At 36.0% G+C, this 60,948-nt stretch overlaps 4 protein-coding genes across 5 annotated transcripts; 2 read left to right on the top strand and 2 right to left on the bottom strand.

Annotated features, from left to right (window-relative positions):
- Nucleotides 1-20,925: 20,925 nt before the first annotated feature.
- On the bottom strand, nucleotides 20,926-22,845 carry LOC127081688 (uncharacterized). Its single transcript, XM_051021914.1, has one exon. The coding sequence runs from the start codon at nucleotides 22,843-22,845 to the stop codon at nucleotides 20,926-20,928; it is 1,920 nt and encodes a 639-aa protein (XP_050877871.1).
- A 17,687-nt stretch (nucleotides 22,846-40,532) lies between these two features.
- LOC127085926 (pentatricopeptide repeat-containing protein At1g11290, chloroplastic) lies at nucleotides 40,533-43,196 on the top strand. The gene has a single exon (XM_051026470.1). It carries the CDS (start codon nucleotides 40,599-40,601, stop codon nucleotides 43,023-43,025), a length of 2,427 nt encoding a protein of 808 aa, XP_050882427.1. The 5' UTR covers nucleotides 40,533-40,598; the 3' UTR covers nucleotides 43,026-43,196.
- Nucleotides 43,197-52,721: 9,525 nt separating this feature from the next.
- Nucleotides 52,722-56,000, top strand: LOC127085927 (pentatricopeptide repeat-containing protein At1g11290, chloroplastic). Of its 2 annotated transcripts, XM_051026473.1 has the most exons (3): nucleotides 52,722-55,265; nucleotides 55,347-55,473; nucleotides 55,592-56,000. In XM_051026473.1, the coding sequence occupies exon 1, from the start codon at nucleotides 52,812-52,814 to the stop codon at nucleotides 55,191-55,193; it is 2,382 nt and encodes a 793-aa protein (XP_050882430.1). In that variant the 5' UTR covers nucleotides 52,722-52,811; the 3' UTR covers nucleotides 55,194-55,265; nucleotides 55,347-55,473; nucleotides 55,592-56,000. The 2 variants fall into 2 exon arrangements, with proteins under 2 accessions (XP_050882430.1, XP_050882428.1); XM_051026471.1 differs by having other exon boundaries at nucleotides 52,722-55,473.
- An 822-nt stretch (nucleotides 56,001-56,822) lies between these two features.
- LOC127085928 (cysteine-rich receptor-like protein kinase 10) lies at nucleotides 56,823-60,192 on the bottom strand. Its single transcript, XM_051026474.1, has 7 exons — nucleotides 59,208-60,192; nucleotides 58,984-59,106; nucleotides 58,665-58,837; nucleotides 58,383-58,593; nucleotides 57,762-57,999; nucleotides 57,491-57,641; nucleotides 56,823-57,406 (listed from the first exon to the last, which is right to left on the bottom strand). The coding sequence occupies exons 1-7, from the start codon at nucleotides 59,965-59,967 to the stop codon at nucleotides 57,083-57,085; spliced, it is 1,980 nt and encodes a 659-aa protein (XP_050882431.1). The 5' UTR covers nucleotides 59,968-60,192; the 3' UTR covers nucleotides 56,823-57,082.
- Nucleotides 60,193-60,948: the final 756 nt, after the last annotated feature.

The following is a 60,948-nucleotide window of genomic DNA, read 5'->3' on the forward strand; positions in this document are numbered from 1 at the left end:
ATGGCCCTCTAGCTATACAATTCTTCTTTCCACGCTCCCTTTTTCCTTCTCTACGAACTTTAGTCCAGGCACGACCTATCCTCTTCACCAGATCAAAGTCCTTCACTCCTTCTCCCAGCAAGAAACCTTCTAACAACTTGTCTTCTGGTTTGTCATTCATAGGAAACCCAAGTTGCCGCATAGCAAGCTCAGGGTTGTAATTGATGCAACCTCGAGTTCCTATGAGTGGCACATTATGGAAGTTGCCACATTTGACGATTATGTCCATATCATCATAAACACGAGAGTACCAGGCGATGTCATTGGCAGTGAGAGACATGATTTTTTGAGACCACTTGAGGTTATCCTTGTTCTGAACAAAAGGCCCTTCGCTTGGTAAGTGAGATAAGAACCATTTATACAGTAAAGGAGCGTAACACTGGATCATCCCCCCATTCTTCTCATTTCTCCAATGGATAGAGTGATAAACATCTGCAAGCAAGGTGGGAATGGGATTCTTGAGCAAGAAAATGCGTATAGCAGTCATGTCCACGAAGTCATCAATGTTCGGGAACAAGACAATCCCATAGAGTATCAAGGCTAACACAGCATTGAAAGCGACCCAATCTTCTTTACTTTTGAAATCTGAAGCTTTTCCCACTAAGAACTTCAAAGTGAAACCTGAAGTGCCTCCTTTTGGTCCAAGATTAGCTTTCACTTCCGCTTTATCTAGACGTATAGCTGAACCTATTTGTTGATGTGTAGGAAGTTCCCCTAGACCGGTGTAAGGGATTTCATCCTTGATACTAATGTTTGCTATATGTGAGAACTCTTCCAGTGTTGGCGCCAACTGGAAGTCCTGGAATGTGAAACACCGCAAGGGAGGATCATAGAATTGTGCCAAAGTGAAAATGGCCCAAGCATCCACCTCGGTGTTCATGATAGTCAACAGGTCACCATACTCAACACAAAAGTTGTTCCTTCTGATTTTTTTCACATCTGAGATCAACCCCTTAATCAATCCTAGCTTTGGATTCCTGAACTTGAATGAATAAGTACTTTTTTGATTGCTACCCATGTCTTCTGAATGCCTGCAATCAAACGAGTCTTTAGGTCCCTTGAAAATATGCACATGTCATATGTGTTATGATTATGAAATGTTTTATGTTTATGTATGTACAGTTGGGTAGGTGATCATTGGAACATTCTGATTAATTACTTCATGGAGGAAAGGTTCCAGGAATAGGAAAACCAAATAGGTAGGCTCTAGGGTTTAAAAGGTTCCTAGAGTCATGGACCCAATTCAAGAATATTATCGTCAGAACGACTAATCGTAAGACAATAATATCTTAAAAAGGATCTATTCTAGGTTAGGTCTTTGTATTAACCCAACGAGTCCTAAGTCTCGTAGGTCAATACTACACAACCATCGACTCCACGGTTCTAGACACGGTTCCCAGAGTCATGGATCACACCTGACAATATTATCATCAGAACGACTACTCGTAAGACAACAATATCCTCAAAAATGATCTATTCTGAGTGAGGTCTTCGTATTAACCCAACGAGTCCTAAGTCTCATAGGTTAACACTACACAACCATCGGTCCTAAAAGCCATAGGTTCAGGGTTCTACAAAAAGTCCTCAGAATCATAGATCGAGGTTGAAAGTATCACCGCCAAAATGACTAATCGTAAGACAGTAATACTTTCAAAGGATCTCATCTGATTGGGGTTCTCGCATCAACCTAACGAGTCCGATGTCTCGCAGGTCAATACTACACAACCACCATCCTAACTTAAGTTTTTCTCATAGCTCGGGTATAAAGCTTTTCCTCACACAAATGTCAATAGTCCAGAAAGTTACAATCATACCATATATCAATAATACAGTAATTGGAAATACAGATAATAAAGGCATATATAGATAAAACAAATAAGAAGCAAACAAACAGATAAAAGCAAAAACTCAAACACAAAACAAACTAAATTAGGGTTGACCCGCTTAGGAGAACTTCATATTCCCCAGCAGAGTCGCCAGCTGTCGCGGCGCGAAAAAATACGCAAGCGTAGGGAACGCTCGAAATATAAATAAAACAGAGTCGCCACCGAACTTTATTTATTCCCAAAGAGGGAAAGGGGAAATATCGATAAAACCCACAAAAATAAAACAGAAATGGTCGTCGCAACCAAATCGGGTTCGGGAGTCGGTTATGCAAGGGGAAGGTATTAGCACCCCTCACATCCATCGTACTCGATGGGACCCATCTAGTTAGTTTCGTGTTAGAGTGTTAGCGTGATATTGTTTGCGATCTTCTACTTATCGGGTAAGGAAAGAGAAATAAAGAAAGGAAAGACTTAGGGTTTTTTAATATTAATGTGCCTGACAAGATTTCGCAATCCTGCTCCTACGTATCTCCAGGTGCTATGAAGAACTCAAGGCATACGTAGTTCTACCCAAAGAGAACTACTAGGTGGATTGCTTTTAAAGAGAGTGATGCTTGGATCATATTTGAGCGATTAAACCTTTACTTGTTGCTCGCTCTTGGAGGCTGAAGTCTTTGCTTGTTTCACATCAAAATAGATGTCGCATACTCTTTTCTGGAAATGTTTTCGGAGTCGCACAGGGGCGGAAAACAAGTTTGATGAGTTTGAGTTGATTTTAAGCGGAGACAAGCATCCAAGCAGGGAGCTCTACTGCAGTACTCAGATGCTCGAAAAGGAAGAGGCCTAAGCCCAATCACTCTCTTTTCATCCAAAATTTTGTTTATGGAAATGTGTGGCAAATTAGGTCAAAGTTCATTAACGGGAGATGATTAATCAGACAGAGAGCTCTACAGCAGTGTCCAAATAATTGAGAAAGAGAAGGTCGATACCCAATCAATCTTTTTCTTCTATAAGAGAAGTGACCTAATTCTGGTAATTATTTGTTTGTTAATATGGAAGACGAATGTTTGAACATTGAGCTCTACAGCAGTATCCTAACATTTGAAACAGAGAAAGTCTAAACTTAATCAGTTTCTTCCATTTTTATTGTGAAAAGATTTTAAAAATTGGGGGACGACTTGACGTTGGATCAAGTGTCAGAAGCTGACTTATGAAAATAATTTGGATGTGGCGGGGGTGTGAAAAGAGAGATTTGATTCGTTTAAATATATTTTAGGTGGAAGATGATTATTCAAACAGGGAGCTCTACAGCAGTGTTCAAATAATCGAAGACTGAAGAAGGTCTAAACCCAATCAGTATTTTTCCTTCTATAAGAAAACCAACTTGATTCGATTAATTATTGAAAAATGAGATTCGAATAATTCAGCAAAATCAAATATTATGAACCTATTTATTTAATTATATTTCTAATACCTTAAAACAAGATAAATTTTAATACATAAAAAAAAATTAAAACAAAACCAATATATATGTACATGGCATATTTTAAACTAAAGTAATAATTGATTTTTATTATATATAAAAGATAAGTTAATACTCATGTAATTACTATTATAAAGAATAGTTTAAAGTCCTCACGTAACCGTTCATTTCAACTTCAAAAGTCATTACCGTAAAAATTCAATTTAAAAGACATTACTGTGACATTTTAAACTTAGTAATAAGAGAATTGTTTTAATGTATGATTAGTTAATAAAATAATATTTTTACATTGAAATTCAAAAGTGAAATAAATACAAATTAAATTTGTGTAGACTTTTTAAACCATACACTTATCTTCCTGAAAATAATAACACGCAGTGTTGTTTCAACAAAAATGCAAAAGAAAAGCTCTTCTTCTTTCTTTCACTCAGTTCCGCATAAATCAAACACCGACAAATATTCACAAACCATTTTCCATTCTTTTTTTTTTAAAAACAAATAAATAAAAACAAGACTAAAGCATGAATTGGAAATTAAAAATGGAAATAGACGAAGAAGAAACCTTCGGTGGCGGCAATGGCAGAACAACTTGCGTTGGTGTATCGTCGTAAGTTGATGTTGTTGAAGAGGGGCGTCGGTGGTGTACAATTGGAGTTGTGTGTGATGTTGCATGTGTCGGATGCTGCAACAGTTGTTGATGCGGTTGTTAAGCTAAGACTCGTGATCGGTGGGAGTGAGGGATGACGACATAGACAAAATTTATTTCTGGAGAGGTCGTTGTGCGTCGTTTTGGTTGTGTTGTTCACGGTTGGAATGGAGGTCTTGTTGAAGGTTGACTGAAATTCACAGCAGTGAGGTTGTTGTGTAGATCTTACAGTGCATGAAGAGGAGTTTCAAACTTGTATGGCTCTCTGTAACTCTCCGTAAATATGTGGTGTTTGACAGTCATAAAGAGTTTTTAAAAGGTGATCTTTTTTTTAGAAAGGAGGAGTTATGTGTGTTATGTAGACATGAAGGCGAGATTTTATGACTGTTCATTCAAGGTGGAGGGAACAAGGAAGGATTGATGGATGCTGATGTTGGACTGAGGGTCAGGTTATGGGGCTCAAGAGAAAAGTATGTTAATCCAATAGCAGAAAATTAAGTACACCAGTAAGAAAATCATGATGGTATCACGTGTTACTAGCTTTTATTTCATTTCCATTTTCTTTTCTTTTTTTTTAAATAAATAAATTAGCAAAATATTACTATTAAACAAAATATTTAATATTGGTAATAAATTTAAAAAGAAATATATTAATAGTAAAATAAAAGATTTTGTTATTTTTCAGTAGATAAAAAAAATAAGTTTCAAAAGGACTAAATCAAAAATAAAAATCAAACTATTATAAATAATCGAAATTAGATCGAAATATAGAAAATTATATTTAATTATTACGAATATTTTTTTGTTAAAATAAATAAATAAAAAAGAATAAAAATTAGACGTAAAAGTGTTCAAAAAATTAAACCGAATGCACCAAAATTATCAGTGCATAATAAACTTCTCAAAAACATACAGGTTTTTTAATAAAAAAAAATTAAATAAAACATGACCGGTTAGAAGGCTCGGACTGATAAAAATGCGACCGAAAATGTAGTCGAAAAACTTAAAAGGAGCACGCCAGTTTAAACTACGCGGATCATAGATTAATAAAATTGACGTTTGCAAGCTCAGTTTTGAAGTTTTTCGCCCGCTAATTCGACGTACAGTTGAGAAACGGTGCGATCAGTTTGTCTGTAGACCCGAAAAATTATTCCAAACGATATTTCAAGTACTATGCGAAACAAAAAATATATGTTGTGACAAGTATAAAATACAAATGTCCGGTGAATGCACTGATTCACTGATTTAATAAAATACGAACAGATAAACAGACACAAAATGAATCAACATTGGACCATTTACTTCTCATTCTTAAGCACAAACAAAACCCTATATATATTCAGATGATGATAACACTCTTGATTATCACCTTTTGAACCTCTGAAACAAGATGTGATTGAATGAATGATGCACTGAGATCGAGAAATCAAGTCTTTCGATTTCTTAATCAATGTATGATGAATGAATGTTTTTAAGATAAGATAAAATTCCAGAACTTCTGACTCTTCATCCAAAATCTTGATAAATTCTTTTTAACTGATGAAATGCATGACAAAATGGATCGATTCATGTTATGCTTATGCGAGTGAAAAAACTTAGGGGAAAATTTAGGGTATGACACTCCCTCTCAATTTCAAATTAAATTGAGAACTGTTATTATCAATAATGCCGAATTCGTTGATACAAGGTTACAATACAAAGACAGAAATCTAAATCCCAAGATCTTCTTCTTGTATAAAACCTCCACTTGATCTGAGCTCGATCAAGAATTTCCTGCAAGAAATTACAAACAATTCACCGGTTCCACGACCTGTTTGCGAAATTACCCAATTTCCAAACCCTACGCTACGGCTGAATCTGTTCTGCAAACGTGACTAACAAACCCGCAAGAACACTCCAGTTCTTGAAGGACAAACCATTTGGTTTTTCCTCGAAACCCCCTTCAACCTTCAACTCAGCTAGATCCTTGATCGTTCCACTGAACACCTCAGCTAGATCCTTGATCGTTCCACTGAACGTTATCTCGTTGATCCTTTAATCCAAAGAACAAGAATGATTATGTGTTGATGTTCTTGAAGAAATGAGATTGAGAAGATGAAGAAGATGAAGTCTCTTTCAGGTTTCTAACTGCTCAAACAATTGCTGCTACACACTCCTTTGATTTGTGTTACAACTGTTTTTCACTTGTGAATTCGTACCCCTTTTAACTGAGTTGTAAAAATACTTCTTATATGTGAAAGACAGAAGTTGTTAGTAGACAAAACAGAATTATGTATTGATACAAAAGATTATGCATCGATACATACTGTAGCTTTGATTAATTTTAGAGAATTAATACAAGCATGTATCGATACAAAGCTCGTATGTATCGATACATAGAACATTTTAACTAAGCATGTATCGATACAAAGCTCGTATGTATCGATACATAGAACATTTTAACTAAGCATGTATCGATACAAAGCTCGTATGTATCGATACATAGAACATTTACGAAACAATAGTATAGGCTAAAAACACAAATGAAACATGTAAAATAATGCACAACCAACAATTAGACAATGATCATACAATTTGCTATCATTCAAAACTTATTCAAAGTAAAGAATTTGCTCACAAACTCCCCCTTTTTGATGATGGCAAATGTTTAGCAAGATGTGTGATACTCCCCCTGAGTTTGTGCATATCTGTCAACATCTGCATTTCTCCCCCTTTGTCAACATCAAAAAGAAGAAAAAAAACAGTTTTATCAAGGCAACATGTTGTAGCAGGACACAGCAAAAATGATAAAGAAGCTAACAATCACAAAGAAGGAAGCTTAAAAAGTAAAGAATCACTCACAAAGAATGACAAATAAGGGCAATAACACCAGAAGTAAGCAGAAGGAAATAAGCATTTAACTAGTAGAAAGTATTTTAAAATTACATAAGCCAAGACATATAAGGTGCAACTAATCTGAAAAGAAAAAAACTCAAGCAACATGCAATGAAATGCAGTGAAATGCAATGATGATGGTTTAATGTGGATTATAGCCACCACAGGACTCCTCGTCATCTCTATCAGGATCTCTGAAGCTTGGCGGAGGCGGAGGAGGAGGCATTGCATCTGGATTGTGGCCCATGAAGGTGTAGTGCCTGAACCGGTCCTGAACTTCAACACTTCTGAATCTGTCCATAATACCAGGATTGGCACGGCAGTCGTCCATAAAACCAGACATTTCATTGTAGAAGACTTGGTTCCACTTAACCAAGTCCGTGTGCCAAGAGTGTTGGTTATGGTACATCCGTGTATGATCGTCATGCCACTCACGATGCTCCTTATGCCACTCACTTTGTTGTACATGCCAAGATCGTGCCTCTTCATGACGTTCTTGGTTGGCAAGCTCCATTTGTTGAAGCATTTGAGTTAGGTGTGCAGTAGGTGTTGAAGATGAAGCACCGCCGGAGAACGGAGGAACCGTTGGTTTAGGTACATAGTTGGTTGGAGACCACCTTTGTGGCACCCAATCACCCCAACCAGCATTGTCATCAGCTGCAGGCACATCTGCTTCGTTCACATCATGCATTTCTTCATCAGGTTGGTCTTCAACTACATGAATTCGTTCAGAAGGCACATCAAAATTATAGATCCTTGTTTTGGATTTCCTTTCAAAGAAATAGAAACATTGACGTTCCTTGTCCCACCGATATCCCATATGAGATAAAGTGGAAGAGTCAAACTCTTGAGCAGCATATGGTGATATGAGAGGAACTAAAAGGATTGCAACATTCCAGAACGTAAGAATTTTCATGATTTGAGACGCATAACCAAGAGCAACATTCTTGGCACTGTTACGCACGAACAAGAGACGCTTCACAAAGTAATTTGCCCAATTCAAGGGAACCTTATTTTGAAGAATATACAAGAGATGAATGCCTGCCCTGTCTAACCTAGAATGTCCACTGTTTGCTGGACGCAGAATGTGCGAGATAATCCAATGAAGTATACGAGGAATTTTCTTAATCATACCAGACGTAACCTGTTCATCCTCACCCAGCGGTCTGTCCAATTTCAAGATAGATAGAGTAAACTCCTTCAGGTTAAAGTCAGTATCAAACTTCAAGTCATGCCAAGTCTTGAAATTATGCGACGGAAGCGGAATTTGAAACACTGTTTCCCAATCAGCAACCTCAAAAGTATAGGTTCTGACACCAATAGGACACTTAAACATATATCCTTTACCAGATTGTAAGCCAGCATAAAATGCACGGATAAAATCCTCATGGTAATCATCCTTTGTAGTCAAAAATGAACCAAGTTTTTGTGCATTAAGGAGTTCAACCACATCATTGAGATGCAGATGAATAGCATCATGTTTATCGAAGAAATGGGGTTCCATAACTAACCTTGTCTTGAAAGAATCCTCAAACTCAGTAGCAATTGCAGGATGAAGCAAATCTAAGGCATTAGGAGGAATTTCTGGTAACTGCTGAGAAGTGCCAACCGGTTCCTTTCCTTTTCCTTTTCCCCTTGCTCTAGCCGGAACGATTCTTGGAGGCATGGTGATGAAAAATTGAAGAAAAGTGAGATGGATTTAGGGTTTTGGAGAGAATGATGATGAAGGAGATTAGGGTTAGCCGCAGGTTTTGAGAGGTAGGGGAACTGCTGATACCAAGTTTGTGAAAAGATGTGATAAGAATTGCTGATGTGTCGATCCATGAGTGAAATAAAATGCATTTAATCCAAAAACAATCAGTATGTGTCGATACATATGGGAATGGATCGATCCATGTCACAAGTTTTTTATTTTTAAAAAGGTTTATGTATCGATACAAACGACGAATGGATCGATACATACTGAACCAATTTTGACAAATGTGAAATGAAGAAGACATGAATCGATACATACATCTTTGAATCGATACATACTGATGCCAAACCAAATTTTAATTAATTTTTATGCAGTATGGTTATGCATTATGAAGTATGTCATGATAATGATGCCCAAGTATAATTCACAAATCAGATATTAATGTTCAAACAATATATGCAAAGAAATTCACATAAACGAAAATAAGGAATTTTGTTCTAATATACACAATCACATAGTTCTAAAAGAGATATAGAAAGGAGTGATATTACCTCTGTTGATGTAACCTTGTGAGGTATAAATGAAATCTAAAACAAATCTCATCAACCAAGGTGAGGCATAATATAAATAAGAACAAACATGCTTACGACAACAATGGAGAGAGATCTAAGATCCCTAATTCACGACGAATGTTGAAGAACGGTTCCGTTGCCAAAGGTTTAGTGAAAATGTCAGCAAGCTGGTTTTTAGTATCAACATGCTCAAATACAACGTCTTCTTTTTCAACATGATCGCGAAGAAAGTGATGTCTAATCTCTATGTGTTTAGTGCGTGAGTGTAAAACAAGATTTTTAGTAAGGTTTATGGCACTAGTGTTGTCACATTTTATTGGAATACGTTTGAGTTGAATGTTAAAGTCTTGTAGTTGTTGCTTTAGCCACAAAATCCGAGCGCAACAACTACCGGCTGCAACGTACTCAGCCTCTGCAGTTGACAAAGCCACAGATACCTGCTTTTTGCTATGCCAACTTACCAAGGAGTTTGAAAACAAGTGACATGTACCACTCGTGCTTTTCCTATCTGATTTGCAGCCAGCAAAATCAGAATCGGAGTAACCTACTAAGCTACGATCACTTCCTTTGGAATACCAAAGCCCATATTTAGATGTTCCATGAAGATATCTAAATATACGCTTAACAGCTTTCAGGTGTGATTCCTTAGGATTTGATTGATATCGTGCACACATACAAACACTAAACATGATGTCAGGTCTAGAAGCAGAAAGATACAGAAGAGACCCAATCATACCTCTAAACTTTTTGACATCTACACTCTTACCATGCTCATCTTTATCTAGATTTCCGTTGGTAGGCATAGGGGTGTCAATTGATTTTGAGTCGTTCATTCCAAAGCGCTTGAGCAGTTCTCTGCAGTACTTTGTTTGACATACTGTTGTACCCTCATCAAGTTGCTTTATCTGAAGACCTAGGAAGTAATTCAGCTCCCCCATAAGACTCATCTCAAATTCACCCTGCATAACCTTAGAAAATTCTTCGACCAAGTGTGTGTTAGTTGAACCAAAAATTATATCGTCTACATCAACTTGAACTAAAAGAATGTGCTTTCCCTTGTGTTTAATAAAGAGAGTATTATCCACTTTACCTCTTGAATATCCATGATCAATTAGAAATTTGCTAAGCCTTTCATACCAAACCCGAGGGGCTTGTTTAAGACCATACAAAGCTCGTTTTAATTTGTAAACATAATCTGGATTTTCAGCATTCTCAAAACCAGGAGGTTGTGAGACATATACCTCTTCATTTATGACACCATTTAGAAACGCACTCTTTACGTCCATTTGGTAAAGCTTAAAATTATTAGAACACGCATAGGCAAGCAAGAGACGTATAGCTTCAAGGCGAGCAACTGGAGCATAAGTTTCCTCATAGTCTATGCCCTCCTCTTGGTTATACCCTTGTGCTACTAAACGTGCCTTGTTCCTAGTTATCACTCCGTTTTCATCAAGCTTATTTCTAAAAACCCATTTAGTACCTATGATATGATGATCTCGCGGACGAGGGACAAGTTCCCAAACGTCATTTCTTTTAAATTGATTAAGCTCTTCTTGCATGGCCATTAGCCAACATTCATCAATCAAGGCCTCTTTGGCATTTTTAGGTTCTACTTGGGAAACAAAAGCGAAGTGAGAACAAAAATTACTTATCTTAGAACGAGTCATTACTCCCTTTGAAATATCTCCCAAGATGTTGTCAATAGGATGGTCTTTTGAAGATTTCCAAGCTGGTGGAAGGTCATTCACTTCAGCTGTCCTTTCTTCCTCATCTTCTTCATGACTAGTATCTTCCTCCTTCTCATGGGCAACTGTTCTGGACTGATTAGTTTCCGTAACAGGTTCCTTGAGTATGTCTTCTGTAGATACACCTGTGTCATCAAAAGAAATACCTTTTCCGACACTTTTCGGATAAGACTCATCAAAAGAAACATGGACAGATTCTTCAACAGTAAGTAAACGCTTATTATATACTCTATATAATTTACTTGATTGTGAGTATCCAAGAAAGATACCTTCATCCGCTTTTGCATCAAACTTCCCAATATTTTCCTTACCATTATTCAAAACAAAACACTTACAACCGAATACGTGAAGATGTGACAAGTTTGGCTTTCTTCCTTTTAAAAGCTCATAAGGAGTTTTATTTAAAATAGGACGAATTAAGATCCTGTTTAAAACATAACAAGCTGTGCTAACTGCATCAGCCCAAAAATATTTTGGTAATCCACCCTCATTTAGCATTGTTCTTGCCAACTCCTCTAAAACACGATTTTTACGCTCCACAACGCCATTTTGTTGTGGAGTTCGAGGAGCTGAAAAGTTATGCTCAATACCATACTTGTCACAGTACTTATCAAAGTGATAGTTTTGAAATTCACCACCATGATCGCTACGAATTGTAACTATTTTGGAATTCATTTTGTTTTGGGACAGATTTGCAAAATTCTTAAAAGCAGAAAAAGTTTCATCTTTGCTATGAAGGAATATAGTCCAAGTAAATCTAGAATAGTCATCAACGATTACAAAACCATAATAATTTCCACCTAAGCTCTTTGTCCTAGAAGGTCCAAAGAGATCCATATGGAGAAGCTCAAGGGATCGTGAAGTTGAAATTACATTTTTAGATTTAAAAGAGACCCTTGTTTGTTTTCCCATTTGGCACGCGTCACATAGGTGGTCTTTTGAAAATTTTATTTTTGGAAGACCGACTACTAGATCCTTAGATATAACCTTATTAAGCAAATCGAAATTAACATGCGCTAAACGTCTATGCCAAAGCCAAGAATCATCATTCAAGGTAACTAGACATTTGGTACTTGTTAAAGATACATCAAAAAGGTCAAGCATATAGATATTGTTTACTTTTACACCCTTAAACACAACGTTCTGTTCAGCATGTTCAATTATGCAGCAAGTTTTTGTGAAAGAAACTTTATAACCCTTGTCACACAATTGACTTATGTTTAACAAATTGTGTTTAAGCCCCTCTACTAAATGGACATCAGAAATAGTAGTGGTAGAGGGATTACCTACACTACCTTTGCCAAGTATAGCTCCTTTGTTATTGTCTCCATAAGTAACATATCCCTTCTTCTTTGCTTTGAAGTCTATAAAAAGCGATATGTCACCGGTCATGTGCCTTGAGCAACCGCTGTCAAGAAACCATCTCCTATCTACGGAAGCAAGGCACTCATCCTACAATATCAAAAAAGAGAAGTTGGTACCCAATTTTCATTGGGTCCAAGTGGGTAAGTGCTAACATGGTTGCCTTTTGGCTTCCATTGATAAATACCTTTAGGAACAAGAAATCTCCTAAACTTGCATTTCTCAATGGTATGGCCAGCACGACAACAATAATGACATAAACCATGATGATGTGTTTGTTTATTCTTGTTCATTAAATCCTTTGGAATAAAAGAGTATTTTGCATATGGTGGATTTAATGACTTCTTAAACAACCTAGAGTCAACGGCATAAGTAACCTTAGGTTGTAAAGCTTTTTCCAATTTGACCTTGAGAGTGTTTACCTCTTGTTGCCAAATATGACAAGCTTCACAATACCCAACTTTACTACATCCATCAATGTCAATATTTTTTGAATTTTCTACAATACTAGCTTTTAACCATTCTAAATCTTTTTCAGCTTTGTATACTTTACCTTCCAGAAATGAAAAAATTTGTTTATCGGAAGATAATCTTTTAAAAGCATCTACAGCTTCGTTATGCAGTTTTTCAAAAGCTATTTTCAGTTCAGAAAAAGACATAGAAGAGAAATTATTATAATAGGCTTGTTTTACCTTTTTATCATTGATTTTCTTCTTGTGGTAGGACAGATTTTTGGTGTGAGCCATAAGGCACAGATTTGCGGTTTCATCACTATCACTTGAACTTTGTGTGCTTGATGAATCACTATCACTTTCCCATGCAATGTAAGCTCTTCTTTGTTTGTTGTACCCTTTTGGTGGAGCTTTTCCTTGATCCTTATACTTCATAGGACAATCTGTTTTATAATGTCCAGATTTACCACAATTAAAACAAGATCCTTTTCCTCTACTCTTCTTATTCTCTTCCTATTTTGAATTTGTAGATTGTCTTCGAAACTTCATGAGGTTTTTGTCGGAATGCTTGACTCCATTCTTTCGAATGAATCTATTATATCTCCTTACAAAAAGTCCCATTTCCTCATCATCCGAATCTTTGTCACTACTAGAATCATTGTCACTTTGCTCTTTTCGTGAGGACTTAGAGCTAGAGGCCACAAGAGCTATTGGCTTCTTCTCTCCCTCTTTGTCTCTCTTCTTCTCCTTTTCCTTCTTACTTTTGTTCTCAAACTTTTCAAGACTTTCTAATGCTTGCTGATGTTCTTCCAGCTTTCCAAACAGAGTTGTAATCGTAAGTGTCGTTAGATCGTTGGCATCCTTAATAGCTGTTACTTTAGGTTGCCATTCCCTGCTAAGACATCTCAGAATTTTATTAGTAGCTATTTCATTAGAAACAGGTTTTCCAAGTGCATTCAAACGATTAGTGAGATGAGTAAATCTCTTTTGCATGTCGGAGATAGATTCTCCTTGTTTCATGCGAAAGAGCTCAAACTCTTGATTGAGTGTGTTAATGCGGGACTGTTTTACTTCAGTAGTACCCTCATGGGCAACTTCTAAAGCATCCCACATTTCTTTAGCTGTCGTGCAATGGGATACCTGATAATACTCATCAACACCAAGTGCTGAAATTAGCATATTTCGAGCTCTCCAATCACTCGACCACTTTTTCTCATCTTTCTCATTCCAATGACCTTATGGTTTAGGAACTATGGCGCCAACCGCATCTGTCATAGTAATTTGAAAAGGACAATTTTTAATGGCAGCCCATACTAGCCTATCAATAGAATTTATATGAACTCGCATGCAGTCTTTCCAGTGGCCGTAATTTTCACCGTTGAAAATCGGCGCTTCATTATACGCCCCCTTTGGTTCAGAATCCATATCGTTACAGGCAGCCACAGAACACCAGCGAACCGGCGCTCTGATACCACTTGTTAGACGGTGTGGCTAGTGATCGAGAGGGGGGGGGGTGAATAGATCACCTCTTTTAAAATAAACGGATTTAAAAAATCTTATCAGAGTTATTGATACTTAGCGGAAAATTACAGTCCCGAATCAACTTCTGTCTATTCTGAACCGCTACTAGAAAACCGGACACGCGAATTTATTGCTGGATTTGAATTAGAACGATAGAGATTATTAACACGAGAATATTATCAAATCAAATGCACTTATCACTAAATTCTAATTCCAATGAATAAAACTCAGCTGACAGTTTTGTCAAACATTTGGTGTGTATGTGATCAATGATGAACAATGGTGGAGTTTAGATAAAGAAGTTTTCTTGCCACCATTGTATCACGAAATGTACAACCACAATACACCAACTGAAATCACAAAACTGTTGAAAACGTAAAGAGAGATAAGGAAAGAATACGATACGCAGAGATTTGGTAAGGAAGTTCCCCACTGTCGTCCTCGCGTGTGGGTACGTCTCCCTCTCAATTTCAAATGAAATTGAGAACTGTTATTATCAATAATGCCGAATTCGTTGATACAAGGTTACAATACAAAGACAGAAATCTAAATCCCAAGATCTTCTTCTTGTATAAAACCTCCACTTGATCTGAGCTCGATCAAGAATTTCCTGCAAGAAATTACAAACAATTCACCGGTTCCACGACCTGTTTGTGAAATTACCCAATTTCCAAACCCTACGCTACGGCTGAATCTGCTCTGCAAACGTGACTAACAAACCCGCAAGAACACTCCAGTTCTTGAAGGACAAACCATTTGGTTTTTCCTCGAAACCCCCTTCAACCTTCAACTCAGCTAGATCCTTGATCGTTCCACTGAACACCTCAGCTAGATCCTTGATCGTTCCACTAAACGTTATCTCGTTGATCCTTTAATCCAAAGAACAAGAATGATTATGTGTTGATGTTCTTGAAGAAAAGAGATTGAGAAGATGAAGAAGATGAAGTCTCTTTCAGGTTTCTAACTACTCAAACAATTGCTGCTACACACTCCTTTGATTTGTGTTACAACTGTTTTTCACTTGTGAATTCGTACCCCCTTTAACTGAGTTGTAAAAATACTTCTTATATGTGAAAGACAGAAGTTGTTAGTAGACAAAACAGAATTATGTATTGATACAAAAGATTATGCATCGATACATACTGTAGCTTTGATTAACTTTAGAGAATTAATACAAGCATGTATCGATACAAAGCTCGTATGTATCGATACATAGAACATTTTAACTAAGCATGTATCGATACAAAGCTCGTATGTATCGATACATAGAACATTTTAACTAAGCATGTATCGATACAAAGCTCGTATGTATCGATACATAGAACATTTACGAAACAATAGTATAGGCTAAAAACACAAATGAAACATGTAAAATAATGCATAACCAACAATTAGACAATGATCATACAATTTGCTATCATTCAAAACTTATTCAAAGTAAAGAATTTGCTCACAAACTCCCCTTTTTGATGATGGCAAATTTTTAGCAAGATGTGTGATACTCCCAATGAGTTTGTGCATATCTGTCAACATCTGCATTTCTCCCCCTTTGTCAACATCAAAAAGAAGAAAAAAAACAGTTTTATCAAGGCAACATGTTGTAGCAGGACACAACAAAAATGATAAAGAAGCTAACAATCACAAAGAAGGAAGCTTAAAAAGTAAAGAATCACTCACAAAGAATGACAAATAAGGGCAATAACACCAGAAGTAAGCAGAAGGAAATAAGCATTTAACTAGTAGAAAGTATTTTAAAATTACACAAGCCAAGACATATAAGGTGCAACTAATCTGAAAAGAAAAAAACTCAAGCAACATGCAATGAAATGCAGTGAAATGAAATGCAGTGAAATGAAATGATGATGGTTTAATATGGATTATAGCCACCACAGGACTCCTCGTCATCTCTATCAGGATCTCTGAAGCTTGGCGGAGGCGGAGGAGGAGGCATTGCATCTGGATTGTGGCCCATGAAAGTGTAGTGCCTGAACCGGTCCTGAACTTCAACACTTCTGAATCTGTCCATAATACCAGGATTGGCACGGCAGTCGTCCATAAAACCAGACATTTCATTGTAGAAGACTTGGTTCCACTTAACCAAGTCCGTGTGCCAAGAGTGTTGGTTATGGTACATCCGTGTATGATCGTCATGCCACTCACGATGCTCCTTATGCCACTCACTTTGTTGTACATGCCAAGACCGTGCCTCTTCATGACGTTCTTGGTTGGCAAGCTCCATTTGTTGAAGCATTTGAGTTAGGTGCGCAGTAGGTGTTGAAGATGAAGCACCGCCGGAGAACGGAGGAACCGTTGGTTTAGGTACATAGTTGGTTGGAGACCACCTTTGTGGCACCCAATCACCCCAACCAGCATTGTCATCAGCTGCAGGCACATCTGCTTCGTTCACATCATGCATTTCTTCATCAGGTTGGTCTTCAACTACATGAATTCGTTCAGAAGGCACATCAAAATTATAGATCCTTGTTTTGGATTTCCTTTCAAAGAAATAGAAACATTGACGTTCCTTGTCCCACCGATATCCCATATGAGATAAAGTGGAAGAGTCAAACTCTTGAGCAGCAGATGGTGATATGAGAGGAACTAAAAGGATTGCAACATTCCAGAACGTAAGAATTTTCATGATTTGAGACGCATAACCAAGAGCAACATTCTTGGCACTGTTACGCACGAACAAGAGACGCTTCACAAAGTAATTTGCCCAATTCAAGGGAACCTTATTTTGAAGAATATACAAGAGATGAATGCCTGCCCTGTCTAACCTAGAATGTCCACTGTTTGCTGGACGCAGAATGTGCGAGATAATCCAATGAAGTATACGAGGAATTTTCTTAATCATACCAGACGTAACCTGTTCATCCTCACCCAGCGGTCTGTCCAATTTCAAGATAGATAGAGTAAACTCCTTCAGGTTAAAGTCAGTATCAAACTTCAAGTCATGCCAAGTCTTGAAATTATGCGACGGAAGCGGAATTTGAAACACTGTTTCCCAATCAGCAACCTCAAAAGTATAGGTTCTGACACCAATAGGACACTTAAACATATATCCTTTACCAGATTGTAAGCCAGCATAAAATGCACGGATAAAATCCTCATGGTAATCATCCTTTGTAGTCAAAAATGAACCAAGTTTTTGTGCATTAAGGAGTTCAACCACATCATTGAGATGCAGATGAATAGCATCATGTTTATCGAAGAAATGGGGTTCCATAACTAACCTTGTCTTGAAAGAATCCTCAAACTCAGTAGCAATTGCAGGATGAAGCAAATCTAAGGCATTAGGAGGAATTTCTGGTAACTGCTGAGAAGTGCCAACCGGTTCCTTTCCTTTTCCTTTTCCCCTTGCTCTAGCCGGAACGATTCTTGGAGGCATGGTGATGAAAAATTGAAGAAAAGTGAGATGGATTTAGGGTTTTGGAGAGAATGATGATGAAGGAGATTAGGGTTAGCCGCAGGTTTTGAGAGGTAGGGGAACTGCTGATACCAAGTTTGTGAAAAGATGTGATAAGAATTGCTGATGTGTCGATCCATGAGTGAAATAAAATGCATTTAATCCAAAAACAATCAGTATGTGTCGATACATATGGGAATGGATCGATCCATGTCACAAGTTTTTTATTTTTAAAAAGGTTTATGTATCGATACAAACGACGAATGGATCGATACATACTGAACCAATTTTGACAAATGTGAAATGAAGAAGACATGAATCGATACATACATCTTTGAATCGATACATACTGATGCCAAACCAAATTTTAATTAATTTTTATGCAGTATGGTTATGCATTATGAAGTATGTCATGATAATGATGCCCAAGTATAATTCACAAATCAGATATTAATGTTCAAACAATATATGCAAAGAAATTCACATAAACGAAAATAAGGAATTTTGTTCTAATATACACAATCACATAGTTCTAAAAGAGATATAGAAAGGAGTGATATTACCTCTGTTGATGTAACCTTGTGAGGTATAAATGAAATCTAAAACAAATCTCATCAACCAAGGTGAGGCATAATATAAATAAGAACAAACATGCTTAAGACAACAATGGAGAGAGATCTAAGATCCCTAATTCACGACGAATGTTGAAGAACGGTTCCGTTGCCAAAGGTTTAGTGAAAATGTCAGCAAGCTGGTTTTTAGTATCAACATGCTCAAATACAACGTCTTCTTTTTCAACATGATCGCGAAGAAAGTGATGTCTAATCTCTATGTGTTTAGTGCGTGAGTGTAAAACAAGATTTTTAGTAAGGTTTATGGCACTAGTGTTGTCACATTTTATTGGAATACGTTTGAGTTGAATGTTAAAGTCTTGTAGTTGTTGCTTTAGCCACAAAATCCGAGCGCAACAACTACCGGCTGCAACGTACTCAGCCTCTGCAGTTGACAAAGCCACAGATACCTGCTTTTTGCTATGCCAACTTACCAAGGAGTTTGAAAACAAGTGACATGTACCACTCGTTCTTTTCCTATCTGATTTGCAGCCAGCAAAATCAGAATCGGAGTAACCTACTAAGCTACAATCACTTCCTTTGGAATATCAAAGCTCATATTTAGATGTTCCATGAAGATATCTAAATATACGCTTAACAGCTTTCAGGTGTGATTCCTTAGGATTTGATTGATATCGTGCACACATACAAACACTAAACATGATGTCAGGTCTAGAAGTAGAAAGATACAGAAGAGACCCAATCATACCTCTAAACTTTTTGACATCTACACTCTTACCATGCTCATCTTTATCTAGATTTCCGTTGGTAGGCATAGGGGTGTCAATTGATTTTGAGTCGTTCATTCCAAAGCGCTTGAGTAGTTCTCTGCAGTACTTTGTTTGACATACTGCTGTACCCTCATCAAGTTGCTTTATCTGAAGACCTAGGAAGTAATTCAGCTCCCCCATAAGACTCATCTCAAATTCACCCTGCATAACCTTAGAAAATTCTTCGACCAAGTATGTGTTAGTTGAACCAAAAATTATATCGTCTACATAAACTTGAACTAAAAGAATGTGCTTTCCCTTGTGTTTAATAAAGAGAGTATTATCCACTTTACCTCTTGAATATCCATGATCAATTAGAAATTTGCTAAGCCTTTCATACCAAACCCGAGGGGCTTGTTTAAGACCATACAAAGCTCGTTTTAATTTGTAAACATAATCTGGATTTTCAGCATTCTCAAAACCAGGAGGTTGTGAGACATATACCTCTTCATTTATGACACCATTTAGAAACGCACTCTTTACGTCCATTTGGTAAAGCTTAAAATTATTAGAACACGCATAGGCAAGCAAGAGACGTATAGCTTCAAGGCGAGAAACTGGAGCATAAGTTTCCTCATAGTCTATGCCCTCCTCTTGGTTATACCCTTGTGCTACTAAACGTGCCTTGTTCCTAGTTATCACTCCGTTTTCATCAAGCTTATTTCTAAAAACCCATTTAGTACCTATGATATGATGATCTCGCGGACGAGGGACAAGTTCCCAAACGTCATTTCTTTTAAATTGATTAAGCTCTTCTTGCATGGCCATTAGCCAACATTCATCAATCAAGGCCTCTTTGGCATTTTTAGGTTCTACTTGGGAAACAAAAGCGAAGTGAGAACAAAAATTACTTATCTTAGAACGAGTCATTACTCCCTTTGAAATATCTCCCAAGATGTTGTCAATAGGATGGTCTTTTGAAGATTTCCAAGCTGGTGGAAGGTCATTCACTTCAGCTGTCCTTTCTTCCTCATCTTCTTCATGACTAGTATCTTCCTCCTTCTCATGGGCAACTGTTCTGGACTGATCAGTTTCCGTAACAGCTTCCTTGAGTATGTCTTCTGTAGATACACCTGTGTCATCAAAAGAAATACCTTTTCCGACACTTTTCGGATAAGACTCATCAAAAGAAACATGGACAGATTCTTCAACAGTAAGTAAACGCTTATTATATACTCTATATGCTTTACTTGATTGTGAGTATCCAAGAAAGATACCTTCATCCGCTTTTGCATCAAACTTCCCAATATTTTCCTTACCATTATTCAAAACAAAACATTTACAACCGAATACGTGAAGATGTGACAAGTTTGGCTTTCTTCCTTTTAAAAGCTCATAAGGAGTTTTATTTAAAATAGGACGAATTAAGATCCTGTTTAAAACATAACAAGCTGTGCTAACTGCATCAGCCCAAAAATATTTTGGTAATCCACCCTCATTTAGCATTGTTCTTGCCAATTCCTCTAAAACACGATTTTTACGCTCCACAACGCTATTTTGTTGTGGAGTTCGAGGAGCTGAAAAGTTATGCTCAATACCATACTTGTCACAGTACTTATCAAAGTGATAGTTTTGAAATTCACCACCATGATCGCTACGAATTGTAACTATTTTGGAATTCATTTTGTTTTGGGACAGATTTGCAAAATTCTTAAAAGCAGAAAAAGTTTCATCTTTGCTATGAAGGAATATAGTCCAAGTAAATCTAGAATAGTCATCAACGATTACAAAACCATAATAATTTCCACCTAAGCTCTTTGTCTTAGAAGGTCCAAAGAGATCCATATGGAGAAGCTCAAGGGATCGTGAAGTTGAAATTACATTTTTAGATTTAAAAGAGACACTCGTTTGTTTTCCCATTTGGCACGCGTCACATAGGTGGTTTTGCACGGATGGTACATGGAGGTTTTCTTCACCAATCATATTGGTGAAAAAGAAAGATGGTACATGTAATCCGTGCAAAACCTCCATGTACCATCTTTCTTTTTCACCAATATGATTGGTGAAGAAAATGGGCTCGTACTTGGTTGTATGATACCTTGATGCAGCATTTCATGGATCATTTGTTCAATTTGTGTCTTTTGGCTATGAGGGTATCGATATGGTTTAACTTTGACAGGATTAGAGCCCTCCATTAATGGAATATGATGGTTATGTGACCTATCTGGTGGCAACGCAACTGGTGTGTTAAACACCTCTTTGTATGTATGCAATAACCTAGAAATCTCTGGTTTGGTATCAGTAGGTAGCTCCTTGAACATGTCCTTAACAACATTTGATTTGAGCCATTGAATGGTGAAACATTCTGCTATAGCATCAGTGTTCTGCAGCCTCTTCAAATGGTTGAGTTGAGCAACTGAAGGTCTGGGAACTTTCTCTCCTTCTAGCATGACAAACTTTCCATTTAGAAAGAATTTCAGTGTGAGCGAAGCATAATCAGCCACATGCGGTCCTAGAGTTGCTAGCCACGATGCACCCAAAATCATATCTGCCCCAGCCACCAGTAACAAAAACACAGGAACCTTCAGTTCATGACCCTGTATCTTAACTGACAAGTCTGAAATGACCCCTTTTGCATTCATAATTTCCCCATTGCCAACCAGAACTCTGAACGCCGGACCGGTTTCTATGGGCAGTTTCAGAAACTTAGCGATTCTAGGCTGCAAAAAATTGTCTGAACTACCACCATCAATCAACACTTGCACTTTAATGTTCTCAATTAACCCAGAAAATCTTAGCACACCCATATGAGAATCTCCTTTCATTGCATTTAATGACAAATGATGCTCCGACTCGACGGTGGGAATGCTGTCTATGCTGAAATCAGATGGTTTCAGGATATCCCCACTGAGTTGATCATCCTCAGTATCATCATAATGTAATAGCATTAGTTGTCTGTTAGGGCATTTATGAGTAAATGAAAATTTGTCATCACACCAATAAAAAAGTCCTTTGTCCCGTCTGAGTTGCATCTCTGCAGGGGAAATGCGTTTGATATTGGGATTCTTTTGGAACTGACTCATAGGTCTGGTGGGGGGTGTGTTGAGGATGGGGGCCGTGTTTCTCTGGTTAATTTCTAGTTTGGATGAATTGAAGGGTGGTTTGATATATGTGGATGGGTTGGCTCTTTGTGGTTTGTGTGTTTGAGTGTATTTTTCCTCATAGACTTTGGCTAGAGATACCGCTTTCACAATGGAGGTGGGTGTGTGAATTAACACGTCACGACGGATCTCAGAATTGAGACCACTTATGAAACAATCAATTAAGGCATCATTACTTAGGCCGTAAACTCTATTAGCTAATGATGTAAATTGTAGATAATACTCAGAAACAGTTCCAGTTTGAGTCAATTTAAACAGGGTAGCACGGGGACATTCATAGATGGATGGACCAAAATCCAGTTCTAAAGCACGAGTAAAATCTAACCAAGAATGGAACGGATTAGAACGTTGTAACATTTGAAACCAAGGAACCACATCCTTATCCAGATGCACAGATGCAATAGTTAATCTATCAGGATCAGGGGTATCATAATAACCAAAAAATTGCTCAGCACGAAAGATCCACTCATGCACGTTAGTGCCATCGAAACGAGGAAATTCGAGTTTGACATTTCTCACCTGAAACGGAGGCCTGTTGTTGAGTTCTGCACCATGGCGATGCTTCGACGGTGTCTGCTGAATGAGGATGTCAAGCGCTGCGTGGATATCATCAAACTTTGATGTGTTACTAGCTTCTAATCGTTCCATACGCTCAAGGACTTCAGTCTGAAACAACCGCATCTCCTCATTAGTGCGCTTGATCACAGCTTGCAGCTCTTTGTTTTGGGGTTCGGCCATGGTGTAATGAAAGCACCAATGTAACAGTACTAAATATGGCAGAAAAGATGGGAAGCAAAGTGAGGATAATATTATAAGACTTTAATCAAACAGTTGGCATACAATAAAAATCCAGATGTGAAAAGAAAGTTTGAGGGAGAAGAATAATAACTTTACTCATCACATAATCATAAAATTTCTCACTACTGCAGTATTTGTACTGACTCATTCCTTCACGTAGTCCCTCCACATGTTGTGCGGTTTGCGTGGCCTTGCTCCTGTGCGTATGTCCAATATTTCCGCGTTATTGTTAGCCACTTCCTTTCCGTGCGTATTTTGTGGGCCCTCCCTCTGTTTTGATGACTCATAGGCTGCTTCTAAAATCTCTTTCTCTTTTGGCTTCATTACAGTTTCATGATAATAACACTATTCATCTTCTCCTCTAACTTGCAAAGCCAAAATCCAAGCACACACAAACAAAACACAAAAACCAACACAAAGCAAACATAACCGAAATAGCATATGTCAAACAAATCGGACTCAAACAAAGGTCAAACTGAAAGTTACTGAATTGGCACCGAATTTTCAACATAGTGATGCTACAAAAATTGTTGTTGCAAGAACATCGTTGTTGAACTTAAAACAGAGTTGACAGGAGGAAATAAGTTTCAATGGTAAAACAAAACGGTGTCGGAAACGCGTTGTGCAAAATCGATGAACGTTGTAGTTATGTGAAACAAGGTTGTATTCATTGGTTGTACCAAGGTGGTGAGGATGGTAATAGCCATGGGTTGGTGGTGATTTTAGGGAGTGTATGGAGATTAAAATGTATGCACCAAGTGGAGGCTTCTAGCCTTTACCAAGTGGAGGCTTCTTATTTGTCTCCTCTTTAAATTTCTTAATTCCAAAAATCTCTCCACTAGGGGGCGCCGCAAATGGTGTGCAAGAGGTATCGGATCCCCCCTTTCATGCAATGCAAGTGTAATTTATATACTAGAGATACTAGGTTTTTATTTAATATATTATACCATAGTTCCCTTTGGATGAATTAGAAGTTCAAAAATGAACTAATTTATTTAAATTAAATAAAAATAAAGTATTTTCAATTAAATTAGATAACATTAAGACAAAAATAAAATTAATTCTAATTATTTTTTATGATCACTTTGGTGAAAAAAGAAAAATAAAAGATATTAAAATGAATAAAAATCGGGCGCAAAGTTATCCAACAAACTAAAATGTATGCACCACAATGATTAGTGTGAAATAAACTTCTCGAAAACATACAGGTTTTTGTCAAATTCTGAAATGGAAAACGTCTGATTAAAACGCTCAGACGGAACAAAAAGTGATCGTAAAATTAGCCGAAAATAAATCGAGCACACCAGGTTAAACTACGCGAAACATAGATTAATAAAATTGATGTTTGCAAGCTTGATTTTGAAACTTTTCGCCCGCTGTTTTGACATTTATTTGAAAATTGATTCAATCGGTCGGCCTGTAGATTCGAAAATTTATTTCGACTAAAATTCTAGGCATTATGTGGTATGAAATATATGTTATGCTATGCAAAGATGCAATAGCTATGATAAATGTATTAAATCGGTGATCTAGGGTCAAAATCGGGGTGTGACACAAGGGTACCTCGATCTCACGTAAACCCCTCCTCATGTATTTACGCCTGGGGACTTAGTAATACCTGGACGAAAAAAGGAAACATCCATAACGCATAACCCCGATATTGCTCACACGGTTACGACCACTCATGGTCTTCCCATAAGCATAGCATTGGAAACTGGAATATCTTATTGTCGTGTGCACATGAGCTAAGCCATGTGTGGTTCCCTACATATGAAAAGGAGTTGGGAGTGAAAACACACTCGCCTGTAGCTCGTAGGTCATGGAATGCACATGTAGTTCTCAATTTTTGAGTGTGATGTACGGATCATTGACTATCCTATGTTATCTCATAGGAACTCTAATCTGTATCCCGTGAGCATAAAAATCTTAATCATACATCGGGACCAAGATTATTACAATCCCACACTTGACTGAATGATAACACGTATATCGCGTTCCCTATATAGATACTGCATCAGTATACACGTCTGGTAACACTCAGTTGGGGGTTCACTTTGAGGCCATATACTCAAGTGAACTACCCAACGTTGTACAACGATCTCCACCAGTATCCTATATTCATGGAAATCTGATAAATGGACATGTCTCTTTTAAGGTCATCACCCCGTAAACCCTTTCAGTCCCACACTTCAGGAATACAAAACCTAAGGATGTCACACGTCCTGGGTTCACCCACTCTGGACACAATCAAGTTGGCTTGTCTTGACAATACCAACTCACATAACCATGCCATGTATGTGATCACCCATACAGTACATGCATGTGATATTTCAAGGACTATCCCACAACTACGCATACCACTCATTGGGTCTTGCCTCACTGTACACTGACATCCTACTTATATCTCATAGGTTATGTATAATGGTATTGTATGGTTAACAACCGTTAAAAAGTTACTCACCATGTCCATTATTCTAGGATATTTGATCCTACTAGCATATGGTGAGGCTTATGTCCATCTATGGTCATACACAACATAGGAGCCACAACATCCACATGCGCTTCCAAGATTTACAAGGTCATCCTTAGATATTAGGACAAAATAAAGTAGAGTCAAATCAATCTCCTCTTCTATTCGAGCATTCACTGTGTGCCAGATTAACCTGAAATCTTGGTCTTTCTCGGTCTCAAAAACTTGAGAGCTTTTCATCTATCCAGCAGGTTAATTATCCATGACCCGAAACAACCATTGGATAGTTAATCACAACTGATTCAAATGTATACATTACAAAGTTACATACAAAATGTATGCAACGAGAATGTCTATATAAAACAAAATATAGAAATGCACAACGGAGAAGAAGTCAAAAATAGGTCTTCATGCCATCAGATCAAAGTCTCTAGTCTTTAAGACTTCTAGTGAATCCTCTAGCTGATACAACATACATGAAAAATAACAACGTGATTGAGGTGAGATTACTAAATTTCAGCGGGTTCCCCTATCTTATGAGTCTACTCGTCTCTACAAGGTAAACTACCTATGCATACCATGTAACACTAACCTTACACTCTTACGTTATACGTAGAGCCGAGGGTTAAAGTGCATCAACTTCTTATCATAAGGGCGGTTAATTTTCTTATTTAGCTAATTGTCAAGTGAAACATTAGGTGTTATCCCTTTGTGAGAAACACACATCCTCTATGGTGGTACACATTAGAGCCATTCATATAGGACACTCATCCTCTAAGGCATACACAAAAAAATTTCTTTTTGGGCATACTTTTGGGACTTACATATGTATGCCCTCAAGATGGTCATAAAGGAAACCCTGACAACCTCGTATGTGACATTCTTACTCTAATGTGGTACAAGTATTTCTCCCTTGGTCCTACTTTTGGGACTTAAATGCTCTCAAGTTAGTCATAGAGAAAAGTTTTAACCCCTTCGTACGGATCTCATTCACTATTTTGACTACTAAGAATGTTCACTGAATGAAAATCAAACCGTCACTACGGTAGTTTTCATAACTTTCCTCACTGTCAGATATTTCTGGAAATCCTAGGGTTTCTCACTTACCAATTAATTTCTTTCAGGCAAGCATACACATACATACATACAGTAGGGATTTTCACTTAACCTAGGTGATTAATCTGATACCTAGAACTCTTATAATGCTATGCATTACATACATAAGCCTCAGTTATGTTACACATACATTCTAATAACCAACTAAGGTTTCGTATATCGTATTCTACCTCCGGTGAGTTTTCAAGTGTTTACGCCAAGTATCTTAGGCTAGACAGGCATACCTCTCATAGTTAGAGTCTATTTCCTAAACTCACCACTATTCTTAGGAGTGAAGTAATACCAACTAATCTTTATTGTATTATATCTTTTTACCTTAGCTTTCTAGTGCAACTAACTCCGTCTCAAATAGAGTTATAGAGCTCAAGTTACGCCATTTTTTGCTTAGACCAAAAAATGCAAGATAGGAGGATGACGGATGTCATAGGGCATGACGGGCTTCACCAGTCATGGTCCATGACGGGAAGCCAATCACCAGTGGTGACGGCCGTCATGGCATCCAAGACGCGATTTACTGCGTTTTGCATCAGAAACAACCCATAAAAACCAAAATTTCACATCTAAATTCTAATAAAACATATATAAAACATCATACACGAATTAACAACATGAAAAACAGTAATTCCTACATATCATGACATCAAATAAGCAATTACCATATCATGCATTCATTCATAACCACTACAACAAAAGAACAGTCCAGCGACATGATATTGCGACGTGTAATTCACATGGCTAAAAAGGAGATTTGCGACGGGATAAACACAATGCAAAGGGTTTTGAATAATAAAAGAATGAACGTCAGGTTTTCACGTGAGGGGAATTTTAATTTTTTGGAAAATGATGTTGTGACGTGTAAAAGACACCGCTAATGAAAATTTCAAAAATTAAAAAAAAAGAGTGGGAAATGTTGACCGGTGGAATTGATTGAGGCGCAGGTGAACATAGTATTTTTAGGTTGCCAAATGAATCTCATGTCACTAATAGTTTACCGTACTGGCATACTTTTATTGTAGATATAACGATATGGTAATCATGTCGCAGCCTTTAACGAGTACTTTGTTTGCAACATGATTTTCACAATGCTTATTTGTCTATTTGATAACCACACTACACCACCCTCACATGTTATCAGAAGAAAAAAATAATTACATAAACTTTTCATCTTCCTCTCCTTAAAACTCCACCAACATCAACCCTTTCTCTTCTCATTTTCCCTCCCCCACCCTCACCATTTTTGCAAAGCTCTCTACCTCAAAACTCAAAGGCATGTATTATATTTTATTTTTCTTACAATTAAGCTTCTCTTTTCTTATTTTTTCTCGGAAATTTATGTTTTAATATATATATATATATATATATATATATATATATATATATATATATATATATATATATATATATATATATATATATATATATATATATATATATATATATATATATATATATATATATATATATATATATATATATATATATATATATATAAACAAAATATAAAAAAAATTCTTTTGAAAATAGAATAAGTTTGGTTAGAAAGAGAATGAATATATATTATTTATTAGATTTTTTATTTTTGTAAGTATATATATTTTTATTTAAGATTTTTTTGTTAAGTAAAACCAAAATTAATATGAAATATAAAATATGAAATATAGTCTGTATGAAATGTAATATGACTTAAAATAATATGAAATGTATATTGTATGAAATGTAGTTTGAATTAAATTTAGTATAATAAAATAATTTGTATAAAATGTTGTTTGTAGTTAATATAAGTTTATGTTTAAAACAACATGTAGATTTTTTATTAAGTATTTAGTTATTAAGTTTGTTAATGTTTGTAGTTAATTTTTTACTAAAATTCTCAAAATATGTCGATATATTGAAATCACATTTGTAATTTAAATGACAACGATTTTGTAAATGTGCAGTATGGAATATTTTTATACTATCGAAGTTGGTTGTACGATAAAATATATCCAGGACGACGTGGAGTTAAACCAAATTTTGAGGAAGGATTAAAGGGTTTATCACGTGGGCATTTGCTCAAGAATGTTGTTGAAGTGAAGGAGGAGTAAGATGTCATTGTCTTAAATGTGAATGTAGACCTATAAATAATGACCCAGAGAAAGTAGAACATTATTTGAAGAGAAGTGATTTTATTAAAAATTATCAGGTTTGCAGATATAATGGAGAAGAATTTTCGAGTAACGTACCAAAGACTACTAATGCACATGTTTCAATATGAAGAGAAGTCGATCACATATGGAATATGAGGAACAAATTCATATGATTGATGACATGGTTGGCGATGCTTTTGGGGTGAATGTGGCATATGAAGAACCTCAAGATTTTGATGGGGGAGAGTTGTCGAATGAGGAAGCGCAAATTTTTTATCATTTAATGAAAGAAATGAATACGTCATTTTTTAAGGGGTTATCAGACTCAAATTTATCAATGTATGTTAGATTATTGGTTGTCAAGTCAAATTGGAATATTCCTTATCAGTGTTTGGAATTATTTGCAAAAATGATGTTAGACGCGACTCGTACGAAAGACAACTTGCCTACAAGTTTTAATGATGCAAAGAGGTTGGTGGTAAAGTTGGGTTTAGAAGTAAGAAAGATTAATTGTTGCATTAGTGGTTGCATGTTGTTTTATGACCATGAGTTTGGTACTAATGGTGGAGCGTTGGAGAAATGTCAGTTCTGTAAGAGTCCAAGATATCAAGTTCACAGTAAAGCCATTAACCGTAAGCAAAAACGTGTAGCAGTGAAATCCGTGTTTTATCTTCTGATAATACTAAGGTTCAAAATAATGTTTATTTAAATGCATAGTACAAGTTAAATGACATGGCATCTTACAAACAAAACAAGTTCAAGCATTATGCGACATCCATCTGATGGTGAGGCATGGAAGCACTTTGATCGGATACATCGTGATTTTGTTGCAGAACCTAGAAATGTCAGACTTGGATTATGCTCTGATGGTTTTACTCCATATATCCAAGCGTCGTGAAACGGATATTCTTGTTGGCCAGTTATTTTAACCCCTTACAACCTCCCTCCTGAGATGTGCATGAAAAAAATCATACATGTTTTTTACTTGCCTCATTCCAAGAGCCACAATCGATTTGTATTTACAACCTTTAATTGATATTTTGAAGAGGTTGTGGATTAAAGAATGGACTTATGATGTATCTTGTAAACAAAATTTTACTTTGCGATCTGCCTTGATGTGGACTATTAAAGACTTTCGCGCATATTGCATGTGCATGGTTGGGGTAAGCATGGAAAAATGGGATGTCTGAATTGCATGGAATAAACAAAGACGTTTACGTTGGAAAAAAAGGGGGAAAGTTTTTGGTTTGACTCTCACACCAAAAGATCATGCCTTTAGAAGAAACAAGAACGATTTCGAAAAATACGAACGAGTAATAGATCCCCCCCCCCCCCCCTCGTTTGTCACCAGGTGAAGTATGGAACCGAGTTTGTGAACTACCAAAATTCACAGATTATGATAAAGCATGCCGAATTCAAGAATATGGGGACACTCACAATTAGATTAAAAAAATTATTTTTTGGGACCTCCCATATTAGAAAGATAATTTGTTGCGACATAATCTTGATGTTACGCATATTTAGAAGATTTTTTTATAATGTATTTAACTCAGTGATGGATGTTTAAGGCAAAAAAAAGACAAAATACCAATTTTAGTCCTTTATCTTTACTTCGGAGTCCATTTTGGTCCCTTAATTTTCAAAGAGATCAGTTTGATCATTTAATTGTTTAAATAGAGACACGTTAGTCAAAGTAAAATTTAGGGTCTATTTGGAATACATGTGACACTGATGTGGCATATGCTCATTAAAATGGTCACCAAAATGTAAGACAATACTCATAGAAGCCAAACATCAAACAGTTGGCATGCAATGTTCATCAAGAATTTTTGGAAAGAAGCCAAACATCTCAGATTCCAATTCCTTCAAGAACAATGTTCATCAAGAATTTCTTGAAAGAAAGTCTATGCATATGAAAAGAAAGTGTATGATGTGTTTTCTTTTAAATCATTTTGCATTGTTTATCAAGAACATGTAAAAAATCACCCAACCTGAAGGTTTTGAACACACAAAATCTCGAATGCATTTCATTATTATATCGCGGTTGCGCAACTAATCTATTAAGAACAACTCCATCTGTTATTATTACATTCACCAGTTATGAGATGATACACAAGTTTTTGATGCAGACTATACCACAAGACAAGAAGCCAATGATATTGATTCTAAAAATGACGGTGAGAGGGATCAATTTCCATTCCAATCTAACAAGATTCATATCGGAAAACAAATAGCAGCTAATAAGACATTGATGTGCATTCCGTTTGGTCATGCAAATGCTCAATTTTATCAGGATTGTGAATTATATATATATATATATATATATATATATATATATATATATATATATATATATATATATATATATATATATATATATATATATATATATATTTGATCATGATTTTGTTTGTCTTATGGGAAGAGTGTGATCCATTTTCGTCTTGCATTCAATTCAATAATATTTCAAAACAAAACACTAAGAAGCCTTCTCTCATACCAGTAAACTTTTTCAAATCTTTTTCTATGAAATGAGCGGTCACACATATTTCAAAGATACACTCTATCGATGTGGTGAACAAGGTAGTATGGTTGAATCTTCTTTAGGATTTCATGTGTATAGATTTTTAATTTGTATGATTTTTTTTATGTTTCATCTTCATCAATATATTCTGGTATGAATCTAGATAGAATGCATACATAATACTTCAGAATTCTTGATGCTTCATAGTTTTAGTTTTTTAATATATATTTGATTCGTAAAACAAATAAACAAACATGACGAGCCTAGTGATACATTACCTTTCCAAATGACCATTACGACCATGGTTTGGTTCCTGGTGAAGGCAAATTTTTGGTGTCTTTTTAGAATTTTGGTGACCTTGGTGTTGAAGAAGATGATTATTCATTTCTAACTCAGCTGCCACGCGTGCATAAATAAACACCCATTGCCAACTCAGCTGCCACACATGCATAAATAAACTTCATTTGAGAAAAATAGACGAAAAGGACTTCTGAGGCGTTGTTTGAACAAGTAAAGAATTAAATTGGCCTCTTTTAAAATTAAGGAACCAAAATAGACCTCGTGGTAAAAATAAGGGACCAAAAAGGGTATTTTTCCAAAAATAATAATAATGAGAAGGTTAGAAATGACATGAAAATTTTGTGTAACCGAAAAGACTTGGAGTTGTAGCTTCAACCGAATGGAAAATTACTAAAATGAAATGATACTTACAGTATAACTTCCCAAGAAGCTAAAGTGGTTTATCAATGGTTAAATGAAATGAGAATGCTTGATGGTTTTGCTTCCGACTTATAAAGGTGTGCCAACGACAACAATAGGAAGTTGCATGGAATGAAAAGTCATGATTGCCATGTTTTCATGGAACGATTGCTTCCAATTGCATCCAGTTCACTACTCAAACATGTGCTTAACCCACTAACTAAATTAGTCAATTTTTTAGAGATATTTGTGCGTCAACTTTAAGAGTGGAAGACATCCTTAAGTTGGACCAAAATACTCCGGTCATTCTCTATAAGTTGAAACAAGTTTTTTCGACTCTATGGAACATCTTCTATGCATATTACATATGAAGCTTATCTTGGTAGACCTGTTCAATATAGGTGGATGCATCTGTTTGAAAGATTCATGGGTGATTCAAAGCGACCAGTGAAAAATAAAGCTAAAGTTAAAGGATCAATATGTGCACATTACTTGTATCGGGAAACATCACATATTTGTGATCATTATTTCAATCACTTGATGTTAACTCCAAGAATCATAACGAAAGAAGTCAATTTACCTTATCAGTCTTTGGTTTTCCCGTTCGTCCCTCTAGAAAGAAGAATGTGCATTGGTTGACCCAAAAAGAATTACAATTTGTGAATGTTCATGTCATGATTAATTACGTTGAAGTTAAACCATATCTTGAGTAACTTTACCACAACTACCTATTTATCTTTACAGTTTGAATATAAAACTTATTACCTTCAAACTTATAGTGTGTTTCTTTATAGGGCATTTAACACCTCTTATTTTCATAGCATCGGTGACCAAGCAATTATCGATCATATACATGTTTATTTTCTAGAATGGTTCAAGGAGTAATTGTCATGCATTGTTGCACCGACTCAATAAATACTCCTTTGAGAAACTTTTCTAAAGGCCATGTTCAAAATTAAAATGAATGTCACACATACTTTGTGAACGAATATAAATTTCACACTCAGACACGGACAGAACAGATGAAAAACCATAAACAATGGTGTATTCGTAAAAGGAGTTACAAATGGTGGTGAAGACGACTTCTATGGCATTGTTATGCATATTTTACGAGTTGGTATACAATTACTGAGACTCGGAAAATAATGTTGTCTTGTTTTATTGTGATTGATATGATCCATCTGCCAGAGGCACAAAAATAGATAAGAAATATAACACTGTTGAGATTCGAATGGATCATAGGGTACAAAGAGTGTGACCCTTTCATAATGTCACATACTTTTAGAAAATTTTATTAGTGTTTCTTATCCTTCAATTCAGCCATGTAAACGAGGATGACGTGTTGTAATCAAAACAAAACCACCAGGTCATATGAAACTGACGATCTAGTGAAAGATATTGCTTACCAAGATGATGAAATTTCTCAAATTAATGATCTGATTGAAGTTGAACAAATTACAAGTTTGTGTGATACAATTGTTGAGGGTCATCAAGTTGATGCATCTATATTGTTGGTAGAAAATAATGTGGATGAAGCGTTTGGGTCTGAGGATAATATTGGATCAGATGATGACAATAATATGGATGAAGAGCATGAAGAGTTTGAATATATCATTTTTGTAATTTTACTTGATGTACTGTGCATATAATGTGTTAATGCAACTATGATGTTGGTAGAAAATAATGTGTTGTGTTGATTTATTAATTGTATTGATTAATTAGTCGTATATTATGTTGATTTATTAATTATATCTACTCTCCTCCCACGATTATCATATGGTCCCATCTGGGAATCCAACTTTTATTAGCCCATATGGGCATATCCTCTCATAATACCAGCAGACTGAGGGATCTAACTTTCCACATCCCACATAGGTACCTTCATCCTTCATGCAGTCCGGGGGATCTAGTTTTCCACATCCCATACATGTATCCTCATCCTTCATGTAGTCTGGGGGATCTAGTTTTCCACATCATCATCATCCCACACACATACCCTCATACATACCCTAATCATACGTGCACCCTTAGGGACCCCAAATCCCACACACATACCATCATCATCCATGCATCATGGGGGATCTTGCACCCCCACCTACCACACATACACCCTTGTTTTCCATGCATCATGGATGATTTTGCACCCCACCTACCACACATATACTTGCGTGTGAGGAGCATGATGATCCTATTTTGGATGATCATGAGGAGCAGGATGACCATATTTTGGAGGTTAATCTCGCTGCAAATCCCGCTGAGTATGTGATGATTAATGGAAGATATTTTATTGAGCCCTTGGGAAGATCGTAAGTTTTTAATTTATAAATTTTTATTTAATTATACATGTACGTTGCTATTTTTAGATTTAATACTTATTCAAATTGTTGTTGTTGTTCAGTTTCGCGCTGAGTCGGCCTGCTGCCAAATGTATAAATCATGTTATTCATCTAATGTATAAAAAAATCTTGGAAGACATTTGTAGAATTTTCCTCTGATGATAAAGATGATTGGTTTGGCAAATTTAAGGTATAATGAATTTATTTTAAGTTATTGTTATTTTAATTACTTTTTTGTTATAATTATCTAACAATTTATTTGAATGTCATACAATATTGCAGGAAAAATGTACGTGAAATATAATGGACGAATATAGGATTAAAAAAACATTGCAGAACATCAACCTAACTTTCTGACATGCTTAAGAGTGCTAGACTTGGTTGGGAACAACAAAATATTTGTCCTAATTATATAAGTTTTAAGAGTGCGCAATCTAAGAGGAGATGAATTAGACTTACTGGGTTTTTCTTAATATTTAAGCAAGTTTATTTTGTTTTTACTTTTCTGGTTTAGAATAAGATGTAATGGTTGTTTTAAATGATGGATAACAGAAAATTAAAGTGCAGAAAGTAAATGACACAAAGATATATACTAGTTTCCCTTTCCAACCAATGATACATCTAGTCCCCTCACACCCCGTGAGAGTTTTCACTATGTTAGAATATGTACAAATCTCACACCAAGGTCACTCATACACTCTTCTTACATAAACAAAAAAGCAAGCCACTTTCTTTTACACTTATAAAGCACACCATTTTCTATGTCAAACAATGATCACTTAACACTTTGTGATCACAAACAGAATTTGAGTAATGTAAGTAGAAGTTTTTGTTTTTGAATCAATTATGTAGAAATTGATTTTCTCTTTCTCTTGATCACAATCCAAACATATATGCATAAGTGCTCAGAATAATATGAATGAAACTCTTTTTCAATTAAATGAAAGTTATTCACAAAGTTTCATTTTTTATGGAAAAATATGAACACTTGAAAAACTTGTTTGGATTATATAAAAATGATGTATGCAAGAGGTTATTTTAAAATTTGATGTATGAACATTTATATACATCATAAAATACCTCTATGAATTGATGCATATGTTTATAAACAATTCCACGAAGGTTTGCAACCTTTTAGACTCATGCTGGTTCATATAAAACCATGTTGCTTCAGTGGTAACTGGTCACAGCCGTAGCTGTTAAAAGTAAATTTGAAAAATTCGTAGATGAAACCGGTTACAGGTTTTGGTTAATCGATTACAGATGTAGCTGTTAAAAAATAAAACATAGTTGTTAAAAGTAATTAGTGTCTATAACCAGTTACAATTGTTTGAAAATATAAAAAAAAATAGCTTTGTAACAACATGGTTAGGATCCAAAATATTTTGGAAGATGTATGAAAGGTTTGAGATGAATATGCATGATATATACTCTGAGTCATTAAGAAATATAATATGAATTGTAATGCATACTTTAATCATCTTGATTCTTTCCTTTAATTTCCAAAACTTTATGATCATTTGAACTTGATTGTGCTATCCTTCAAGATTTGTCTTCTTTTTATCGATGTGTTTGTCTTCATCAAAACTATAACCAAGGTCAAGAAAAACTTTTCTTCACAAATTGGATAAACAAGGAAGTATTTGAAGAACTTCTTGTCTATTAGAATTCAGATAGTTTTAAGGTAAAATCTGAACAGGCAAAGAAACTTAGAGCATCTGAAATAGGGGTTACCTTAATTCAATAGAAAATATTAGTATCAGTGAAAATACTCGACGGATGATAATCCTCCGTATTTATGATTTGCAACGTGATATTTAGTAGGAAGTGAATTTTATTTATTGACTAGTGTTTTGATGATACTATTAGGACTGAATTAAGCATTGTATTGTTATTCTACTAGACAACTTTATTTTATGTTGGTAACTTACAATTTTTAGACTGCTGTTATTCTCTGAGTTTAAATTTTATATTTGTAATTGAGCATATTATTTTTATTATGCTCTATGTAAAAAAGCATATGATAAATATAAAATGGAAAAAGGATATGTGCTATAGTTTCATGGAAATAAAAACCGTAAGATGATAGAAAGTTAATTTTAATTTATAGTGCATATAGCATTTTGTATAAGCTAGTAGTGGATATCTCACTCAACCTTGGAAACAACATCTTCTGCAGAAAACTTTCACAAGAACTTGGTTGTTCATTAGGATACTCAATGGCTTGCGAAGAACCATGAACTCCACATTCCAAAACTGGAACCTGTTGACATGCATCTATTATAGAGTTGAACGTGACCACATTTGGCTTGATTCCTTTCTCAATCCTTGCAATAAAGATCCCGGCGCAGATAAATATACACATATTTCACTACCATGTGCAGCAGCTATATCAGCAGCAGGAGCTAAAGGTGCAAACTTTGAGTTGAAATAGTTCCCAGAGGAGGAAGACCAATCATTTCTATGGCGTTGATGGCTATTTTGGTGATTGTGATTATGATTTTCAGCAGATCTAGAGTAGGGAGTCACGAGTAGAAGCCATTGGAGAGAATATATTTTAATACTCCCTCCGTTCTTTTTTAAGTGTCATTTTTTTACTTTTTACACATACCAAGGAAACTAATAATTATTGTTACTTTTCAAACAATAATTCTTCTTTTACCTATAATACCCTTAATTATTTATTACATTCACTTTACTTTTTCTCTCTCTGCAATCATTATTTAGGGGTAATTTTGACAAAATTGCAATTAATACTACCTTGAACTTTGCAAGTGACAATTAAAAAAAAACAAATTTTTTGCAAGAAAATGATACTTATAAAGGAACACAGGGAGTATATATTAATTCTTCGAATATATAATCTTTTTTTTTTGTTTTTCTAAAAGAAATTTATATTTTTACGAGATAAGATGATGACATGTAATTCTATGAATTGTTTTTAAGGAGTGATTACAAATATATGATTGTTAAATGAAAAGTTATGCATGCATTATACTTGATTGAAAATATTTGATTGATTAAATTTTGATAGGAGAATTATTCAAATTTATTCTTGTTAAAAATGATTTTGAGAAAAACGTCCTTATTCTAAAAAGCACACAATTGTTTAAATCTGATTAAACATAAAAGGAAACAAATCCATAACAGGGTGATCGTGATTTAAATTTTATGTGAAGCTATTTTGAGCGAGACAGGATGTCTCACTGAACGAGGGATACAATGCTTACCATATAGCTTTCTTACTTAAGAGAGAGAGAGAGAGAGAGAGAGAGAGAGAGAGAGAGAGAGAGAGAGAGAGAGAGAGAGAGAGAGAGAGAGAGAGAGAGAGAGAGAGAGAGAGAGAGAGAGAGAGAGAGAGAGAGAGAGAGAGAGAGAGAGAGAGAGAGATCACATCTTGGCATAATATCTTACTTCACATGTTGCCGATAAAATGCGTTAATCTTATGTAGTAACAAACTCCTCATTCAGCCAATTTTTAAGCAAATACAACATGCAAGAAGTGATGGACAATCTTACAAACATTCTTCAAGACATGATTTTCAAAATATCATAGTCGAACGAAACTAATCAAGAAACATGTTAGCTAAGATATGATCACAACATCTTCGTAATAGTAACAATAAATAGAAGATCTCATCTCACTAAATAAGAACAATGAGCAACATGTCTTGCATTTCATATTCCCCTATTTGCCACAAAATGGACAAGGGATATTAAAGTAATATCCATCCTTTAGAGGGAAACTAGAAGAAAAAGAACCAACCCAATAAAGAGAAAAATGAACCATTATCCGGCTTATGGAGGGAAATCACATCATCACGTGTTCGGATTTGGAAAAGTTCTATTTTTAGCAAGATTGCATTTGGAGTTATTATTTTTCAAGGTTTGTATCAATCAAGAATCTCAATCTTCATAATAAAGATTTGATTGATTATGTGTATTTTTAGAAGATATGATCTAAATCAAATAGAGCCAGATGAAGGTGTTAATATCAAGAGATTCAAATTTGATCAATCAAGATTTACAATCAACCATTATTGAAGATTAATCCCTTGTCTTTTTTAGGTTCTAACCGAATTCATGATCTAAACCCTTATGTGCTTTTAGAGCTGGACTTTTATGGCTATTTAAGGAGTTAATCTCCTTTGTGAAGACTCAAAATTTTAGAGAAAATATATATTCTATAGAAGAAGTTTATTTGAGTCTTGTATTTGTTGTGAAACTCTATTCGCTAGTGTCATCCATATATTAAGGAATAAAGTTTGTTTTGAGTTATAACTTTATTTCATCATTATTATACTTTTGTAATTGTCCAAATACTTGCGAGAGTGTTTGAGTGAGGGTGAGAGGTGTCTCAAATTCAGGGGAATCCTTATCGAATCTTCAAATGTAGTATTAGGAAAGCGACGTTGGATGAAGTGAGTTCAGATAAGACCAATTGTACTTCAGACTATTAAGACTGAGGTTCTTTCTAATGGGGAGTCCTGAATAGAAATTCACTTGTATTATTAGGAAAAAAGGCATTGAACCAAGACGTTTGAATTAAGATCAATTTGTACTTCTGACTATTAAGAGTGAATTTCCTTTTATTAGATTAGCGTCCTCTAGACGCAGATTATTTTGCACCAAACGGGGATACCAATTCCCGTGTTATTTATATTTTGCTTTTATTTTGTCGGCTACTTTATCATCTTGTGTCAGACATTGTGTCTCTGAGCATGGAGTGTATGTTAGTGATGCAGACATGGTCAATTGAATCTTTATATGTTTGTATGTAGATGATTTGTTGATTATATGTGTAGATGAAACAAAGATAAGAAAAGTCAAGTCAAAACTGATGCATGAGTTTGAAATGTCCGACCTAGGAAATTTGTCATATTTCTTAGGGATGGAGTTCAAAGACACAAATGAAGGAGTATTCTTGCACCAAAAGAAGTATCCCTAAGATATCTTGAAGAGGTCAAATATAAGCAACTGTAATGCAGTTGCTACGCCATTCTGAATCAAAGTTGAAGAAGAAGACACATGACTAATTTGTAAGTGCGATATTGTACAAACAAATCATTTGATCCTTAAGGTAACCTTGCAATACCAGATCATACATTTGTCAAAATATCGGATTGTTGAGCAGATTCATGGAGAAACCCCAAGAATGTCATCTCACTGCAGTCAAGAGAGTGCTGAGATACATCAAAGGTATGATTGATCATGATGTGTTGATGCCAAGATACTAGAAGACTAGCAGGGATGTAGAGGTATATGGATATACTGATTTAGATTTCAGTGGAGATCAAGACGAGAAGAAGATTATTGTAGGCTACATTGAAGGCGCTCCAATCCCATGGAGCTTAAGAAAGTAAATCATTATGGATTTGTCATCATGTGAAGTTGTGTATGTAGTTGCATCATATGCAGCATGTCAAGCATCATGATTAGAGATGTTGCTCGAAGAGTTAAAGATAATGGAATCGAGGAAAATCAAGTTGTTTGTCGACAACAAGTCAGCTATCAACCTGGTAAACAATCAAGTGTGTCATTGTCGAAGTAAGCACATAGAAATGAGGTATTATTTTCTGAGGGATCAAGTTAACAAAGGAAATATTGAACTTGAGTATTGGAAGACAGAATGTCAACTAGCCGACATACTTACAAACCCATGAAGAAATTCAGGTTCGACGAGTTGAAGAGAAGCATCAGGATGAGAAATCTCGAGAACATGAATTAGGGGGTGTATTAGAAGTTGTAATTCAATGTTCTGTCGAAAGCTAGCATTCGACGGTGTCAAAGTAGTTAGTTTCGACGGTGTCAAAGTAGTTAGTCGAGGTGAAGGACTCGAATACAACATATAGATGTGTCAAAATGTAACTTGTAGTTTTGTACTTTACATTTTATATGTTCTAGACTTGGATCGGTTTGTATAGTTTTGGACATGCGCTTTAGTTACATATATAAAGGGCATTCTATGATGTAAACACAATAATTTCACTCAATACAAATTTCTACAATTTAGTTTATATTTTTTTCTCTTTTCTCTCTTCTTCTTCTCCCATCTTTCTTGAAAACCTTTTGTTCTAACAACCTTTTTATAAAAATCATTTTTGATATATAACTTTTAAAAAAAATTGCGATTTCGACTATGTTTTGATCTTCAATAATGTATGTTTATGTTATATATGATATCAAAATTAATCTTTCAATTTAAAAAAACTACACATAAAAAAATTTATAATACTTTTAAACAGTTTTATAAAATCTATTTTTAAAAATAAAAATAAAAACCCATTTTTTAAAAACTAATGAAAGATATTTTTAGTTGAAAATTTTCTATGAAGATAAATATGGTAGTACGATGTTTGAAAATAAAAAACATGAACTTGGTACATTCCGAAAGAATCTACTGTGAGACAGATTGAAGAACAATGAGCTCTAACCTCTTATCAGTTCACACTCCTTCACCACTTCCCAACATCTCAAAAACAACACCTTTATACCAAAGAATCTACATCCCAAACCATGTCTACACACACCCATCAGCTATACTCCTAGAACTCTGCACTTCCGTGAAAGAGCTTCATCAAATCCTTCCCCTCATCATCAAAAACGGTTTCTACAATGAACATTTATTCCAAACAAAGCTCGTAAGCTTGTTCTGCAAATTCGGTAGCATGGTTGAAGCATCTCGTGTGTTTGATCCTGTGGAACAAAAGTTGGATGTTCTTTACCATACTATGCTTAAAGGGTATGCAAAAAACTCAACTTTATGTGATTCTTTGAAGTTTTATAATAGGATGCAGAAGGATGGGGTTAATCCTGTTGTTTATGATTTTACTTACTTGTTGCAATTGTGTGGGGAGAATTTGGAACTTGAAAAGGGTAGAGAGATTCATGGGATGTTGATAGTTAATGGGTTTGAGTCGAATTTGTTTGCTATGACGTCTGTTGTTAATTTGTATGCCAAGTGTAGAAAGATTGATGATGCGTGTAAGATGTTTGATAGAATGCCGTGTAAGGATTTGGTTTCGTGGAATACGGTTATTGCGGGGTATGCGCAGAATGGGTTTGCTAGGAAAGCTTTGTGGTTGGTTTCGGATATGCGGGAAGATGGTCAAAAGGCGGATTCGATCACTTTGGTTAGTGTTTTGCCGGCTGTGGCGGATATTAAGGGTTTGAGAATTGGAAGGTCGATTCATGGTTATGCTATTAGATCGGGATTTGAGTCGATGGTTAATGTTTCCGCGGCGCTTTTGGATATGTACTTTAAGTGTGGGTTGGTAGAGACTGGGAGATTGGTTTTTAGGAGGATGAGTAGCAAGAATGTAGTGTCGTGGAATACTGTGATTGACGGTCTTGCGCAAAACGGAGAGTCTGAAGAGGCGTTTGCGACTTTTCTGAAGATGTTGGACGAAAAGGTGGAGCCTACAAATGTTAGTATGATGGGTGCTTTACATGCTTGCTCTAATTTAGGCGACCTTGAAAGAGGGAGATTTGTTCATAGATTGTTGGATCAGATGAAATTTAGTTCGAATGTGTCAGTTATGAATTCTTTGATATCTATGTATACGAAGTGTAAGAGAGTTGATATTGCAGCGTCGGTATTCGATAATTTGAAAGGGAAAACAAACGTCACATGGAATGCCATGATATTAGGTTACGCGCAGAATGGTTGTGTGAATGAAGCTTTGGATTTGTTCTGTACGATGCAATCTGAAGGCGTTAAACCCGATTCCTTTACATTCGTGAGTGTGATCACTGCTCTAGCAGATTTATCGGTTACCCGCCAGGCTAAGTGGATTCATGGACTTGCAATAAGAACAAATATGGACAAGAATGTATTTGTTGCTACTGCTCTTGTTGACATGTACGCAAAATGCGGAGCCATCGAAACTGCCAGAGAGCTTTTCGACACGATGCAAGAGCGACACGTGATAACATGGAATGCAATGATCGATGGATATGGCACACACGGACTTGGCAAAGCAGCTCTTGATCTCTTTGATGATATGCAGAAGGAAGCTTCTGCCAAGCCGAATGATACAACATTTCTGTCAGTTATTTCAGCATGTAGTCACTCGGGTTTTGTTGAAGAGGGTCTCTACTATTTCAAAACCATGAAGGAGCATTACGGCTTCGAGCCTTCGATGGATCACTACGGTGCCATGGTTGATCTTCTCGGTCGTGCTGGAAAGCTAGACGATGCTTGGAATTTTATTCACGAGATGCCTATTAAACCAGGGATTACCGTTTTAGGTGCAATGTTAGGTGCTTGCAAAATCCATAAAAACGTCGAATTGGGCGAAAAAGCCGCAGATATGCTATTCGAGTTGGATCCAGATGAGGGTGGTTATCATGTGCTGGTTGCAAACATGTACGCCTCTGCTTCAATGTGGGACAAAGTGGCTAAAGTGAGAACAGCCATGGAGAAAAAGGGTCTCCACAAAACTCCCGGCTGCAGTTTGGTCGAATGGAGAAACGAAGTTCACACGTTCTACTCAGGAAGTACAAACCATCCTCAATCGAAAAGAATCTACGCTTTTCTCGAGACTCTTGGAGACGAGATCAGGGCTGCTGGTTACGTGCCTGATACCAATTCAATTCACGACGTGGAAGAAGACGTGAAGGAGCAATTGCTTAGTAGCCATAGTGAAAGGCTTGCAATTGCATTCGGGCTTTTGAATACAAGACATGGTACAACAATACACATCAGGAAGAATCTAAGAGTCTGTGGTGATTGCCATGAGGCTACCAAATACATTTCGCTCGTGACGGGAAGGGAAATTATAGTGCGCGATTCACAAAGGTTCCATCATTTTAAGAATGGAAGATGTTCTTGCGGGGATTACTGGTAAAATTATAGACGCCATTGTTATTATCATTGAATCTTGATTCATTCTATGAAGGCATGTCAAGAAGAATGTATTGTTTGGATCAGTGGCTTGTAACTGTATGGAAGAGAGTCAATTTGGTTAGGCATTTTGCCAATAAGATTGTTTCATGCTAAATTTATGCTTTTGAGCTCAGAGCACTTGTCAAGTTTGTAGGAAACTCTCCGACAAACAAGTTGTTGATTAGAAGGAGATACCTTAATCTTGAGAAACAACCAAGTTCTTGTGGAATGTTTCCATAGAAGATGTTGTTTCGAAGATTGAAGTGTCTCATATGAGACAAATTCCCAATATATGGAGAAACGTATCCATGCAATTTGTATCTAGCAACTTCAACTTTGTAACTCTTTGATGCATGGGACTACATGCGACTCTATTCCAAAAACCTAGGATACCATATGGATCACTAGATATTAATTGTTTGAATTGGAGCAGAGCCAAATGATCTGTTTGGTTTCCTAATGCTAATGCCATAACTCTGTTTGGACCAAACCACACTAAGGCTAAGGTGAAGAGATGAATGTATACACAACGAGGCTTCATTTGGTTGACGAGCAAGAGAGTGTTCATAATTAGGTGGAAATACAAAACTTTATATTTGTAGCTTATAAGCAAGTACTCACCAGGAAGATATATACACAATTCATCAAGAGACGACTGAGACTTTGTTAGTCATCGCTGGTAGAGTTACATTAATGTACTTTTCTAATACAATAAAATAACTTATTTGATATTAGATATTAACTATTAGAAATTAAGTAATTGAGTTCAAGTAGTTAATAAACTCCCGTAAAAGACAAATTGTTTGCGAGAACACAAGTTCAAATCTTGTCTGAAACAAACACTAGCCAAATTTTACAAATCTAATGACCTCCAAATTACCAAAGTCTCATTCCATTAAGAATTAAAGGGCTAAGATTAGAAAAATCAACTATTAGATCATCCACTATTAGTTAGAATCTTGTTACATCATCAATCTTCTTAATTTTGTTCAAGATGTATAACTGATTTCAACAGTTTTGTTTGGTCCAATTGTTACATCAACAGTCTTAAGCATGATAATTAACATTCCTCCTTGCTTTAGGAGCTGCAAACACCAAACTTTGATCTCATGTCTTCAAACTTGATAGCTGGTAAGAGCTTTGTAAAAACATCAGCTATTTGCTCTTCTGTTTTGCAATAAACAAGAGTAACAGTACCATCCTTCTGCATTTCCCTCAAGAAAAACAGTTTGATGTTGAAATGTTTGGTTTTTCCGTGAAAAACTGGATTGTGCGAAATAGCTATTGCAGCTTGATTATCAACAAAGATCTTAGTGTCTTCTTTGTGCTCAAGATGAAGATCACTCAATATCTTTCTCAGTCAGATAGCTCGATTTACAGCAGCAGTTGCAGCAACAAACTCTACTTCGGCAATAGATTGAGCCACCATCTCTTGTTTTTTCGAGCTCCAAGAGAAAATACCAGAACCAAGTGTTAAACAATAGCCCGAAGTGCTTTTCATATCATCAATAGAACCTCCTCAATCGTTGTCTGAAAAACCAATCAGCTTGAAATGCCAAAATCACATGTACCTTTGACATATCTAAGCACCCTTTTTGCAGTCTTGAGACACACTTCACTAGCACAATGCATAAATCGAGACAAAATACTTACATCATTCAAGATGTCAGGGCGTGTAGCTGTAAGATACATCAAGCAACCAACCAGACTTCTAAAATATGCTTGATCAATCTTTTCAGTTCCATCTTCTTTGCAAAGCTTCTCCTATTTCTCCGCATTCTTCAAGTTTAAACTTCTTAAGAATTTCTTTTGTATATTTTTTCTGACAAATAAAAACTTCATCTTTTCTTTGTTAGATTTCCATTCCGAGAAAATAAGTCATTAATCCAAGATCTGTCATCTCAAATTCTTTCATCATTTCCAACTTAAATTCATCAATCAAGGCCGCATTATTTCCAGTGACCAAAATATCATCAACATAAAGAGAGACAACAAGAATATCAACCTCAATGTGCTTGATGTATAAAGTAGACTCAGATAGACTTTTTGCAAAATCCAAACTCATCAAATGATTATCAATTCTGCTATACCAAACTCTTGAGCCTGTTTCAAACCATAGAGAGTCTTCTTAAGAAGATAAACCTTGTTTTCTTCCCCTTTCTTCATAACACCTTTAGGTTGTTCAACATAGACTTCTTGCAAGAAACCATTTAAAAAAATGTTGATTTAACATCCAACTGGTATACTTTCCAACCCTTTTGGGCTGCGACAACAAGTAGTAACCTGATGGTGTCTAGCCTGGCCACTGGCGCAAATGTATCTGAGTAGTCCACTCCAAAAATCTGAGCATAACCTTTAACCACTAGCCTTGCCTTGAACTTGTTGATGGAGCCATCAGCATTGAGCTTAGTTTTGAAAACCCACTTGACGCCAATGACTTTCCTATCTTGAGGTCTGTCAACAAGTTGCCATGTATTATTTTTCTCAATCATGTGCAACTCTTCCTTCATTGCAACCATCCAATTTTATCAAGTTTTGCTTCTTCAAAACTAGCAGGCTCACAAACAACAATGTTGCATCTTTGATAAACATTAGAAAGTAGTCTTGTGCTCCTGACAGGAACATCATCTACCATTTCATTTTCTCAATCTTCAATGCTTTCATCAATTTTGTCCAAGATAGAAAACTGGAGTTTTGACTTTTTGGAAATTGCATTCATCTCCTTTGTGTCATCCCAATTCCACTTTTCATCTTCCATAAAATTCACATCTCTGCTTACAATAATTTTACATTTTGTGGCTGGTAAATTTTATAAGCTTTTGTAATGGAGTTGTAGCCAATAAAAATGCTTGGAAGAACTCTTTTGTCTAATTTATCTCTCTAGATTTGTGGAACATGAGTAAAACACAAACATCCAAATATTTTAAGAAAATTCAGGGAGGGTTTGTAACCATACCAGGCCTCAAATGGCGTCTTATCCTTTACTACTCTTGTACGAAGCCTATTTTACAAATAAACAACAATGTTCGTCGATTCCACCCAAAATTGCTTAGGCAATTTCTTCTCATGCAGCATGCATCGAGTCGTCTCCAATATAAACCTGTTTCTTCTTTCACTAACTCCATTTTGTTATGGAGTGTATGGAACAGTCAACTGATGATGAATGCATGTGTCATCACAGAATTGATCGAATGCTTCAGAAGTATACTCTTTGCTATTGTGTGATCTGAGAGCTTAAATTTTACAACCACTTTCATTATTCACTCTATCTTTGAAGTTCCAAAATACTTGTGCTACCTCTGATTTGTGCTTCAGAAAGAAGATCCAATACATACGAGTAAAATCATCAATGAATATAGCATAATAAATACTACCATTCAAAGAAGGTGTTCTTTGTGGACCTGCAATGTCAGTATGAATCAATTGCAACTTCTTTGTTGTTTTCCATACTGTCTTTGGAAATGGCTTTCTGTTTTTCTTTCCAAACTAACAAGCCTTGCAATTTGAAATATGGTCACCAAGTTATAGAAAGTCGTTTGCCATCTCCTTGGATTTTAGTTGCAGCAGGCCCTGATGATGATAATGTCCTAGTCTTTTGTGCCACAAATTTGTTACATTTTCTTCCATTTGAAAAGCAATTTGCTCCTCCTCCAATGGATTTTCCAGAGAAAAACTTTTCCCTCTCATTTTTACTTTAAAAATGGATTTTCCATCACCATCTTTAATCAAACAGCTTTTGTTTTCAAACAAAACTTTATAGCCCCTTTCAATTAATTGCCCAACTCTTAAAAGATTTTGATCAATTTCAGGAACGTACAACACATCAAAAATGAACTTTGCACCTGAAAAAGTTGAAATTGCTATTGTTCCTTTTCCCTTTACAGCAATATAGTGGCCATTTCCAACCCGAACTTTCAATGAACTTGCATTGCTTAGTTCTCTGAATAAATCCTTGTTATATGTCATGTGGTTAGTACAACCATTGTCAATCAGCCAATTCTCACTTGATTCGATGCTAGAGAAACATGTTGCAACGAACAAATGATCCTCTTCCTCTTCTTCTTGATTAACAGCCTTTGCCTCGTCACTATCTTGTTGATTCATGTTCTTACATATAACAGCTTCATGTCCCATTTGATTACACTTAGTGCACTTAGCATCAGGTCTTCTCCAACATCTAAATGGTGGATGGACTTTGTTTCCACAGTGTTGACAAGGTGGATAAGATTTTCTTTGAATTTCATTCTTTTCTTTTGCATTGGCTGATGTTGAGCCTACTCCATTTTCACCAAAATCCTTCTTGCCTCATGGCCCTACGCTACTCTTGGGCTTGCAAGGCATGAACGACTTCCGCCAAAGTGATCTTACATAGATCCTTTGTGTTCTCTAAAGAGGCTAGAGATGCCTCGTATCTTTCAGGCACGGTAACCAAAAAAATTCTACAATTCTGGAATCAACAAATCTAGTACTGAGTAATCTAACTTTGTTTGCAATAAAAAGCAATTTGTCTGAGTATTCTTTGATTGTCTCAGACTCTTTCATTCTCTGTAACTCAAATTCTCTCATCAGATTCAGCACTTGAATGCTTCGAATTCTCTCATCCCTTTCATATTCTTCCTTCAAATAGTCCCAGATTGTTTTTGGTGTTTTGAGGGTCATGATTCTAGTAAAAGTTGTTTCTGAAACACCAACAAAGAGACATGATTTCACCTTTGCCTTTTTTGTTTTTTTCTCCTTGTGATATTTCAACTGAGCCATAATAGGATTATTCAACAGCGGAGGAACTTCATAATCCTCTTCTATGGCTTCCCAAGCGTCCAAAGCTTCTAGGTAAGATTCCATTTTTACTGTCTAAATGTCATAGTTGTTCTCATCAAAGAGAGGAGGGGCAACTTTTGAAAAACTTGACTCACCATCCATTTCACAGGTCCCTCAAGAAGAGAGCTCTGATACCAATTGTTGTTAATTGAACAAGAAAATAGTCGTAGAAAATGAACAGGATAGAGGAGAAAATAACTACTTTGATTCATATAATTGGTCTTTTGACAGAAACTAACTGAACATACACACTCTCTTTTACATAGGTTCACCATGCTAAAACTTCCAATAACTACCATAATACAACACCACAATTAATTAAAAACTGAACAACAGTTACTAATATAAAAATAACCAACATCTAATACATAAAAACTTCACTTCAGTAATCCTAAGCATGATAATTAACAAACCTAAAGTAAAGTTGTCTAGTAGAATACCAATACAATGCTTAATGCAGTCCCAACAATATCATCAAAACTATTCAATAAATAAAATTGAGTTAAATTTCATCATTTTCAATGCCATAAACAAACTTACAGCAACATTTCTGTGAAACAACAAGGCGATATGGGGTCCAAGATCTAAATGCAACAATTGTTGAGGTTGTTGGATGAGTACAAAGTGTTTGAGGATGGAAAAAGAATTTAAGACAAATTTTGGACTCATCATGATTCCATCAAGTTGTTGAACATATTTCTCACATATTTCTCACGGTGTTAATAATTGATTAAATATATAAGACTAACAAAATACACACTTCCTCTTCTAAAAATGGTTGGTGTTACTTCTACATAGACGAATTACTCAATTGGCTTTGTGTTTTTGGAATGTGAAAAAGAGGATAACATCTCATGTGCTTTGGAAATGTGTCGAAATATATTGAAAGAATTAGAAAACATGCCATAAGTGATTGTCACTAATCGCGATACCACACTATGAATTCAGTTGTAAGCGTATTTCCTACATCATACATTTTACTGTGTATGTTTCATATAACAAAATTGTGTGAGGTAGACTTAATCCTGCAGTAGAGACCAAACAAAAGGGTGAAGACGGGAAAATGGTCTAACCTAATTAGATATTGGAAAGCATAATGAATGCTTGGAATATCATAATCAACTTTTCTACAAATGAGTTATATGTCTTTGTCATACAATTCAAAATAGTATGTGCAAAACATTTAGATTTCTTGAACTATGTTGAAAGTACGACATTATACACTTTGGAAATACCACAACTAATAAATTATAACCTTCTCACGTATCGCACCGCGAAAAATACCTGAGCGCATCGCATGCTCGAAGATATAACCGATTCTCCATCAAACTTTATTTATTCTAAAAGCAAAGGGAAAATATCGATAAAACCCAAGGGAAAGAGAAATGGGTAAGGGATTCGGTTACGCGAGGGGAAGGTATTAGCATCCCTCACATTTGTTGTATTCAACGGAAACCATTTTGAATGTTCTTTGCATGGACGGGTGTTATTATCTAAATGTTACTTGCGAAGGGAAAAAAAGGTTTATTAATTAGTGTGCTCGCTAAGGATTATGACACTCGTGCCTACGTATCCTGATAGTGCAATAAGAAAATTAGAGCTTCGTAGTTTGTGGAATCAGGGATAGGAAATGAAAAAGAAAGTGATTGAAGTGATATAAGTGGTGTTAAAACGAAACAAGAGGTAAAAGTGTTTAGATCAGAAGGATAAAATGAATGGTGTCTTAACCGAGAATCGGTGATTAACCAGTGCATGTGTTGTAGGGTTTGTTAACCAAGAAGTGGTGATTATCCATGAATGAGGGAAAATGGTATTTTAACAGAGAATCGGTGATTAACCAAAGAAAATGGTATGACATTTTAACCGAGAATTCATGTTTAACCAAAGACATATGTATGATATTTTAACTGGGAATCGATGATTAACCAAATAGAAAGGGAGTATGGTATTTTAACCGATAATCGATAATTAACCAAAAAGAAAGGGAGTATGATACTTTAACCGAGAATCGATGATTAACCAAAAAGAAAGGGAGTGTGGTATTTTAACTGAGAATCAGTGATTAACCAAAAGAAATGGAGTATGGTATTTTAATCGAGAATCACTAATTAACCCAAAAGGAGAGAATATGATCTTTTAACCGAGAATCCATGATTAACCAAGGAAATGGCGTGTTAACCAATAAGTGGTGATTAACCCAAAAGGAGAATGGCGTTTTAATCAAGAATCAATGATTAACCAAAAGAAAGGGTATATTAACCAAGAAGTGGTGATTAACCCACAAAGAAAGTATTGTGAGGGTGTTGATTGGTTAAAGGTTTGAACATTTCCCTAAGGCGGAAAAAATTATTTGATTAGTTATGATTCATTTTAGGTGGGAGACAAATATCAAACCACAAGCTAAGTACGACCGACAATCCGAGTACTTGGGAGCTGAAAGGACAAGTGCATCCTAACCTTTATTTTTCATCTCAAAAGTACGGTAATTTCTTGTTACTAATATTTTCATTTGTTACACTTGTTATTAAAATTGTATCCAAACCATTTTCAAGGATGGATCATCTCCTACGTCCATCACATCACTGAGTGGAAAGCTGCACCTGTCTACGATAAGGACTGGCCACATGCAGCCACTTTTGTTCCATACAGGGGGAATGGTGCGTTCGAGCCATTCAGAGTCTCTCTTGATTGTATGGTACCATATGACGTTTGCTTCTACCCATACGAGGATCACTGTCAGACACGTTAGTTTGACGTAATTTCCTTATGCTCCGGATGACTGACATGTGGGTTATCTCTTATGTATCACTATCTTCCCGAGCGAGTGATGCGCCAGTTTGACTACTTGCTGATTATTTTAAGACCTCCTCATGAGTCCGCTCCTCCCGGTGTCTACCGCAGAGATTTACATGTAATATTGGATGATTTCGAGAGTCACCTAATACCAGAGTTATTAATCTCGGATAACGGAGCAGAGCGGCCGATCCAAAAAATGGAATAACGGAATAATTTTTGTTAACTTTTTAAAATTAACTATTTTTGAACTAAATATATGATATATGCTATTATTATTTTTATTATTAATGTTTTTAATTACAGATGTATTTACTTGTGTCTATTATTAATGTTAGTTAGAACTATGTCTATTATTAATGTTAGTTAGACATAGTTCTTGTGTCTATTCACTAGATAATTTATTAGAAGGATATATTTTTTATTAGAAGGATATATTTTGACAATATTCTTTTATTAAAGTGTTTATTCAGTTTTTTTACAACTATACCTAGATGTTAATGTTGTGGTACAATACCCAATAAAATTAATTATTTTTTTGACTTTTCAATTCTTTTTTATTAGTAAAAAATGTTTATCCTCTACCTTTTCATCTTTTTTATTTTTGAAAATAGTGTATGTGGATATCTTTTCCTTCTTATCAAAATCGTTAATGCCTAGAAGAAAAGGAAAAAAAAAACCAGTTCAACCAATCCGCTCGGGTTTTGACCTGCGACCCGCGGTCCGCTCTAGCGGAGAAGTCGTCCGCGATTTGAATGGCGCAACGGCACCCTTCTTCTCGCGCGGTGGTTGGTCGTCCCGACCGGACCGCCCGGGATAGCGGCCATCGCAGTCGGGATTGATAATTATGTCTGGTACTAGAGAAGTATCGTTGGGAGCCAACTCATGTACATTAAACTTATGCTGAGGGAAATATGACATGCTTCATCTTCTCCTTTTTTTTTTACTTTTTAATTCCTTTTTTATTAGTAAAAAATGTTTATCCTCTAACTTTTCATCTTCTTTATTTTTGAAAATAGTGTATAAGGATATCTTCTCCTTCTTATCAAAATCGTTAATGCCAAGGAGAAAAAGTCAACAAAAAAAAACCAGTTCAACCACTCCGCCCGGGTTTTGACCTGCGACCCGCGGTCCGCTCTAGCGGAGAATTCGCCCGCGATTTGATTGACGCAACTGCACCCTTCTTCTCGCGCGGTGGTTGGCCACCCCGGCCGGACCGTCCGAGATAGAAGCGATCGCAGTCGGGATTGATAACTATGCCTGGTACTAAAGAAGTATCGTTGGGAGTCAACTCATGTACATTAGGCTTATGCTGAGGAAAATATGACATGCTTCTATAGGGTGTCACACCATATCATGACACCAGACGCTCCTGAAAGACCACCCAGGCCAGCTAACCAAGAGATAGTTGAGGTTTAGGATGAACATTCCGAGAGCGTGACAACGGTCTATCGGCGTGTTGCGAAGATGGGTAGAGGATCCATATAGGCATTACTCTTTAAAGATGTCAGTCCCTAGTTGGTCCTCATGGAACACATGGTTGTCGAGTTACGAAATGTCATGCAGTACATACGGAGGATGAGACTGGTGATTATACATACCTAATAATTAGTTTATGTTTGGATGTATTTCTTTTTTGTATTTTCAGACAAATATTATGTATGATCTTGACTTTTTGGATTAACGTATGACTTTTTTGCTTTCATTTAACTTTAATGTAACTTCATTTTACTTTAATATAAGTTGGCTTAAAAAAATTATGAAATTGGGATAATGATAATGTTCTAAAATGATTCAAGGGATTATTCAGAGATTCATCTCCGAATACACCCAAACAATATACAAAGATTCATCTTTGAATACACCCAAACAATATACAAAGATTCATCTCCGAATCATAATTTTTTTATAACAGAAGTAAAACTCTAAAAAGAAAAAATTGACGTCAATTAAATAAATTTTAAAGGAAATAGAGTGTTTTTTTTTTAATATTTAAAATTAATATTTATATTACTAAATTAAACTCACTACAACGAAACCATGAGATTCTCGGATAAACAAGATAAAGCATGTTCCTGGATTGTGTCTTAACCTTAAACTAGTAACAGAATTGTCTTTGAGGGAACACAGAAAAAGAATGAGCTTTCAACCCTTTGCATTACACCCTTCAACCTTTCCCAACACAACAACAACAACCTTAATCCCTTCACCTACACTCTTAGACCACTGCACTTCCATAAAACACCTTCATCAAATCCTTCCTCTCATCATCAAAAACGGTTTCCACAATCAACACTTGTTTCACACAAAACTCATAAACCTGTTCTTCAAATATGGCACCATCAAAGAAGCATCTCATGTATTTGAGAGTGTTGAATATAAACAAGATGCTCTTTACCATACTATGCTTAAAGGGTATGCAAAAAACTCAACTTTATGTGATTCTATGAAGTTTTATAATAGGATGCAAAATGATGAAGTTAGGCCTGTAGTTTATGATTTTGCTTATTTGTTGCAACTGTGTGGGAAAAAATTGGAACTTGAAAAGGGTAGAGAGATTCATGGGCAGGTTATAGTTAATGGGTTTGAGTACAATTTGTTTTCAATGATTGGTGTTATGGGTTTTTATGTGAAATGTGGGGAGATCGATGATGCATATAAAGTGTTTGAGAGAATGTCGGAAAAGGATTTGTTAGCTTGGACTAGTTTGGTTGCGGGATATGCGCAAAATGGTTTTCCTAGGAGAGCTTTGGATTTGTTTTTTCAGATGCAGGAAGCTGGCGAAAAGGCTGATTCTGTTACCTTGGTCAGTGTTTTGCCTGCTGTGGGGGATGTTAAGGATTTGAGAATTGGAAAGGCTATTCATGGTTATGCTCTTAGGTTAGGGTTTGAGTCTAAGGTTAGTTTTACAAATGCGCTTTTGTATATGTACTTTGAATGCGGGTGTGAAAGGATTGCGAGATTGGTTTTTGAGGGGATGAGTAGCAAGTGTGTTGTTTCGTGGAATACGATGATTGATGGTTATGCTCAAATTGGAAAGTCGGAAGAAGCATTTAATACTTTTCTGAAAATGTTGGAGGAAAGAGTTGAACCTACACGAGTTGCAGTGATGGCGGCATTGCATGCTTGTGCTGATTTAGGCGATCTTGAGCGTGGGAGATTTGTTCACGATTTAGTAATTCAGATGAAACTTGATTTTGAAGTGTCTGTTATGAACTCTTTAATATCCATGTATTCGAAGTGTAAGAGAGTTGACATCGCTGCTTCGATCTTTGATAATTTGAAGAAGAAAACAAACGTCACATGGAATGCCATGATATTGGGTTATGCACAAAACGGGTGTGTGAACGAGGCTCAAAGTCTGTTCTGTACGATGCAATCGCAAGACATTAAACTTGACTGCTTTACCTTAGTGGCTGTAATTACTGCTCTAGCAGATTTATCGGTTAACCGCAAGGCCAAGTGGATTCATGGACTTGCCGTAAGAACTTTTATGGACAGCGACGTCTTTGTTGCTACTGCTCTTGTTGACATGTATGCAAAATGCGGAGCCATCGAAACTGCGAGAAAGCTTTTTGACATGATCCAAGAGCGGCATGTGATAACATGGAATGCAATGATAGATGGATACGGGACACACGGCCTTGGGAAAGAAGCTCTTGATCTCTTCGATGATATGCAGAGCAAAGCTGTTTTGCCAAATGATACGACATTTCTGTCTGTTATCTCGGCTTGTAGTCACTCGGGTTTTGTGGAAGAGGGCCTCCATTTCTTCCAAAGCATGAAGGAAGATTATGGCTTGGAGCCTGCAATGGATCACTATAGTGCTGTTGTCGATCTCCTTGGTCGTTCTGGCAAGATAGATGATGCTTGGAATTTCATCCAACAGATGCCTATTAAACCGGGGATTACCGTTTTAGGTGCAATGTTAGGTGCTTGCAAAATTCATAAAAACATCAAATTGGGCGAAAAAGCCGCGGACAAACTATTTGAGTTAGATCCAGATGAGGGTGGCTATCACGTCCTTCTCGCAAACATGTATGCATCTGCATCAATGTGGGACAAAGTCGCCAAGGTGAGAGCAGCCATGGAGAAAAAGGGACTGCGAAAAACTCCAGGCTGCAGTTTGGTTGAATTGAGAAACGAAGTTCACACATTCTACTCAGGAAGCACGGATCATCCTCAATCGAGAAGAATCTACGCTTTTCTCGAGACTCTTGGAGATAAGATCAGGGAGGCTGGCTATGTGCTGGATACCGATTCTATTCATGACGTGGAGGAAGACGTGAAGGAACAACTGCTCAATAGCCATAGTGAGAGGCTTGCCATTGCGTTCGGACTTTTGAATACAAGCCATAGTACACCAATACATGTAAGGAAGAATCTAAGAGTCTGTGGTGATTGCCATGAGGTTACTAAGTACATGTCACTTGTGACAGGAAGAGAAATTATAGTGCGTGATTTACGTAGGTTCCATCATTTTAAGAATGGAATCTGTTCTTGTGGCGATTATTGGTGAATCAATCAGAATAAATGTGGATTAAAGATAGAGAACTAAAGAAATTCTCTTGGACTGATTTGAACATCCATGGTAGATACCCGTCTCCTATCACTGCGCAGAAACTATACATACTATGAACCTAACGACCGAATCTGTTAAAATTTGCTCAAGGTGCTGTCTAAGATGGATGTGATAAACCAGAAGGTGGCTTATGGGGTGCGACGGAACCCAAGACCAAAGTTAGCAGAATCGAATCGGAACATAACGTTAATATTAGCCTAGACGATTATGTGATAAGGTATATGGTCTAAGAAATTGATTGCAATGTTAATACTTTCTTGAAAAGTATTACAAGATATTGTTTCTTATGTATTGACTGATTAAGGCTCTCGTTCTCGTTCTCATTCTCATTTCAGGTTAGTGATCAGGAAGCAGTGCATATTGCTCGTCGTTTTTTGTGTAAGCAACAAGTTAATTACCATAAACACTGAGACGGTTTATTTTATGCTATTCCTCATACGTGCTACTGCTCAGTGGAGCTCCTTATTCCAATGTTTGAAAACATTTGGCATGAGAACATGAAGAAAAGCTTGGCATCCATTGAAAGTGATCGAAGTTGATGAAGTTCACGAGGCATGTAACATCAACACAATCTTTTTCTCTTTCTGACTTTAGTTATATCTCAATCTGTTGGTTGTACAAGGTTAGTTGTATATGGTTGTAAAATTGATTACTACTATATAAAGCTTAAACAATGTATCTAACTTTTATTGACGATTTGTTTTGCGAACTACTATATGGTTAATATATTATGATTTTGTGCGACATTATTTCGTATTCTAACACTCCCCCTCAAGGTAAAGCTTAATAAGCTTTAGCTTGTTACAAGAAAAAATTGCTATTAAGATAGTGTTGCCGAATAGCTAGAATGATCATCAGCGCTTATGCGAAATTGATTGCAAGCAATCAAACAAAGCAACATCCTTCCTTCTCAAAACCGCATATGGAAGCTCCAAACCAATAGTACCGGAGACCCAAAATACTTAACTTGAAAGTAAGTATGAGAACAACTTTTGTGATAAAGATGAGACCGGTGCGTCTGGATGAAGATGGGGTCTCTCGGAGGAAAACTGAGGCTAGAACATCTGGACGAAAATGGGTCGAGAAACAACAACAAAGACGCAATGCCCAGAAAACTCCAGAAGACAAAATATGAGCACTAAGTTGAGGTTGTAACAACAGGAGGGAGTCATGATCGATCAACGGAGAGTAAAAACGCGTATGAAACAAGAAAGATAACGGGTTGTTTGCACCTAAACGTAGTGCCTGTGACCAAAACACACAACCAGGACTGCATCTCAAACCAGCAGTACGGGGGTTTACTGGTGTCAAAAAAGTCGGCTGAGAGGGTGGCCTGCGTGTCAGAGTGCGCGAGTAGGCTCTTGGTGGCGAGTTTTGGTCATGGTGGTGGTGGTGGCATTTGTCAGAAAATTGGCAGACAGCAAGATGGTGATAGTGATGGTCGCTGGAACTGGCACCAGCCGGAAAAGGAGGAAATCACGCATGAAAAGAGAAATATCACATTCTCAAACGTTTGGAAACTCGGCAACAGAATAGCCACTCGATAGGTCACGGAGGATCAAACCATGCTCTAGATAGTAGATACCATGTTGAAGTTATGGGATTTCATACAAAAGATTAAACACTAATCCCTATTTATAAGAATACATAGATTCAATCCTAAATAAATAGAAAATCCAAGAAAGAAATAATCATAATAATAACTAACAGATATGGAAATTAATCCTATGACATAATCTAAGATATGCCAACATTGAAATCCGATCTTAGGAAGATGTTATGAGATATTACTTTATTTTCTAAATAGGCACATCCAATTATATTGATCACCTAGGCATCATTTCGGATAAGGTTATGTCGTTGACATCGTTAACGATGACAGGGGTGGAAGCATTTGATGAAGTCCCTCCTTCAAATGTATTTCTTGCCCTTCCAACCGAAAAAGCCGGACATATAGGACTAGGAAGAGTAACATTGTCACTTCCAAGCATGTGAACAACACTCGACATTGTAGGTCTATCCGCTGCATTATCTTGTACACACAATAAGCCAATCTGTATGCACTTCAAAACTTCGCTAGCCACATACGAATTCGCTATCGATGGATCCATCAATTCTAAACCTTTGCTTTCACTCCAGAAGTTCCATGCCTGTAATTGTTCATGCATTTGATTTTAGCTATAAGCAACTGAAAAATGAATACAGTTTACAAGCGTAAATTAGGAAAAACCTACATATGTAAGAAGACTTTGGCCATGCTCTGAAAGATAGAATTTGTTGTTCCTTTTTCCACTGATGATCTCTAGCAAAAGAACACCAAAGCTAAAAACATCTGATTTCACTGAAAACAAACCTTCGATGGCGTATTCTGGAGCCATGTATCCGCTGCTCAAAACCAAAAAGAACATTACATGTCGGCAAAACAGAAAAAATATTAAAGAGAACATGTTAGAGTATGAATTCTAATTTTTCAATTGAAAGAAAGCAGAAATAGTTTATACTTACTAAGTTCCTATGATTCTGATTGTACTTGCTTCATCCTGGTCTCCTCCAAATGTTCTTGCTAGTCCAAAATCCGAGATTTTCGGATTCATTTCATGATCTAACAGTACATTGCTAGCTTTCAAGTCTCTATGAATAACCCTGAGTCTAGAGTCTTCATGAAGATACAGAATCCCTTTAGCAATCCCGTTAATAATGTTTAATCGTCGTTTCCAGTCCAACAGTGCAGCCTTTACCATATCTGGAAGTAAAATTTAAAGCAAGGTAAGTCTAGTAAAGTAAATACGAATTATATCAAAAGATTATACCAACATAAGTACATTATTCTATATCGTAAGAAACCGAATCCACGAATTAAACTTTATTCTATATGCTCCGCATTCATTCTTTTTTATTTTTGCATGCAGCTTACTGGTTCAGGGTCTACGTGTCTACGTGTAAATAGCCGTTTTAGTTAGCGACTGATGTTGCTCCATTTGGTGTGAAAACCATAGATTCGTTATACCGCTATATCGCATTAAAAGAGAACAATAAAATCCTGAACTACGCATGATTTTATTAGTTTTTAAGACGGTGATTTATCTGTTAAAAGAGAACAATAAAAAAGTAGTTTGGGAGTTATACCGCGTAGCTGAACATCGAGGCTTGAATTTGGCAAGTATTCATAGATAAGCAGCTTCTCCTTTTTCTCTATGCAGCAAGCCAACAATCTCACAAGGTTCCGATGCTGCAATTTCGCAATCAACATTACTTCATTCTTAAATTCCTCCAATCCTTGAGCCGAAGTTTTCGAAAGCCTTTTGACAGCAATTTCCTTTCCGTCTGCTAAAACACCCTGAAACATTTTCCGAACTTCTTAGTAAGAATGCCGCAATATGAAAAGTCGAACAAAAAAATGTCATGTACCTTGTAGACAGCTCCAAATCCACCTTCCCCCAATTTATAGTTATCCGAAAAATTATCAGTACATTTTAGAATAGTACTCAGAGGTATCATAGGTAGGTCAGGGTTCACATTCTCCGCATTGTTGGTCTGATCTTGAGAGAATATTGCATCAAGGTTCTTCATCTCTTTTTCAACTGAAAAGATTGAATAATCGATTGCCTCCGCTTAAAGAACTATTTGAGAGTGCGTATGTGTGCACGCGCGCGTGCGAGTGTTGTAAATCCTGAGATACCGAGTTCGATTCCTACTCGTAAAAAAGACTGTTTGAGTTAGAGATTACCTTTTTTTCGTTCCATGCGCCTGTAATAGTATGTACTGAAAGCCAATAGCGCGACTGCTACCACTCCGATCACAATGATGATTATTTTTAAAATCAATGACATTGTTTCATCTTTTTCTGGCGCTGCATTAACAAGACGTAACAAGTTAGCGTCAAGAAACTACGCATTCAATGCATTTATTGTAACACCGTAGTAAATATAACTTGTAAAGATGAAAGAATACCTTTCTGAGGCGCATTCGCGTCATGCTGTACATCGTTCAAAAGGAACGGCTGAGTTTCATACATAACAAAGCAACTCGGCGAAAAGATTCTCCAAACTCGCTTCTCCTCGCAACAATTCTCAACCTCGTGAAGCATATCGCTCAAACAAGTTTTACATTCTTCGCTAGTAATATCTCTGCTACATTGCACCCAACCGTACCTTCTCTGAGTACCGTTTATGTTAAACATATGCGTACCAAACATTAAAGGCGCTTCTGATCCCATTTGTATCAAACCGTTCATCAAAATCCTAGCATCGCTATCAAACTCACCCGCACTAGTAGAATTCTGCGTCGCATCAAACATGGCGACCCTCGGTCTTACAGATAACTTACCGAAGAAATTCTTATTTGAGTAGCGCAGAAGACAAAACGGACACCAAAAAATAGCAGAAACGTTATTCGGGCACACCTGCTTTATCAATCGGCTAGAGTTTTCAACGCACGAGTTGCAAAGCGTGGCGTTTGTATCGGCACGACAAAAGTATAGTCCGTAAATCTTATGAGTTTGATTGATACCTGAAGTTCCATGACCGAAACCTTTGCTTTTAGCAGAATGTGATGACAGTAATGAGAGTAAACTGTTGAGGTTGGCTTGGTATCTTGGCCATGGAGGATTTGAAGATTGATCTAAACAAGCATATCTATAATCAAGTGGTTGTGTGCAAGCAAAGAGAAAAAAACATATGAATTTGATGGTAAGTAGCCATAGATACAACATTCTTGAGCTCCTACAAACACTTCAATAGTTTATGCGAAGTTATGACATTGAGGCTTCGACACTGATAGTTTTACACTGACATTCAATAAAAATCGAGTATTCTGACAAATATATTTAAAAACTATTTTAATACATGCTTACATCGTAACAATACAATGAATTCTTAATCGATAATTTACATTAATTTAACTTCTTTAAGAGTTTTAAATACAACTCTCTACAAAATATTACACTATATTGAATGTGTAAGGATGCGAATTTGAACTCTTTTTTTTTTATTTTTTTTTATATTAATTTGTGAATTTAGTATTTAGATTTCATAAATAAAAAATGAAAAAAAAATAGTGGGTCCCACAAATCTTTTTTTCTTTCCTCAATTTTGACTTCATCTGTTACATGAGAGACACAAGTTTCAAGACAGTTCTTTTTCTTTTTCCTTAAGTCATAACATAAACCAAAACAGCAATAACACTGTTTTATTTGTAGGAGAAAATGGTAGAAAGAAAAGTGGGAAAAAAAACAATTTTTTTTGTTATTATTTGATAAGAAATAAAATACTTTTATTTTTTAATTATTGTTTTAAAATTAATTACAAATACTAAGAAAATTAATAAATTGTGTTATTTTTTATAAAATTATATGTAATTGTTTTAGTGTCTTAGACTTTCTATTATTCCCTCCGTTTTTTTATTATAAGTCGTTTTTTATTTTTCACACATATTAAAAAAATATAATAATTATGATTTTAAAAAGAGAAATTAGGAGGAATTTTACAAAATTGTCATAGGTATTGGAAAGACAAATTGACATAATTGGAAAGAGAGAATAATAAATATTTAAGAGTATAATAGGAAAAATAACATTAATGATTCATTGATATTATAAAACAATGGTAGAAAATATTTTTTTAAAACGACATATAATAAAAAGGGATATAGTAATTCTTTGAAAAAACTGATTTATAATTCGTTTTTAAAAATG

The sequence above is a fragment of the Lathyrus oleraceus genome, chromosome 5 (genome assembly GCF_024323335.1).
Source record: "Lathyrus oleraceus cultivar Zhongwan6 chromosome 5, CAAS_Psat_ZW6_1.0, whole genome shotgun sequence".
In the NCBI taxonomy this organism is placed as follows: domain Eukaryota; kingdom Viridiplantae; phylum Streptophyta; class Magnoliopsida; order Fabales; family Fabaceae; genus Lathyrus; species Lathyrus oleraceus.

Coding starts and splice junctions, on each gene's coding strand:
- LOC127081688 (XM_051021914.1), bottom strand. CDS start 22,845: ATGGCCGAACCCCAAAACAAAGAGCTGCAAGCTGTGATCAAGCGCACT.
- LOC127085926 (XM_051026470.1), top strand. CDS start 40,599: ATGAGCTCTAACCTCTTATCAGTTCACACTCCTTCACCACTTCCCAAC.
- LOC127085927 (XM_051026471.1), top strand. CDS start 52,812: ATGAGCTTTCAACCCTTTGCATTACACCCTTCAACCTTTCCCAACACA.
- LOC127085928 (XM_051026474.1), bottom strand. CDS start 59,967: ATGTTGTATCTATGGCTACTTACCATCAAATTCATATGTTTTTTTCTC. Junction 57,642..57,761: donor ATCAGAATCATAGGAACTTA/GTAAGTATAAAC, acceptor GGTTTTGAGCAG/CGGATACATGGCTCCAGAAT. Junction 57,407..57,490: donor GCCAAAGTCTTCTTACATAT/GTAGGTTTTTCC, acceptor GAACAATTACAG/GCATGGAACTTCTGGAGTGA.